The 72,089-nt window shown below is 37.7% G+C and overlaps 2 protein-coding genes across 2 annotated transcripts; both read right to left on the reverse strand.

Annotated features, from left to right (window-relative positions):
* Positions 1 to 9,177: 9,177 nt before the first annotated feature.
* CXHXorf66 (chromosome X CXorf66 homolog) lies at positions 9,178 to 10,065 on the reverse strand. Its single transcript, XM_073227542.1, is given in 1 exon segment — positions 9,178 to 10,065. A coding segment is annotated over 1 exon segment (888 nt).
* Positions 10,066 to 11,068: 1,003 nt separating this feature from the next.
* LOC108400946 (uncharacterized protein CXorf66 homolog) lies at positions 11,069 to 56,631 on the reverse strand. Its single transcript, XM_037003616.2, has 3 exons — positions 56,572 to 56,631; positions 11,916 to 12,042; positions 11,069 to 11,220 (listed from the first exon to the last, which is right to left on the reverse strand). Exons 1-3 carry the CDS (start codon positions 56,629 to 56,631, stop codon positions 11,069 to 11,071), a joined length of 339 nt encoding a protein of 112 aa, XP_036859511.2.
* Between the last annotated feature and the right edge of the window lie 15,458 nt (positions 56,632 to 72,089).

Genomic DNA, 72,089 nt, shown 5'->3' on the forward strand with positions numbered 1-72,089 from the left:
GTAGGATTTGTTCCGGGTATTTGAGACCACTCATTCTTCTTCAATAACCAAATGAAAAACAAAGTACTAATTACAAAGGACTGATTTATTCATTAGTGGCTGGCCAAAGACCAATACCCCAACACCCCAACACAGTGCTGTTGAGAGGTAGATAGTGGAAAGCTTAGACTTTTGACTTAAGAAGAGGGCCTCCAACTTTCCACTTGAATTGTAATCTTGGGACCAAACTGCATATTCATGTGTGGAGAGAAAAGAAACAGGAGAGGAAAGGGGAGGGGAGGGTGGAGAGGAGAGGGGAGGGGAGGGGAGAGAAATGACTTGAGTTTTAAAACAGACTCCAGTCCACTTAGCCAACCAGCTAAATGGATGAAGACCCAGAGCTGTCTCACATACCCAGTCAAAGGTCGTGGAGAATGCATGGCAAGCACAAATCACCCTTCAAGGCAGTGACTGTACCTATTAGTGACTTGTGAGCTAATGCACATTAAACTCTGTACAGTCAGATTAGTCACTCCTTTGTCTGTGGGGAGAAGTCAGTGCAAGGGATGAGTTGTTGAAAGACACTTTATCCCTAGCACTCCCCTCTTATTTTTCTATTATTTGATTTTAGGTATTTTTAAGAAAGTAGCAAACTTCACCAAGTGTATTAGTTTCCTAGGATTGCCATTACAAAGTGCTATGGACTGGGTGGCTGAAACAACACTAATTGATTCTCTCACAGTTCTGGAGGCTTGAAGTCTGAGACCAAGGTGTCAGTAGGGCCATGCCCCACTCTAAACGTGCTAGGGAAATATTTTTCCCTGGCCTTTCTCCTAACTTCTGATAGTTTCTTGGCTTTTGGCATTCTAACTTCAACCTTCACATGGCATTCTCTTTATTTGCTTGTCTAGACCCAACTTCCCGCTTTTTAAACAATATCAGTAATAATGGATGAGGGGCCTGCTCTATTATACTATGACCTCATCTTAACTAATTACATCTGCAGTGATCTTATTTCCAAATAAAGTTACATTCTGAGGTACTGGGGGTTAGGACTTCAACATATGAATTTGGTGGGTGAGGGTCCACAATTGAACCCATAATACCAAGGTATTCCTTTACTCTTAAACCCTTGCAGCATCTCCTGGCTATGTTTCTCCTCTTGAGCACTTCTTACAAAGGTGTTTCAATGTGGATGTTTATATGGCAGACCTTCTGAGGCCTTATATGCTTGGGTAAAACTTGATCCATATTTCTAACTATTGAACCTCTGTGTTGTACGTTTGAAACCAATATAAGATTGTATATCAATGATACTTCAATAAAAAATCTTGATCCATATTACCTGCAGTACAACAAAGTTGTACAGCAAAATGTGAGCTCTAGAAAAAGGAGCTAAACAACAAAATCTGGCAGGTATATAGGATCCATAGGATATCATAGTCACACAAAAATGTTTTTTCCCTCTAGTCCAGTACCTAGTACCTAGTTAATGAATAGGGGAAGTGTTCCTTGGGAGACTGGGCATAACATAAAAGTGGTTTAAAACTCTAGAGCACCATAAATCTCTATTTTATAGTTTAGTACATGGTAACAGTAAGAAAAAAAGAAAAGTGGCTTGAATTAGAGGATAGTAATCCAGACTGGTTTGCTGACAATCCACCAGCCTAGCAAATGGAACATGGGTTCTGAAATAGCTTGTTTCTCATCACTTTAATTTTTTAAGTAAATTAACTATGTAATATGATTGTTCCCTATAGTAACCTCTACATCAGCATGGAAATCTTTATTTTTGACAATTCCACTCTTGTCATTGCTGTTCTTTCAACAAAACTAAGGCTTATAAAAGACTTGTTTACACAACAGTGATATATTCCTTTTTTGAGCAAATACCACTTTCAGAAGTTGACTGCCTTTATTGCTAATAATCTGTATCTGCCATTAGTTCTGTAGTACTTTAGAATTTTATTTAACTTTGCTCTGTATACCTTTATAGTTATTTACATAAACATGTGGAAGTTAAAGGCAAGAAGCTCAGTCACATTCCTGTGTTACAATTTGTAGGCATGCATTTTGACATATATTTTTTTATTTTGTAAAGTGGCAGAGAAAGTATATATGATAGATACAGATACTCTCAATGTTTTCAGGACTAATTCTGGCCATTCATTACCACAAGCTTTTGTTTCTTCTTTTCCTCCTTGCAGTTACCTGCCTTTTGGTCATTTCTATATGATATTAAAAAATAGTCCATTTTGTTAGGAAAATAGATGACTAATGGAAGAGATTAATGATAGAGGATGTATGTGAATTTTTTATTATCAGCAAATTTATACTATTAAGAGGAAAAAAAATGTCTATATGGTTCTTATATTTTATTTTTTAAAGTAAAATCATTATATATGACAGATTTATTGCAGTTTATTTCATCTCCAGCAGTCTTTTCAATGTGTTATTTTGATTCAGGCACTTAAGGGGATAATTCTAAACAAGTAGAACTATCTGAAAGTTCTTAGATATAAGCTATAATTAGTCCTGGCTTATTTCAAAGATGGCCCTCTTTCTGCATTTTATAAATAATTGCAAAGCTAATTAATCATGCTTAACCCTTATTTCCTAAGGTCACAGCAGCACAGAAATAACTAAGGGGTGTATATGGGTTACAATTAAGGAGATATGTGGCTGAAACTCCCTCACAGCTTTTTTCCTACTTCTATTTCCCTTCCTTTGCTGCTTCTATTTCTTAGGGATTGCACACAGTGTGGCAGTGACTCTAGGATTTGGGTAACTGCTAAGGCTGAAGACTTTTAATAAGCCCCTGCTTGACACCACCATAAATATCCCATATCTGGTGTATCACTTTTTTGTGGCCGTGTTAAACTCTGTGATCCCCTGAAAAAATAGTCACAGATCAGTGGAACAGAATAAAGAGTCCAGAAATAGGCCCACGCAAATGTACTTATCTGATTTTTGGCAAAAGTGCAAAGGCAATTCAATGAAGGTAGGATTGTCCTTTCAACAAATGGTACTGGAACAATTGGATGTCTGTATGCAAACAAATGAACCCCAATCTAAACCTCACACTTTATATGAAAATTAACTCGAAATGGTATCATAGACCTAAAAATAAAACATAAAACTATAATATTTCTAGAGGAATACATTAGAGAAAGCAGTGTGACCTTGGGTTAGGCAAAGAGTTTTTAGATTGGATACTAAAAGCATGAAAAATTTGACAAACTGGACTTTATCAAAATTAAAAACTTTTGCTCTGCAAAAGATACTTATTTTATTAAAATATCATTGATATACAGTATTATGAAGGTTTCACATGAACAACATTGTGATTTCAACATTCACCCATATTATCAAGTCATCATCCTCTCTATTGCGGTCACTGTCTATCAGTGTAGTAAGATGTTACAGAGTCATTGTCTTCTCCATACTGTACTGCCTTACCTGTGACCTACCTATACTGTGACTACGAATTATAGTGCCCCTTAATCCCCTTCTCTCTCACTCCCATCCACCTTCTCCAACCCCTTCCCTTTGGTAACAGATAGTCCAAATCATGGGAAGCATTCTTATTTATCAGAAAACTTCTGAAGAATGACTACATTTTCCCTAAACAGGGAGAGAAAAGGCAGGAATTGATTTGATGTGTCCAGGCTTAAGCACTATTTCTTTTTTTTATTATTAAAGTATCATTGATCCACAATCTTATGAAGGTTTCACATGAACAACATTGTGTTTACTACATTCCCCCTTTTATCAAGTCCCCACCACATACCTCATAACAGTCATTGTCCATCAGCATAGTAAGATGCTACAGAGTCACTACTTGTCTTCTCTGTGCTATACTGCCTGCCCTGTGCCCACCCCTACATTATGGGTGCTGATCATAATGCCCATTAATCCCCTTCTCCCTCCCTTCCTATCCACCCTCCCCAGTCCCTTTCCGTTTGGTAACTGTTAGTCCATTCTTGGGTTCTGTGAGTCTGCTGCTGTTTTGTTCCTTCAGTTTTCTCTTTGTTCTTATACTCCACAGATGAGTGAAATCATTTGATACTTGTCTTTCTCCACCTGGCTATTTTCACTGAGCATAATACCCTCTAGCTCCATCCATGTTGCAAATGGTAGGATATGTTTTCTTCTTATGGCTGAATAATATTCCATTGTGTATATGTACCACCTCTTCTTTATCCATTCATCTACTGATGGACACTTAGGTTGCTTCCATATCTTGGCTATTTTAAATAGTGCTGCAATAAACATAGGGTGCATATGTCTTTTTCAAACTGGGCTGCTGCATTCTTAGGGTAAATTCCTAGAAGTGGAATTCCTGGGTCAAATGGTATTTCTATGTTGAGTTTTCTGAGGCACCTCCATATCTGCAAAAGATACTTTTAAGAGAATGAAAAGATAAGACACAGAGTTGGAGATTAAAATATTTTCTAATCATAAAAAAAAAATCTGCGATGCCTGGCATCATGCCACAGTCAGTTTGCCTCCCCAACTGTGGTAAAAGGTGGTCTTCTTGCTAAGTAAGCATTTTTCTTCAGGTCTTCATGGCTCCCTCCCCACAAGGTGGTAGAAGAGGAGGCTCTCTAAGCATCCTTTCAATTCCATGCTTATATAATTTCATGTAGAAAATACATGTCAGAAATGTTTGACATCTAACCTTTTAGCACTTTTGTTTTTAGCTTAAATAGAAATTTATTGTCATGTAGTTCTGGTGGCTGGGAAGTCCAGCATCAAAGTGCCAATGTGGTCAGGTTCTGGTGATGATCCTCTTCCTGGCTGCTTTCTTGATGTGTCTTCACATGGTGGAGAGAGAGGAAACTTTGGTCTTCCTTCCTGTAATCCCATCATGGGGCCCCACCTTCATGACCTCATCTGAACCTAATTATGTCCTCCAAGCCCCACCTCTAATACGAGCACACTGGGGGTTAGAAATAGGAATTTTGGGGGGATCCATTTAGTCCATAACATCATCTAAGGAAGCAAAGTTATTCTTTGGTATATGAAAGCACCCTTTTTAAAAGTGATGGATCTTTAGAAAGAGCTATCCTGAATAAAAGGAGCAAAATTAATTCATTTACATTCCATAGCTGAGAGCAAGGTGTGAGTTTTGAAGATAAGAGAGGGGATGGTCTGAGAGGGAAGTGTCATGTTTGAAACTCGCTTCACAATGCCCTCTGGAGAATGGAAATGTAAGGAATTCATGGGCTGACTGATCTTATCGCCCTGACTCTTGCTGGACAAGGGGAAAGAAGCAGAGAAGAAGAGAGGAGTAAGGTACCATGAGAGATGAAGCATGCTGTAAAAAGTCCAGGAAATAGAAATTCATGAGTCTCTTACTTAAATCAGGACATTTCCAGGAAGTACTAAAGACTGTCTATTGGAATGATGGGACTTAATTAATTTAATTACTAGCCTGGGCAAGTTTTCAGTGGTAAAAAATTTTTTGTGCTAAAATTCTTCTCTGACTAAGGGCACATATTTTTATTACATATTCTATACTGGTTTTGTGTGTGAAGCCCCCATTACTGCACTTAGGATTTTGCATATTGAATGAGCTTCAAATATTCCATAGACTCCTACTCTATAATTAAGTGTGGTTTAAAAATGGAACACAGATACTTATACAGATAACTTGTTCTTAAGATGTCATTATCATTGGTTGTCACAGGCAGTTAGTCATTTTTATTAGATATTAATATTCACAGCTCTTAAAGCATTACGAATGTTTAGCTTCAAAATGGAGAGAGAATAAAGTTTACATTACTTGGCTTTGCCTGTGAAGATATCAGTTGAGTTTAAACTGAAAACCTTACAATTTTGACTTTGCTATTTTCCAGACTACTGACATCTCAGATGTACTCCAAAATCATCCTACAATATGAAGTCAGATTAGCCAATGACATTGTAATTTTGATTTAAAAAACTTAGTCTTTGATGCTGTCAAATGCTGATCAATGTCATCTGAACAAAGAAACTGCAAAAAAGATTAGGAGACAGATGGGGAAATTTTAATATTTACTAGATGACTGATATTAAGGAATTATGTTATTTTTAGGTGAGATAATGGTATTGTGTTTGTGTATTTTAAAAATTTAGAGTGGAAATGGGTAAGAGTGATGAGGAAATACTCAGAAAGTTCTCAAATCCCTCCCCCTCTTGGCAGGTGTGGTGGGAAGCCAAGTAAACCAAGGAAACAGGGTTTCTGTTAAGGTTTCAGGAATATAGAGGAATCACAAAGTACTTGGATGCTTGGGATTGAAACAATGTATTCCCAACCCACCCACCCCACCAGGACTCAGTGGTATAGAATGGCTTGTTAATCATAGTCATGGAGGCCCATTAGTTTATAATATGGTATCTGGGTAACCTTTACAGAAATAGATTAAAATATAACTAGCATCCTGAATACACCTATAGTGACCTAATAGCTCCTACTGCAACAGTTTCTGGGTGCTGACTCCCCCCTTAGCTTTGTAGTAAATGTGTAAAAAGCATGGCCCTGCTGTACTCGGGGGTTTAGACCTTTGGAGATCACTCTTCTCTGAGCCCGCCGGTGTAAAATAAACCTCCACCCTCCAATACCTCCAAGTGCTGCTTGGTTCTTCTGTCAGTGATCCAGTCCAGGTTTTCTGTAACAGGAGTATAAATGAAACAAGAGTGGCCATGTAGTAATAATTGTTGAATCTGAGCAATGCTAATATGGGCATTAATTATAACACTTGCCTTACCCTTGTATATGTTTGAACTTTTTTTCATAGTAAACAGTTTAAAATTTTGATCACAAGTTTTGCTTCTATTTGTGAATTTTTAAAAGACCAGGCTTTTTAAACCGAGAACAATTGTAACCCTTTTCAGTTTGTCTTTTTAAAAAGGGCAATACCAGTAGGAAATCCAGTCTGCAGCTACCACAGTGCCTGCTATTTTTATTTTTTTTGTTAACATGACCTGATTGATTTTATTGAATTCAATATTTCTCTTTTTAATTGAAGAATAATTGACATACAATACTGTGTTGGGTTCAGATGTACAATATAGGGATTCGATATTTATGTACATTATGAAATGGTCACTATGATAAGTCTCATTACCGTATGTCACCATACAAAGTTTTTGCAGTATTATTGACTATATTTCCCTATGCTGTACATTATATCCCTGTGTGTTACTTATTTTGTAACTGTAAGATCATACATCTTAATCCCCTTCATTTATTTCATCTATCCCCCACCCCCCTCCCACAAGGCTTTTTAAATGCATAAACCATCTCTTAAAACTTTTGTAAACAGCTACTTAGTGCAATTTGTGAATTTTATAACCTTATGGCTACAGATCCCACCAGGGGACCACCGCTAGAGGCACAGACCATGGGAAACTCAGATTTGAATGAATATAAGGCATCTTTACATGCCCCTCATAGGCTGGGAGAATGGCCCAGGCTGATTAAAAGTCAAGTAGGGATTGTGTTTATACCAGTGGATTGAGTGATCTGTGAATGAACAGACACCCTAGAAGGTGATAGTGAGAAGACAGTACAGCATAATGAAAGTTTAGGCATAAACCAACCATAGATTCGGATCTCAATTCAACCAGTCACTAGATGTGATCTTACTATATGTTGCAAAGCCTTAGTTAACTCGTATAATCCTCCATATAAAGGGGTACTGTTGGGAATTTAATAAAATATGTGAAGAGTGAGGAAATCGTTAACACATCATGTCTGGTTGTTTAGTCCTTTTATGTCTTTAAGGAAACCTGAAACAATGATTGACCATTAGCCAAATCCTGGGAATGTGGCCCTGAGAATGTTCTAATGTTAATGGTTGTTGATTATGTTTTATATATCTGGAGCAATGAACCATGCCTTATCAGCTTGTCAGGATTGCTCTGTACAGACATCATTACTAATGATGTGCATCTGGTTTCATTTTAGGGATCCTGAGTTTTGGTTCCCATGGCTGATCATATAGTATGATATACCTATGTGAACAGTTTTCAATTAAAGCCTTAGACCCAGAGACTCAAACAGGTTTCCTTGGGCAGAGATGTTCTGCACATGCTCCTCTAGTTTGTTGCTAGATAGGAAGCATATTCTAGATGGCCTAGATGGGGAAGTACTCGAAAGCTTGTGCCTGACCTCTATGGATTCCTCCTGATACATATGTTTTTCCTGTTGCTCTTGGTCCGTATATTTTTCTCTAATAAACCTTAGCCACGAGTATAATCTGCAATTGAGTCTTGTGAATCCTTTTACTGAATCAGCAAACTTGGGGGCAGCCTTTGGATGCATAAGTAGTAAAGGGAGTAGTACAATGCCTGACAAATAGTATGCATTCAATACATGCTAGCTACTGGTGTTTCAGTTATGCCTGCTAGATGGTATAGGGGACTAACCTCACTACACTAGCATATAGGCTCGGAATCAGGTCATTGCCAGCTCTTCCCAGCCGTGCCATTGGAAGAAGGCAAGATGACATGTCTTTAGTGGGGAAGTTGGAGGATATAACTCCAAGGTTCTCCCGTGACCTCCCACCCTTGCCAGTTCAGAGTTGGGAGGTACCATGTGGGGAAAATCAGTAGATCAGACCTTCAACTGGGACCTTTTGTGGATTCCGAACAGGGAAACCTCTTAACCATTTTGACGGGTAACAATAAAAAGCCTTGTTGAGACTTATGAAGACTAGAACACTTAGGCTAATATCATAGAGCTCCTGGTGTGGATGCTGGAGGCTGGACCCTCACTTTAGCTAGCAGTTCCTGGAGGCAGTGGAGTTAGAAATGGCTATCAGGGGTTTTCCTAAGTCATCCAAGCCCAGGCACACAGAGCCATTTCTGCCAAGCACTGGGAACTGCAAAAATACAGTCTTACGCTGTGAGGACTGTATGTGAACATTAAAAAAAGAACCTTAATTGGTTTGGGACTTCAACTGAGGGCTAATCCAAGGGAAGGAGGAATCCAGTGTACCCATCTTGCAATTCCCTGTGTGTGTATGTTTTTAGTTCCCATCCAAGTGACCAGGTCTAAGATACATCAAAAGAGCCTTATGCCTCCAAAATGCAATAACTACAAGAAGATAATTTGTTATATCATGCATTTAATTACTATTTTTCAAATACATTGCCTCCAAGGTGGATAGGGCTTATCTCACTAGTGATCACAGGTGAATTTTTTCTCTATCAATGTCTTAAAGGATCATGAGCATAAAATAGTTGGTATAAATTTGCTTCTTCACAGGTGGCCTTTATTTTTACAGAGCCCTTAATTAGTTTGGTGCCTCTAGGGATAACTTCATTGTGTTTTATGTTGCAAATAATGGTTATCTCCTTATCATTGTCATCACTGTCACATATCATATCACTGGCACTCACGTTTTCACAGAATGCAATATCTCTGGGATCTGATGTATGAAAGGGTTTGGAAAAAGGCCTCACTTCACTTGGAAAAAGTGGCTTTTGAGTATTTTTCTTCTTTACCTGAGAAATTTTGACCAATGACTTGGAAGTTCTGCAGGCGAGGCATCTTTTCTTGTAGCACAAACAAGGCTTGGCTAATTGAGGCCTAGGTAACATGTCTGACATTCCTGTATTAACTGACCTTTTTAGATTAGGGTGTCTGGGGGACTTGGGCAGTTTCTGTAAACTGAATGGCTTGGGTGGCAAGATTTGATTTCATGGACAGGGTGGACAAGGTGGCTTGGTTAGTCTGACTGGATATTGTACACTGGTTGGCCAAGGTGACCTGACTGCCTTATTTGGATAGGATTAACTAACTTGACTGACTAGCTTATATGACTTTTCTAGACTGCCTGTTCTGTATGACTTTTCCAGGTGGGGTGACCTCAATACATTCTCTGGGCTTGATGGCCTAGATGAGTTTTCCTGAGATGGTCTGATTAACTTTTCTTCACTAGATGATACGGATGACTTTTCTGGACTTGAGGGTCTAGATAACTTGATTACACTGGATAGCATGGGTTGTTTTTCTGGACTGCATGGACAGTCTGTCTTGAATTTACTGAATATTTTCGATCTGGATGACTTGGCTGTTATCTATTCTTTCTTCATGCTGAAAATAAGAAAATTGGGAGTATGACAATTTAAATCAAAAGACTACTATTGGTATCACTAGAAAACACAGTCTGTGTCAGTTTAGACTTTTGGTCTTTTTTTTGGTTTGGTAGGAAAATTGAAAACACTAAGAATTGGAGTGTGGTGAAAGCCATGAATCACTATACAAACATATTGTTAAATGCTTTGTCTTTTTCTTAAGAGTGTTTTACCCTTTCAACTACATTAGATAACCATATAGTCTATATATGGAATGATACAAAGTTGTTTCAAATCTAGTATTAAGAGAGAATTTCATTTATTTTAGAAATTAAACTTTGCATAAAAAAGTCACAAGTTGACATCTGACATACTAATGTATAACTTGTGGCAAGAAAAAATAAATGTTTTAGACCAAAGTCATTGTTTTCCTGTTGTGTTTACATCACCAAATTATCCAAATTATCCACATATATTTATATTCACAATATTCCTCTAAAACTAAAGGAATGGAGCACAAGTGTATATTAGTCAACAGTCCTTAATTGGGAAATTTTTAGAGAACCACTCTATTAGGGCCAGCCTGATTCTCCTCAATGAAAGGCAGGTAGTGAGGTCTTGAGAACCAAAACAGTGAATAAATTTTCATGCTATTACATCTTAAAATGGTACATTACTCAAAATGTTTATCTTTGGAATGAAGAGAACCAACACCCTTTCTCTCCATTTCTTCATTCTCTATTGTTCATATAGTCATGCCCTCTTTTCCTAGACTTACTTTAAAATAGGATTAGCAGCCTAAGGCTCAACTGAACCCTGAATAAAAAATAACTTTGGCTCAAGTTGTTAATGTACTTGAGAATATTTAAGAGATGATATTATTTAAGTGACAGTATCCACTCACAAGATGTTAGTAGCTGTTTAGAAGCCTAAAGTTAGCATTAAGTAACCACCACAACCATGAAACTTCCACAATATGTATGCACACACTCTTCATATTCTTAATTCAAAGGTGTAAAACTTATGTTAGATCTTTGCAGGCATTGTCGCTCATACAATTATAGTGGATAACATAAGAACACGTAAAGCCAAAACCTATGATCATAATACCAATTATGATAATGAGTCTAAAATTGTCCAATTTGGTCTGCATTAATTCACCATGCTTAGCTCCTGTGAAAGATGGTATCACCAGAAAATGTGTTAAGTAACCACATTTTTTACGTGGTTTGCCACTATCAGTCAAAATAAAATCTCTTCATCATTGATTGTTTTTAGCATGGCAAATATTCAATTGTCATTTTCTTCCCTCTGTCACGTCCCCAGCCATAGTCTGGAAGCCAAAGCTGGAAGGCATCTCTGACTAATCAGTATAATTCCCTGGGTTACCCCGTATCTTGCCCTTCTTACTCCATTACCTAGGTTTTTGAGTGTGTGTGTGTGTATGTCTTGCCTGTGTGAATGCACTTGAGTATTTGTGTGTGTGTGTGTGTGTGTGTGTGTGTGTGTGTGTGTGTGTATTTGAATGTGTATGATAGAAAATGTGAAGGAACAAGAAAAACTCTTGGTTGAAATGCCAGATTAATTCACATAGTAACATCTAGCTTAGTTGAGGGCAGGGTGTTAGTGGATTGGGCGCGGAAGGGGAGTAAAGGGGAACAATATATGTGTACTCTTTATGCTTCTATGTTGCTTTGGTTTTTTACACAGAACTAAAACACTCAGGTGTCATCCTAGAAATTTCTGAGGTTCAACTAATGGTAACATCCAAGAAACAGCAGATTTCTTAAAGAGAGCTAGCTTGTCTAATTAAGTGCTCAAATGCCTAAAAGACCATAATTTCTAAGTTTTTAAGGTTAGGCACATACCTTTAGTAGAAGATTCATTACTCTGGCTTGTATTTAAACAACTACTTGTCCAAATGAACAAAAGTAGTACATAAATGAAAAGATTCGTGTCCAGGTATTTGTTTAAATGCCTCTTCTGCCAAGGAAACTACTGTATTTGATATGGTTCAGTCTGTTCTAGAGGTCTATGACATCAGTATTATTGTGTCATATCCTGAAACATAATCTCACCATGGAGATTCATGAGCTTCTGTGTACAGATATTATCAAATGACTTTTAATCATTTATTTCCCCTTTACATAAGATATTCAATCAAATTCAAATCTAGACAACTGGGGAATTTTTAAAAAGACAGGGAAGTATTTGGAAAAGGTAGGGAGAATGGCACAGCTATGTTTATTTAAGATCTATTTCTCACTATTAAATGGCAAGGGGGAACTTTGCAGCCTTGTAGTTCTTAAGTGTTATAGGGGCTAAATCATCCTGTAGTATAAGTCTGTAGGAATTTTTCTTAATAAAATTAAGATTTTGAATAGTCCTCCAACCTTTTTACTGAGCTGCTGCTAACCATCAGGCTGAAGTTCAGTTCAACAAACATTTATAAAGTACTCCTATATTCAAGATGCCATACTTAATGCTACACATCCCAAAGTAACCAAGATAAAAATCTCTGCACTTGCCACGGTAATCAAAACAATTTGATACTGGCACAAGAACAGACCCACAGACCAGTGGAACAGAATAGAGAGTCCAGATATTAACCCAAACATATATGGTCAATTAATATATGATTAAGAAGCCATGGATATACAGTGGGAAAATGACAGCCTCTTCAACAGCTGGTGTTGGCAAAACTGGACAGCTACATGTAAGAGAATTAAACTGGATCATTATCTGACCCCATACACAAAAGTAAATTCAAAATGGATCAAAGACCTGAATGTAAGTCATGAAACCATAAAACTCTTAGAAAAAACATAGGCAAAAACCTTTTGGACATAAACATGAGCAACTTCTTCATGAATATATCTCCCCAGGCAAGGGAAACAAAAGCAAAAATGAACAAGTGGGACTATATCAAGCTGAAAAGTTTCTGTACAGCAAAGGACATCATCAATAGAACAAAAAGACATCCTACAGTTTGGGAGAATATATGCATAAATGACTTATCTGATAAAGGGTTGACATCCAAAATATATAAAGAGCTCACACACCTCAAACAAAAAACAAATAATCCAATTAAAAAATGGGCAGAGGATCTGAACAGACACTTCTCCAAAAAATAAATTCAGATGGCCAACAGGCACATGAAAAGATGCTTCCCATCGCTATTCATCAGGGAATGCAAATTAAAACTGCAGTGAGACATCACCTCACACCAGTAAGGATGGCCACCATCCAAAAGACAAACAACAACAAATGTTGGCGAGGATGTGGAGAAAGGGGAACCCTCCTACACTGCTGGTGGGAATATAAATTAGTTCAACCATTGTGGAAAGCAGTATGGAGGTTCCTCAAAAAACTCAAAATAGAAATACCATTTGACCCAGGAATTCCACTGCAAGGAATTGACCCTAAGAAGGCAGCAGCCCAGTTTGAAAAAGACATATGCACCCCTATGTTTATCGCAGCACTATTTACAATAGCCAAGACATGGAAGCAACCTAAGTGTCCATCAGTAGATGAATGGATAAAGAAGAGGTGGTACGTATACACAATGGAGTATTATCCATCCATAAAAAGAAAAAAAATCCTTCCATTTGCAACAACATGGATGGAGCTAGATGGTATTATGCTTAGTGAAATAAGCCAGGCAGAGAAAGACAAGTATCAAATGATCTCACTCATCTGTGGAGAATAAGAACAAAGAAAAAACCTGAAGGAACCAAACAGCAGCAGACTCACAGAACTCAAGAATGGACTAACAGTTACCAAAGGGAAGGGGTTGGGGATTAAGGGGTATTATAATTAGTACTCACAATATAGATAGGTCACGGGAAAAGCAGTACAGCACAGAGAAGACAAATAATGACTCTATAGCATTTTTTTTACTTTTGTGTATATGACTTTTATTTTTTTTGTTATTTTATTTTTTATTAAGGTTTCATTAATATACAGTCTTATGCTCAGGTTTCACTTAAGCAACATTGTGGTTACTACATTTCCCCCTATTATCAATGGAATATTATTCAGCCATAAGAAGAAAACAAACCCTACCATTTGCAACAACATGCATGGAGCTAGAGGGTATTATGCTCAGTGAAATAAGCCAGGTGGAAAAAAACAAGTAACAAATGATTTCACTCATCTGTGGAGTGTAAGAACAAAGAAAAAAAACTGAAGGAACAAAACAGCAGCAGACTCACAGAACCCAAGAATGGACTAACAGGTACCAAAGGGAAAGGGACTGGGAGGATTGGTGGGAAGGGAGGCATAAGGGGGGAAAAGGGGCACTACGATTAGCAGACATAATGTAGGGGGTAGGGGGCACTGGGAGGGTTTTACAACACAGAGAAGACAAGTAGTGATTCTACAGCATCTTACTACGCTGATGGACAGTGACTGTAATGGGGTATGTGGGGGGGACTTGGTGATGAGGGAAGTCTAGTAACCATAATGTCGCTCATGTAATTGTAGATTAATGATACAAAAAAATCCCTACACTTCTGGAACTTATATTCAAGTAGGGAATACAAGTGATTATGAGGTACTGTGAAGTGGTCTATATTAAGAGTAAGTACAGTGTTTGGGGTGAGAAAGTTCATTCTAACAATAATTGAAAAGAATGGATTAGAAGGGAGATCAGTCTGTTAGTGGGGAGACTACTTAGGGAGAAGAGAGCAGGTGGTTAACAAAATTGAGGTGCTGAGGACAGAGATGAATGGATGAGTTTTAAAGAAATATTAAAGAACTGTAATTGAATGATTTGGTTCTTGATTGTTAGAGTAAAGGAAAGTGAAGAGTTGAGGAAAGCTTGGACAACTGAGTGGCTATTGATCCTATTCATTGAGACAGAAGATACAGAAGAAATTGCAGCTCTGAGAAGAACAGTGATAGTAGAAGTTGATGAGTTCAGTTTGAGTCATGTTGAGCTTAAGGGCCTCTTGAGATATCCAAGTACACCTGTGCAGAAGCCAGCACTATATGGAGTTGGAGTTCAGAAGATAGATTCAGGCTGGGAACCATCAGCATCTAGAACAGGATGTCTTCTTTTTTTTAAAATTAAGGTATAATTGATATACAATCTTATGAAGATTTCACATGAGCAACAGTGACTGTAATGGGGTTTGTGAGCGGGACTTGATAATAGGGGGAAATGTAGTAACCACAATGTTGCTTAAGTGAAACCTGAGCATAAGATTGTATATTAATGAAACCTTAATAAAAAATAAAATAACAAAAAAAATAAAAGTCATATACACAAAAGTAAAAAAAATGCTATAGAGTCATTATTTGTCTTCTCTGTGCTGTACTGCTTTTCCCGTGACCTATCTATATTGTGAGTACTAATTATAATACCCCTTAATCCCCAACCCCTTCCCTTTGGTAACTGTTAGTCCATTCTTGAGTTCTGTGAGTCTGCTGCTGTTTGGTTCCTTCAGGTTTTTTCTTTGTTCTTATTCTCCACAGATGAGTGAGATCATTTGATACTTGTCTTTCTCTGCCTGGCTTATTTCACTAAGCATAATACCATCTAGCTCCATCCATGTTGTTGCAAATGGAAGGATTTTTTTTCTTTTTATGGATGGATAATACTCCATTGTGTATACGTACCACCTCTTCTTTATCCATTCATCTACTGATGGACACTTAGGTTGCTTCCATTTCTTGGCTATTGTAAATAGTGCTGCGATAAACATAGGGATGCATATGTCTTTTTGAAACTGGGCTGCTGCCTTCTTAGGGTCAATTCCTGAGTGGAATTCCTGGGTCAAATGGTATTTCTATTTTGAGTTTTTTGAGGAACCTCCATACTGCTTTCCACAATGGTTGAACTAATTTACATTCCCACCAGCATTGTAGGAGGATTCCCCTTTCTCCACATCCTCGCCAACACTGGACAAATTTCTTATTATAATTTTCTGATTACCTGTTTTTTCCTTGCATTCTCTCTGCCATGTAGCCATTTGAGCATGTTCACCATGTCTGGAGAGTCAGTAAATGGAACTCAAGTCAGTGCACTGTCTCTGCATTCACTTCATGGACACTGTGTTACACATTCTACTCCCTTCCATATTGCCTACCCTTGGGTAGTATAGTTCAATTAATTGAGATAGTTGCTTTGTTTTTGTTTGTTTCCAGCATTTAGAAATTGGTTAGAGGAAACTGATCTAGCAAAGAAAAGCCAGAGAGGTGGGAAGGAAAACGAGAAAAGTGTGAGGTCCTGAAAGCCATGGGAAGAATTTTCCGAGGCACAGGGAGTAGTCAACAATGATAAATGCTGCTAAATATCTGAGACAGATAAGGACTGAAAATAAGTTAAAATGGATTTAATAATGAAAAAGTCGTGAGTGATCTAGGCAAGAAGACTGTTTCAGGGGAAAGTTAGAGGCAGAGGTCAGGCCATTTCAATAGGTTGAAGAGTAATTGTGAGCTGAGGAAGTGAAGTCAGCTGGTGTAGACAGTTCTTTTAAGTTTGACTACAAAGGGGAAAAAAAGGGTGGTTGTTAGAGTGGGATGGTGTTCCTAGGGAGGACATTTTGTTAGATTGAAAAACCAGCTCAATTCAGAGCTGATGGGAAAGAGCTAGAATGGCAGCAGGGGGAGATGTTGAAGCCAAAGAAAAGAGTGGGGCTAAATGATAGAACCAGGGATAGAATTTTGATTAATACTGTGCATATAGATGTACTTTAAAATCCCATTTCTAGCTTCAGATTTATTCTTATTGTTTTTATTGTTGTCAGAACTAGGCTGAGGCTCAGTGAGGCGCTTGACTCTGGCACAAACACTCAGTTATCAAGATAAAATTTTGATGCAATATTTTAAAATTTTTAATTAATGCAAAAAAATCCATGATGTACAAAATATCAAAAAATTTAAATAAAGAAAGGATCTAACTCTGCACTTGCCCCTAATCCCATCCCTGTGTCTTCAGCCTGCAGGGCCATCCTTATCCTTCTTCACTTTAGAAAAGGCAATGAACAGGGTCCAAGCACAGCAGTTGCTTCTAAAGATCTCCAGGATCCCTAGAACTCTGTCTTGGTCATCTGTTCCAGGGCTTTTCTCCTGGGTTCCTGTTTGATGATTTTCTGTGAAGAATGCCTCTTTCTGCTCTCCTTCCTTGGCTCTCCAGAGCTGAATCTTCACCACTTTTTGAATCCCTTCCTTTCATCTAATTGTTTTGCACCCAAAGACTGGCCAGCATTGTCCCCATTGTCACTGCTGCAAATCCCCGCTATCATTTAAAGTTGCCAGAACTTTAAATTTTGGCCAGATCAGTGAATGCAGAATGGTATGTCACTATGGTTTCTAAGAGTGAATGCAGAATGGCATGTCACTATGGTTTCTAAGAGTTTGTCAAATTTGTATGTTTTCAAATTTGGTGGCATTAAGCTGCACCACTGGTTGGGGCAAAGGGACAGCATTCCAGTTGGAGGGAACCACCTTCAGGACCTGATCACCTCCCAAAGACCCCACCTACTAATATCATCATATCCAGAATTAGATTTTCAACATGTGAATTTTGGGGTGACACAAACATCTAGATGATAGCAGAAAGAGTTCTGAGTCAGGTCAGAGATTGGTAAATTTGTAGAACAGAAAAAAGTCACCACAGACGAAGCATAATGAGTTTACCCCTGTCTGGTTAGCTAAACTCTCAATACCTAATGTCTTGCCTGTCTTAACATGTGGTATCTGCTGAGACCTCACCTGCCAGTCCTGATATCTTCTGACCATCTCTATTATTGCATCATATATATGGTGAAATAATGTTTTAATTTTAACCAAGCTGATTCAGTCTGGGTCTTATGCTACTTATCTCTTATCAGATACCTTTAACATTTGGATGAACTTCCAGTGTATTTCAAAATGTCTTTCTTACCATTCCACCACAGGTTCATTGTCAATTCCTCTGTGATCATCAAACAGCTCTAAAATTGGTATTTAGACTTTCACATGGAGTTCTAAAAGATGTTTGAGAATGCATTTTCAGGAATTTGTTTTAGAACTAAAAAGTAGCTTCCATTTCTATGGCCTAGAACAGGGACAGACCCTGTTAACTCAGCAGCTGTGAATTATGGTTTGTTCTTTGGGAAATTTGGCTGTCGTTTCAGTGACTCTGATAGTCTAACTTAGGTTTTGCCTATTGGGTTGTGACATACAGACATAAAAAGCAAAACCCAAGATAAGGATTTTACTAATGATGAAGTGATGTTTGCCTCTGGCCCTCTTGGTAGCTAGATTCTACTGATTACTCTCAGTGAACCACACCATCTGGTATTTGTGTCCTGTGCAGTCTATGCCACATTGGTCTGTGGCTGGCACTAACCAGTAGAATGCTGTGCAAGGGATGTTGTGTCAGTTCCAGACCCAGTCTTTTTTTTTCATTCAGCATTCAACATTTATTTGCTTTCCAGCTTTATTGAGATATAATTGACATACAACGTGGCATAAGTTTAAGGTGTACAATGTGATGATTTGATATATGAATATATAATGAAATGATTACCACAAAATAAGGTTAGTTAACACAGCCATCACCTCACATGTGTAAACTTTTTTGTGTGGGTGGTGAGAACTTTTAAGATTTACTCTGTTAGCAGCTTTCAAGAACACAGTACAGTATTGTTAACTATCATCACAGTTTTGTACATTAGATCCCCAGAATGTATTCATCTTATGACTGGAAGTTTGTACCCTTTGGCCACCTTCACACATTTCCACCCCAAACCCCTCCCCCTGCCCCTGGCCACCACCAATCTTGTCTCCATTTCTATGAGTTCATTTTTTTCTTTTTAGAATACCCACATAAGTGAGATTGCACAGTATTTGCCTTTTCTCTGTATGACTTATTTCACTTAGCATGATATTTCAAGGTCCATCTGTGCTGTCACAAATGGCAGGATTTCCTTTTCTTTTTTGATGGCTGAGTAATGCTCTGCTGTATGTACACTGCACTTTATCCATTCATTTGTTGATAGACACTTAGGTTGTTTCCATGTCTTAGCTATTGTAAATAGTGCTGCGGTGAATATCTCCTGAAGATAGTAATTTCATTTCCTTCAGCTATATACCCAGAAGTGGGATTGCTGGGCCATATGGTGGTTATATTTTAAATTTTTTGAGAATTTCCCTCTTGTCTTTTTTAAATAGGCATTCTAACAGGATTGAGATGATACCTCATTTGGTTTTGATTTGTATTTCCCTGGTGATTAGTGATATCGATCACCTTTTCATGTATCTATTGGCCTTTGCATATTTTCTCTGGAAAAATGTCTATTCAGATAGATCTTTGCCCATTTAAAAATCTGGTTATTTGTTTTATGTCATTTCTTTATTATGAGCTTTATGAGTTCCTTATGTATTTTGGATATAACCACTTATCAGATAGATAGTTTGGAGATATTTTCTCTTATTCTATAGGCTGCCTTTTCATTTTGTTGGCTGTTTCTTTTCTAGTGCAGAAGCTTTTAGTTTGATGTCATCCCACTTGGTGATTTTTGCTTTTCTTGCTTGTGCTTTTGGTGTCATATCCATAAAATTATTACTGAGACCAACGTTAAAAAGCTTTGTCTTTATGTGTTCTTCTAAGAGTTTTATGTTTTCAGGTCTTACATTTAAGTTTTTAACCCATTTCAGTTAATTTTTGTAAATGCTGTAAGATAGGGGCCAGACCCATCCTTTAAGAGCACTGCCAGTTTCTGTTTCTTGTTTCTTGTAATGCTCACTTTTGGGAACATGTAAACATTTGGGAACATTTGAGAACATTTGAGCCAACATGTAAAAAGTCTAGTTACCTTTTTGCAGAGACCATGTGGCGACGTGATGTGGAGACGAGAGGCCCTGAGACCGTATGGAAATATAGAGCAGTCCAGTTGTTGTCAGGGTCCCAGTCAAGCCTCCAGATACCTCCATACTTAGCCATCATGCAACTGCCCTGCATGAGAACTACCAAGTGAGACCAGCAGAACTGTTAGGAGGGAAGGGACTCGGCTCAGTGTCGCAGGTTAGTCAGAGATGTGAAACCCAAGTCAAGAAAGCAAAGTAATTTTAATGTACTCTGTATAGAGTGACAGAGCAGGCCTGCCTTAGGTTAGACAAGGCTGACTGCTTATTGTGGCTTCTTTTATGTGGTTTTGGCCAGGCAGAGAAGTCCTTCCTCTAGGTCTGTTCTGGCTGGTGAAATGAGGACAGGGGCTGTGCTGTGCCTGTGGTTCTGAAGTTTCTTATCTGGGGAGACCCTGGACATTTCCTGAGTTGCTCTTGGACCCTGTGGCTTCATCTGATTAATTCTCTGAGTCATTTCTTTCTCTCTGGCTTCATCTGATTAACTCCCTGAGTCATTTGGGGGAGCCCCTCTCCCTTTCTTGTCCTACTCATTTCTGTCTTTCTGCCTAACAGAACTTCACAGCTGAGTTTAATAAACCCACAGAATTATTATAGATAATAGAACGATTGTTTAGAGCTACTAAGTGTCAGGGTGGTTGGTTATATTAATATACAAAATAATATACAAAAGAGCAATTGGTATATAAATGTCTGGACTTAATTCCAATATATGTATGTGTTGGCCATGGGGAGGGAGGAGGCAGATGGCAGGGGAGAGATTTCACACCACCAAGAAATTCTCAGACACCAACTAGGTATCCTGCAATTCAACTCAATTCTGACACCGTCTACCCAGAGATAGTCAAATTCCACAGGTTAAGGGTTCAGTCCTGCAAGACTGTCCACCCTACACAATCACAAGTCCAGTTTGTGACCTGATTCCCATGACTCTGTCCTTGGGTTCAATTAATTTGCTAGAGTGGCTCACAGAACTCAGGGAAACATTTTACTTACTACATCACCAGTTTATTGTAAAATAATATAACTCAGGATCAGCCAGATGGAAGAGATGCATAGAATAAGGTATGGGGAAATCTTCTGAGTACTGCTTTCCCCAAATCTCCATGTGTTCACTGACCTAGAAGGTCTCTGAACCCTGTCCTTTGGATTTTTATGGAAGATGCATTACATAAGTATGACTGATAAACCCATTAGCCTCTGACTAGTGGAAATCAACCTCAAGTCCCTCTAACCTTTCCTGGAGGTTGGAGGGCAGAGGTCAGGGGTGGAGGGACTCAAAAGTTCCAACCCTCTGATCTCACTGTTGGTTTCCCTGGCAACCAGCCCCAATTTTTAAGTGCTTTCCAAAGGTCATCTTATTAGCATAAATCCAGTTGCAGGTGAATGGGGTTTGTTATGAATAAAAGACACCCATTTCACCTTTGTGGCTCTGAAGCTGTTCCGTAAACTGAGGACAAGAGTGCAGATATGGACAAAAGATGTTCCCATTGCTCTTATGCTCAGGAAATTCCAAGGGTTTGGGGACCTGCATGTGAGCCAGGAACCATGGAGGAAGAACAAATTTATATTAGAAATATATTTTGGTCATCTGAATGACGAAATATATATTTCTTATCACAGTATGAGGAAGTGGAGTGCTCACATAACAAAAATCTAAAATATGTAGCAGCAAGCAAAAGTTGAAATGGCCTTTTGGAAACTGTTATTGAAGGCTGAAGGAAACGCTAATTTTGGGGATCTCATAGCCATGATATAAGAAGTATACCCTGCTGGGAAAGCCACCTGTAGTAGAGGGGCCTTGAAATGCAAGAAGTGGACAGGCCCAGTCTTCCCAGACAAGCCTTCAGATGACTTCAGCCCAGTTATCTTGTTATCTAATTGCAACGAAGTCAGAGACCCCAAGTGAGATCAGCAAAAGAATTGCCCAGCTGAGCCAAGTTCAGTAACACAATGATGTGAGGTAATAAAATAGTTGTTGTTTTAAGCCATTAAGTTTTGAGGTTATTTGTTATGTAAAATAGATAACTGAAACACCTCTTCTGGCTTCTCGTATTCATTGTTCATCTCTTTACCCCTGTAAATGAAATGACCTCATACTACCTTATATACATTCAGGACCCACAGTTATAAAGTACCTTTACATGAAATAAATAACAAATGAAAAAAATAAGTGAAAAATTCATAACCAATTTATCTGATAAGTAGTTAATACCCAAAATATATAAGGCACTCATACACCTTAACACCAAAAAAAGACCCTGATTAGAAAATGAGCAGAGGGCATGAACAGACACCTCTCCAAAGAAGAAATACAAATGGCCAAAAGGCACATGAAAAGATGCTCCACATCACTAATCATCAGGGAAGTGCAAATAAAAACCACAATGAGATTTTACCTCATGCCAGTTAGAATGGTCACTATCGAAAAGACAAGAAATAACAAGTGTTGACAAGGATGTGGAAAAATGGGAACCCTCCTACACTGCTGGTGGGAATGTCAATTAGTGCAGCCACTGTGGAAAGCTGTATGGAGATTCTTCAAAAAACTAAAAATATAAATACAAAACTAGTAATTCCACTCCTAGGAATTTACCCAAAGAAAACAAAATCCCTGGTTTTAAAAATTAAACATATGAAAAATAAATAAATAAAACGAAAGCATTAGCAGTGCTATAGATGGTCATTAAAGTCTTGGCTGTGGAGTCAGATAGCCCTCACATCAAATTCCTGCTTAATTGTAAACTTGGTTAGCTCATTTAAGCATTTTGTGATTTTAATTTCTTATTCTGTCACATGGGGTGTCAAAAGACAAAAATAGTACAATTTAGCTATGAGTTTGGTGTCCTTTGTTTAAGGGAAAGTATTCCATGGTTTGGAGAAGTGCAGTGTCTCACAAATAGTGAGGCACTTTTCCTGAGGGATTTTGGGCAAGGGCTAGTGGCCCCTATTTTCTAAGGTGAGGTGAACTAGCTAAAGTGAGTTGGAGGATTGTGATTGATGTTGTGTTGAGTTTCTTTGACATGTGTTTTCTGTAACTGCAGGATGACTTAGGTTTAGATTTGTGACATGGGCCAGGCCACTGAGGCAGCCTCCATTTTGTGGGTTCCAAAATACAAATTTCCTTTATCAGGGGAAATGGTACGTGTCTCTTTCCAGCTTTGTTATGAGGCTAAAATAACCATAAACATCGTGATTACTTTAAAGCTATAGGAATAAATGCTACTTTAAAAACAGCTATAAAAGCTATAGGAGTTTATTTTTATTAGATAATCAGCAATTAGCCAAACTAGCCCCTTGAAGGTTGCAAGTTAGTCGACCTCTCTCTGAATTGATGTCTGCAAGAATGCTGACTAACCATTGTCCACCTGCAACAACCAGGTTATGCTCTTCAGACTATTCACCTGTGTTACTGTTATTGACCTGTTTGTCTCTTGCAACTCTTAACCTGTATCCTTGCCAATATCTTTCAGACACTTTCTGGCATTGGGGACATGCTTCACATTCAACTCTCAGCCATTGCCCTCATTTTTTTTCATACATTTGGCCACTCATCCATCACTCACTCAGACCATTTTTTTTGGATATTGTCAATCTTCAAGGAACTCTCCAATTGCACTCCTGTTCTGAGACACAGGAGGCTTCCCAACCAGACTTAAAAAACTCCTTCTGGACTTCAGCTTCCGATGAAGATGGATCAAGGTAGGCCAGATCCATATGAATCACTGACAAAAAAAGAATTGATATGAGGCCAGCATCACTCTAATACCAAAATCAGACAAAGACACCACAAAAAAAGAAAATCATAGACCAATATCCCTGAACATTGATGCAAAAATCCTCAAAAAAATATTAGCAAACTGAATTCAAAAATACATCAAAATCAAAAAGATCATCCATCATGACCAAGTGGGATTTATTCCAGAGATGCAAGGATGGTACAATATTCAAAAATCAATGAATATCGTATATCACATCTACAGAAAGAAAGACAAAAATCATAAGATCATCTCAATAGATGCTGAAAAAGCATTTGAAAACATTTAACAATGATCCATGATAAAAACTCTTAACAAAGTGGGTATAGAGGGTATGTACCTCAACATCATAAAGGCCATATATGACAAACCCACAGCCAACATCATACTTAATAGCAAAAAGCAGAAAGCTTTTCCTCTAAGATCAGGAAAAAGACAAGGATGCCCACTCTCCCCACTTTTATTCAACATGGTACTGGAAGTCCTAGCCACGGCAATCAGACAAAGAGATAAAATCATCCAGACTGGTAAAGAAGAAGTTAAACTGTCACTATTTGTGGGCAACATGATATTATACATAGAAAACTCTAAAGAATCCACAAAAAAACTATTAGAACTAATAGTATTAGTACAGCACAGAGAGTACAGTTAATGATTCTATAACATCTTACTACACTGATGGATAGTTATAGCACTGGAGGGGGTGAGGATTTGATTATATGGGTAACTGTTGAACCACTGTTGTGTATTTGAAACCAACATAAGATTGTATATCAATGATACTTTAATAAAAAAATATTTAAAACAGTAGTCTCAAGACACAAGACATCAGACAACAATGAAGAGTGATTCTGAGAGAAAGAACAAGGTGAACATAACAATGTCCCATCTTACAACCTCAAGAAAATTTCCAGTCCCCACAGTACAAAAAGGGAGAGCCCAGGATGGAGACAGAAAGACTTTCCTTGGATTTATAATATATGTAGAACTATGATATATGACAATAGCACAAAGGAGAAGAGGGGAGAATGAAAGTAGACTACTGTATGGGTCCTTATACTATATGTGAAATAGTATATCAGTTGGAGAAAGGCTGTGATAAGATAAATATATATCCAATAAACCCTAAGACAGTCACTAAAACAATAAAACAAGGGATTATGGTTAATAAACTAACAGAGGAGATAAATTGGAATCATAAAAAATACTCAGTGAATCCAAAATAAGCCAGAAAAAAATGAAATGAGAAAAGAGTGCAAGTGGGAAAATTTTTAAAAGAAACTAATAGCAAGACAATAAAATTAAACTTAAACATTTCAGTGATCACATTAAATGTAAATGGTCTAAATGCTTCAATTAAAGGTAGAGATTATCATACTAGATTTTTTAAAAACAAGAGCCAGCTACATTCTGTCTACAAGAACCTACTTTAACTATAAAGATACAAATACATTAAAAGTATGATGGAATGAAGTTTGCAATGGTCACATTAGTCAAATGAAGCCTGGAATGCTTATATTAATGTCAAAGTAGATTTCAGAGCAAAGAATATTGCCACAGGTAAATGAAGGTATTTCCTAAAAATAAAAAAGTCAATTCTTCAAGAGAAGATAATATTCCAAACATTTATAAGTCTAAAATCAGAGCTTCAAAATGTATGAGACAAAAACAAAGAAGTGGCAAGGAGAAATAAAATTCTAATGGAAAGTTGCAGTATTTCTCCCTCAGTTATTAATAGAACAATCAGATGGACAATTTAGAAGCTTATAAAAGATTAAACAACACTGTGAACCATCTCAACCTAATTGGCATAGTAGAGTAAGCCATACCATTTAACAGTAATGGAATTGAATTAGAGATCAATAACAAAAAAATCTTGAAAATCCCACATATATTTGGGAACTAAATAACACACTTCTAAAATAGCCATGGGTCAAAAAAAGATACCAGAAGAGAAATTGGAAAGTACTTTGAAATGAATCAAAATGAAAACACAGCGTACCAGAATTTGTAGGGTGTTACCAAAGCAGTACTTGGGGGAAATTTATAGCACTAAATGTCTGGGTTAGAAAAGGAGAATAGTCCCAAGGAAGTGACATCAACTTCCATCTAAAGAAACTAGAAAAAGAACAATTTAAGCTCAACATAAGGAGAGGAAAGGAAATAATAAGGATCAGAAGAGACATACATGAAATGTGAAACAACCACTGCCAAAACAATAGAGGAAAAGTCAAAGAAACTAAATGCTGCTGCTGCTTTGAGAAGATCAATAAAATTGATAAACTTCTAGCCAGACTTACCAGGAAAACTAAAGAGAAGACCAATAAGAGGAATGAGAAAAGTTATATCACTACAAATTCCACAGATCCTAAGAGGTTAACAAAGAAATATATACACATGTGTATTCCCCAAAAATTGACAACTTAGAAAGACACAAATGACCAAAGCTCCACAGATTATTGGAATAAAACCTTCAAGAAGTTCACTGAAGTGTCTCAGCCTCAGTTTCTTTGTAAAATGGCAGGATTGTTGGGAGGAGTAAGTGCACGTGAAGTTCTTAGCTACCATTATCTTCATCATCACTGTCGTCACAGCATCGTTGTTGTCATCATCCTCTGGAATACAGACTTGCACAGCAAACGAAGATCTGAATGAGATTGGGAAGAAACCATCAGCTACTAGAGGAGCTGGTTCATTTGGTAAATGCTTCTCTTTGGACTCTGATCTTATTCAGTCTTATCTTTTTATCTTAAAAATTCTCCAGCCTTACCAGAGAGTTCTTGTTGGTGCCTTGTGCATTAAAAGCCTGCTTGATCACTATCAATAAATTGTGCTGATAAAAAGGTTTGTCAATTAAATAAATAACTGGAAATTTCAATAATTTGCAGTACTCAGGGAAAAATAATCTTTAAAATATTCTGGGTACATTCCTCAAACCTAGAGCATTAATTAAAATTCATTGAAAACATTTTGCTAACCTATGACTCAAAGTGTAAGACACTACTCATCAAATGATCAGGTGCAAGGGATTGTTTGCCTGCTGTGTATTCCTTTTTAAGTTGGGGTTCCTCAGCTGAAGTGCTGAACACAGACAATATTTGACTGACTGTTTCCTCAGTTTCTCCCAAGAGAGTACCCATAGTACCACCAGTGCCACTCTAGATGAATAGGAGAAAAGTTAATTCATTACATAGGATGGATGTCTTAGGATATCAGGGATGATTTCCTTGCAGAACCCCAGTTGAAAAATGATGATTTATAGAAATGAGGCACCATCCATCTACCTCACAGGGATGCTCTGGGGATTATCAAGATAAAGCTTGTTAAACTCATGAGAAGCAAACTTAATGGTGTATTATAAGGTAGTAATGAATTTCTTATTCATTATGAATAGGCTGATGCTTTTTTTAAGGCTTGTTTTTTTAAGTAAAGAACTATTTTTGCTATTTTAAAAATCAGAAACAAAGCATCGCTCAGACTCCACAAAAAAAGAAAATTGCAGACCAATATCCCTGATGAACATAGATGCAGAAAGCCTCAACAAAATATTAGCAAACTGGATTTGAAAATACATCAAGAAAATCATACACCATGATCAAGTGGGATTCATCTCAGGGATACAAGGATGGTACAACATTCAAAACTCCATCAACATCATCCGCCAAATTAACAAAAAGAAAGACAAAAACCACATGATCATCTCCATAGATGCCGAAAAAGCATTCAACAAAATTCAACATCCATTCATGATAAAAACTCTCAACAAAATGGGTATAGAGGGCAAGTATCTCAACATAATAAAGGCTATATATGACAAACCCATAGCCAACATCATACAGCTATTCACCTAAAATTGGGAACAAGGCAGGGATGGCCACTCTCTCCACTGTTAATCAACATAGTACTGGAGGTCATAGCCATGGCAATCAGACAAAACAAAGAAATAGAAGGCATCCAGATTGGTAAAGAAGAAGTCAAACTGTCACTATTTGCAGATAACATGATATTGTACATAAAAAACCCTAAGGGATCCACTCCAACTGCTAGAACTAATATCTGAATTCAAGAAAGTTGCAGGATACAAAATTAATACACAGAAATCTGTTGCATTCCTATACACTAACAATGAACTAGGAGAAAGAGAAATCAGGGAAACAAGCCCATTCACAATTGCATCAAAAACAATACAATACCTAAGAATAAACCCAATGAAGGAAGTGAAAGACCTATACCCTGAAAACTACAAGACACTCTTAAGAGAAATTAAAGAGGACATGAACAAATGGAAATTCATTCCATGCTCTTGGGTAGGAAGAATTAATATTGTCAAAGTGGCCATCCTGCCTAAAGCAATCTACAGATTCAATGCAATCCCTAACAAAATACCAACAGCATTCTTGAACGAACTGGAACAAATAGTTCTGAAATTCATATGGAACCACAAAAGACCCTGATTAGCCAAAGCATTCCTGAGAAGGAAGAATAAAGCAGGGAGGATTACAGTTCCCAACTTCAAGCTCTACTACAAAGCCACAGTAATTAAGACAATTTGGTACTGGCACAAGAACAGACCCAAAGACCAGTAGAACAGAATAGAGTACAGGTATTAACCCAAACGTATATGGTCAATTTATATACGATACAGAAGCCATGGATATACAATGGGGAAATGACAGTCTCTTCAACAATTGGTGTTGGCAAAACTGGACAGCTACATGTAAGAGAATGAAACTGGATCATTGTCTAACCCCATACACAGAAGTAAATTTGAAATGGATCAAAGACCTGAATGTAAGTCATGAAACCATAAAACTCTTAGAAAAAAACAAAGGCAAAAATATCTTGGACATAAACTTCTTCATGAACATGTCTCCCTGGGCAAGGGAAACAAAAGCAAAACTGAACAAGTGGGACTACATCAAGCTGAAAAGCTTCTGTACAGCAAAGGACACCATCAACAGAACAAAAAGACATCCTACAGTATGGGAGAATATATTCATAAATGACATATCTGATAAAGGGTTGACATCCAAAATATATAGAGAGCTCAAGTACCTCAACAAACAAAAAGCAAATAATCTGATTAAAAAATATGCAGAAAATCTGAACAGACACTTCTCCAAAGAAGACATTCAGATGGCCAACAGGCACATGAAAAGATGCTCCACATCGCTATTCATCAGAAAAATGCAAATTAAAACCACAATGAAATATCACCTCACACCAGTTAAGATGGCCAACATCCAAAAGACAAACAACAAATGTTGGCGAGGATGTGGAGAAAGGGGAACCCTCCTACACTGCTGGTGGGAATGTAAATTAGTTCAACCATTGTGGAAAGCTGTATGGAGGTTCCTCAAAAAACTCAAAATAGAAATACCATTTGACCCAGGAATTCTACTCCTAGGAATTTACCCTAAGAATGCAGCAGCCCAGTTTGAAAAAGACAGATGCACCCCTATGTTTATCGCAGCACTATGTACAATAGCCAAGAAATGGAAGCAACCTAAGTGTCCATCAGTAGATGAATGGATAAAGAAGAGGTGGTACATACACACAATGGAATATTATTCAACCATAAGAAGAAAACAAATCCTACCATTTGCAACAACGTGGATGGAGCTAGAGGGTATTATGCTCAGTAAAATAAGCCAGGTGGAAAAAGACAAGTATCAAATGATTTCACTAATCTGTGGAGTATAAGAACAAAGAGAAAACTGAAGGAACAAAACAGCAGCAGACTCACAGAACCCAAAAATGGACTAACATTTACCAAAGGGAAAGGGACTGAGGAGGATGGGTGGGAAGGGAGGCATAAGGGGAAAAATTTGGCATTACAGTTAGCACACATAATGCAGGGGGTGGGCATAAGGAGTGCTGTACAACACAGAGAAGATAAGCAGTGATTCTGTAGCATCTTACTATGCTGATGGACAGTGACTATAATGGGGTATGTGGTGGAGACTTGATAATGAGGGAGTCTAGTAACCACGATATTGCTCATATAATTGTAGATTAATGATAACAAAAGAAAAAAGAAAAAAAATCACTCAAAGACAAATACCTAGAGATAGTGAAATTAACTTTTAAGATGTATATCCATCCCAGTTTTTAAAAACTCATTTATATGTATTTTTAATAAAATGATGTTCTAGATGTTTGAAACTTAAAAATAACTTTCCCTTTAACATCAGTCAGAACACAGACTTTTGAAGTTGAAAGGAATTTGGAAGAAAAAACAGACCCACAGATTGGAAATGATTTGATTAAAGCAGATCAGAACCAGGGCTGAGACTGCAGACTTCTGCATAGCCTAGAGAGAGATCTTTGCTTTCTCCATTGTGCTACCCATTGTTGGAGGTCTGCTCATTTCGGACTTTAATCAAATATTTTCTTCCTTAAAATACCTTTCCCTTTCCTTGCCAAATATGCTTAAGAAAAATCAGCTGGAAAATAGGGGTAGAGATAATTAACACGTTGTTTAATGAAGCCCTAATATCATACATCATTGAAAACAGTGTTTGAGAACCTGGTTAGTTAGAATTTTTTTCTGGGTTCCCTTTCTTTTTATTAGAAAGGTGGATTGGCCGGTCAGACATGGTGCTAGTGATTGAAATCAGCCTAATTGCTTTATAATATGTTTTTAATTTCAACAAAGGCCAGTTACCCTCCCAGCAAATCAATAAACAACCAACCAAAGCTGATTTTCAGGTAATGAAAAACACAGCAAGTTGAGTGCTGCCTGCCTGGTTTCCTAAGAACAGTCTAACGCAATTTGAGATAACCTTGAGGCTTTACACAAGCCCTCTTGAAATAGCTGTTTTTAAATAGTTTAGAGTGACCTGTAAATCATTTAAGGTAGCCTGTAAATTATGTCAAACATCTCAGTGTCCCTTTCCAAATTCTGACCATGTTTAGTGAGAGTTGAAGATCAGGCTCAGAAATACACCAATGGATATTAACAAAGGAAGTGGGAAGGACTATAACTGTGTGGTTTAAGGAGCACCAGGGAGGCTTTCTTATCCAAAAAGCTGTTTCCCATCATATGTCAAGTGCTTGAAATTCTTTCATTACAGAATGGAGCCATATGACTAAACAACTGTCTTAGTGGGGATTAGTTTTGGGAGCCTAGGTGAGGGGGCCAAGAGGGGAGCAATTGCTAGCAAGGGCAGGTGGCTTCACTAGGTGGTCTCTTCAGGTCCTTTGTGGAGACAAAGGTGTAGAGGTTTTTGTCTACAGTTTATTTTCCTTCTAAATGCAGTTCACTTCTAAAACAAGTCACGTTTTTGCCCCCAGTAGAGGTTCACTTTAACACACAATTCTGATGAGCTATGTCAAAATATGTTTTACAAATCAAATTGTTCAAATGTGCTGCTCTACAAGTTCTATTTTTGATTTGAGTTTGCTTAAAATGAGAATTATCTTAATGTTTCAAAGTGAATGCACTTAAGTAAAAGAAAGTAATTTCAACCGTATCTGAATGACATGTACCTTGAAGTCTTAAATTGCCACTCTGAATCCTTAAAGCATTAGAGACCTGTCCTTACAGTAATGATAACAGCTGTGTCCTAAGCCTCACCTACAATAACAAGAAAGTAGATCAGTATCACTGTCTAAAGGGTTAGGATGTGCCTTATGGTCCTCTATAACAGCGTTTTAAAAATATGTGTCCTTCCTTTCCATCTTCCCCATCTTTGATGTTTTCTTAAAATGTGAATGCATGAATTTTGTGTGACCTATTTAAAAATATGAGTTACGATCTAGATATATTCAAAATATCTGATAGTGTTGACTTAAATTAGTAATGAGGATAGGAAGAACTAATCACTTTAACAAAAAGAGAGCCTATAAGTGAAATAAATCAGAGAGAGAAAGGCAAATACCATATGATCTCACTTTTATGTGGATTCTGAAACAAAAAAGTCAATCTCACAGATAAAGAGATTGGTGGTTGCCAGAAGCTGGGGGTGATGCGCGAACAAAATGGGCGAAAAGGATCAAAATGTGAAAACTTCCAGTTGTAAAATAAGTAAGTCATGGGGGCATAATGTACAGCGTAGTGACAATTGTTAACAGTACTGTAATGTATATTTGGAAGTTGCTTAGAGAGTAAATCTTAAAAGTTGTTATTACAAGAAAAAAATTTTGTAACTATGAGTGGTGCTGGATCTTAACTAAATATTCTGCTGATCACTTCACAATATGTACAAATATTGAATCATTATGCTGTATGCCTGAAACTAATACAATGTTATATATCAAAAAAAAAAAAAAAGAAAAAGAGCATAGAAGTAGTGAATGTGCCAGTGATTTGCTTATGGTAGTTGAAATTATGCCACTTCTAAACCATTGCCAAGGTGATGAATTAGGACATTGGCATTATGGTTTATGTTTCTCTTCTGCTTTTTGAGCTTGCTTTTAATGCTTATAACATTTTTGTCAGTAGCTATGTTTGTATATATGTATGTAGACCCTACTTTGATTTATAAGGCTCCAGTGATACTGTTTCAGCAAATTACAATTTTATTTTTTAATATTTATTTTTGATATTTTTTATTGAAGTGTAGTTGATATACAATATTATGCTCGTTTCAAGTATATAACATAGTGATTCAACAGTTATGTACATTATTAAATCCTCATCCCAACTAGTGTACTTATCTGTCAATATAGAAAGATGTTACAGAACTACTCACTGTATTCTTTATGCTGTACTTTGATCCCTGTGACTAATTTATATTATGATAGAGATTTTGTGCCTCTTTATGCCCTTTACCTATTTCACCCATGGCAACCCCTTCCCTGTGGAAACTACCAGTCAGTTCTCAGTGTCTATGAGTCTACTGCTATTTTGTTCATTTTGTTGTTTTGTTTTTAGATTCCACATATAAGTGAAATCATATGGTATTTGTCTTTCTCTGCCCGGCTTATTTAACTTCACATAATACCCTCTAAGTCCATTCATGTTGTTGCAAATAGCAGGATTTCTTTCTTTTTAATGGCTAAATAATATTCCATTGTGTATATGTACCACATCTTCTTTATCCGTTCATCTATTGATGGACATTTTGGTTTCTTCCATATCTTGGCTATTGTAAATAATGTGACAATAAGCATAGGGGTGCATATATCTTTTCAAATTAGAGGTTTTGTTTTCTTTGGGTAAATTCCTAGAAGTGGAATTACTGGGTCATATGGTATTTCTATTTTTAGTTTTTTGAGGACCCTCCATACTGCTTTCCATTGTGGCTGCACTAATTGATATTCCCAACAGTGTAGGAGGGTTTCCTTTTCTCCACATCCTCGCCAACACTTGTTATTTTTTGTCTTTTGGATAGTGGCCATTGTGACTGGTATGAGGTGATACCTCATTGTGGTTTTGATTTGCACTTCCCTGATGATTAGCGCTGTGGAGCATCTTTTCATGTGCCTTTTGGACATCTGTATTTCTTCTTTGGAAAAATGTCAGTTCAAGTCCTCTACCCATTTTTTAATCAGGTTATTTGTTTTTTCGGTATTGAGGCTTATGAGTTCTTTATATATTTTGGACATTAACCTCTTATCAGATAAGTCATTTACAAATATAGTCTCCCATCCTGTAGGTTGCCTTTTTGTTTTGTTGATGTTGTTGTTTGCTGTACAGAGCTTTTTAGTTTAATGTAGTAATACTTGTATATTTTTGCTTTTGTTTCCCTTGCTCAGGGAGAAATGTCCAGAAAAAAATCACTCATACTTATGTTCAAGAAATTTTTGCCTATGTTTTCTTCTGAGAGTTTTATGGTTTCATCTCTTATATTTAAGTCTTTAATCAATTTAGAGTTTACTTTAATGTATATAATTAGACCATAATCCAGTTTCATTCTCTTGCATGTAGCTGTCCAGTTTTCCCAACACCCTTTATTGAAGAGACTGTCTTTTCCCCATTGTGTATCCATAGCCCCTTTGTCATGTATTAATTGATCACATATGTATGGGTTTATTTCTGGGCTTTCAGTTCTGTTCCATTGATATATGGATCTTTTCTTGTGCCAGTACCATATTGTTTTAATTACAGTAGCTTTGTAGTAGAGCTTGAAGTCAGGAAGTGTGATAGACCCAGATTTGTTCTTCTCAAGATTCTTTGGCTTTTTGGGTTCTTTTGTGGTTCCATATAAATTTCAGGATTATTTCCTGTAGTTGATTGAAAAATGTCATTGGTAAGCAAATTGCAATTTTAAAAGTTGTCAGCAAGGAGACATTATGATGCAGTTGAATGAGGACCAGTTTGAGGAATCTGGTGACCTGGATTTTAACACCAGCTCTGTACCATGGTCAAGTGATTTCCCCACTCTGTGCCTTTTTCCATAGGTAAAATGAAGAGGGTGGACTAGGTGGTCTTCAGGGTTCCTTTTCAGTTCTTTGAATTTTTTTCTGGCAGCATGTGTTTAATGATTACTCCATTCAAGCTCAAAGTACTTAAGATTCTGAAAGGTCCATTTAACTTTAAAGACTATTTCTACTAGAATTTTTGCTTGTTTGTTTGTCTTGGAATGGGAAAGTAATCCTTATCTTTCTTATGGCCATTGCAGCCATCCTAGAGCAGCTCTGACAACCAGACAAAAACAGTAGTGGGAGGAAACAAATGACAGGGCCTTTTGTTTATTCCACATATCTATTGAAATGCTGACCCTATAGAAACAGACCAGCAAAGTGGGAAAAGGGAACCAGTGTGTAAACATCAGCTCGCATTTGCTTGTAGAAGAAGAGAAACATGGGTCTGGATATGTGACTAGATAAGTTCCATGTAAAAACTGCCTTCTTTTTTGACAGTGTGAAAGAGGGTATGGGCTTTCAACCCTGGTGCTGACATTAAGAAATTGTTTTATCTGGGTTTAACTGCAGGGAAAAGGTAGATAGAAATTGTTTTAAGTATAGTAATATTAAGGTTGGTACTCTGAAGTCGATTTCTGAATTCAGGTGGGTAAAATGACAAAATGTGCCTCTATGATCTCAGTATTGTCATCATGTTTGAACTCTTTTCATCTGTAGATAAAGAAAGGGTCCATATTTGATTGATATTTTTCATTATAAGTACCTTTAAACACATGGGGTAAGTTGTTTTTAACTTTTTATTTTAATATAATTTCAAACTTAAAGAAGAATTGCATTAATACTGGAAGGAGCCTATGTACCATTCTCCAAGACTTACCAGTTGTCTACATTTTCCCCCTGTGTTAGTCCAGATGCTCTGAAAAGCAGATGCCAATGAAGGATTAAATGTGCAAGAATTTTATTAGAGGAAATTCCTGAAAGGAAATAAGGAGGGATCTTGGCGAGTTTGAGTACCATCAGATGGCAATGCAGTTCTGTCTCTGGATGAAGAAGACAAGGAGAAAAGCTTGGGTGGATTTCCATTTAGTCTAAGGAGTTCCCTGCCATCAGAGAGTTGTTGGGCCAAAGTCTTCTGACAAAGGGGTCCTGCATCTCCCCCTCAGTCATTACTGGGGAGTGGCCAGTGGGAGATGTGGCCTTGGCACAACAACCTCCCATTAGATATCAGAGTACAGCAACTGACGCCCTTCATCAACTATGCTCCCCATAGTAGGAGGTCTGTGAGGTGTATTCTTATGGTCAGCACCATCCATCTGCTGGGCCATGGAGATCTACTTCTCCACACAGGTCTGTGGAGAAACTCCTGGGTAGTTCCCCTGGACATTTCTTTCTGAGGGAAAGCTCAGAAGAAGGTGGTCTGTGGGGTGGACTACAACCCCCATCATTGCAGTTGGTCTTGGGAACACAAGTGGCACCCCTCCTGTCCCTTGTCCACTATTCATTCTAGAGTCACCTCACACTCAGCTGTCTCCTCCATGGGTCTCAGTCCTCACCTAGGGGTGGGACCCAAACTTTCATTCTCTGTGTGAGAACTTCTCTGATATTGCTGCACTTCTCATTGACAGTTACAAGGGGGCAAGAAAGTAAAGCAGGTGCCCTCGTGGGTCACCTGGGATCCAACATACAATTTCTCCTGGCCATCATTTTGTACAAGCCACCCTTCCTCCCTGGAATACCAGAATCCACTACCTGCCCAGACAGTGACTCCCTCTCTCACCTGTTGGTCCCTGGGCACAAGGATCCAAAGTGCCCTAGCATCATCTTTGACTTGTAGTTCACTGGGACCTTTGTTTGCCTCTGGAAAGAGCATGCCCCCATGCCCGCTTTGGAAAACAGGACCTTCAGCCTTGCAAAGCCCCGAACTGAGGGGACAGGAGGCAAAAGTCCCTCAATAGGTCACAGGAGTAAAGGTAATTGGGGCCATTCTTGCTTCCAACCCTTGTTTCCTGGATTCATGTACCCTTAATATTGGAGTACAGCACTGCATAGAGGTCTTTGACTTAGCAAATACACAATACCTTCAAAGTTTGCTCTCCCTTTTCAGTGTTTCTTCTAAGCTGAAACTTCAGCTGTACCTTTAAAAGGCTTTTCCAGTGCTCTTTCAGACCAGTTGCCTCTGCCTGGTGTGGTATGTGATGTGACCAGTAGATCCCACGGTCATTGTCTCTCTCCCGTACCTCGTTTGCTATAAAGGGCTAGTCTGGTCAGAGCCATACTAGGTGAGATATGAGGCCTATAGATCAGGAATTCCATGAGCCTGCTGATAGTGGTGAAGGCTGAGGCTTTGCAAACAGGGAAGGTAAACTCATGTCTGGATAGGTATTTATTCCTGTAAAGATGAACTACTGTCCCTTCTAGGATGGGAGGGCCCAATATAGTCCACTTGTCACCCAGTGGCCAGTAGGTCTCTTCAAGGAATAATGCCATACAGTATTGGTCTCTATTGTAGTAACTTGGGTATTTAGAGGTAGAAATACTAGATTGGACTTTTTAAGTATGAGTTCATAATGTTGGGCCCATATGTAGCTTCTGTCTTTGCTGCCATGACTATTCCATTCACATGTCCACCTTCGAGGTTCTGGAGTTGGTAGTGACAATGGCTAGCTAATGTTAACTAGCAAAGTTATTTTGTCTACTAGGCTGTTCACTGCCACTTCTGTGGTGCCCATGTGTACCCGTTCCTACGTATCTACCCACATGCCTCTGTATAAAACTAATCTCTGCTCTTCTAGTCCTTTTCCTCCCAGGCCCCTGAAAAATGGCTAGCTATTGACCATTGCCCAATAATCTGTTTATATCTTCACTTCAGACCACTTCTTTTATACAAATTAGTTGGTTAGATACACTGCTTGGTCAGATATACTCCCTGTTGTACGCAGTCTGTGAGGCACAGTTACTTTATCATTCTGTCTCTCTCTCATGAACCATTTGAAGGTAACAAAGACCATCATGTTCACTTACTCCTAAATACTTCAGGCTGTGTTTCCTAAAAACAAGGACATTCTGTACATAACCACAGCATGATTATTAAAACCAGAAAATGTAGCCTTGAAATAATACTGTTACCTAAAACAAAATTCATATTCAAATTTGAATAATTGTCCCAGTAGTGTTCTTTACAGCTTCTTTTTTCTGGGTCCTGGATCCAGTCTAGGATATGCATTACATTTGGTTATCATGTTTGCTTAATCGCTTGTAAAAACAGTTCCTCCAATCTTTTTGTCTTAGCCTTAGAATATTTGAAGTATGTAGGCTATTTATTTTATGCATTTTCTATAAATTTGCATTTTATGCTATTTCCAGATGGTTAAATCAGCAAGAATAACAAAAGTGAGGTTATGTCCTTCTCAGTTTGTCATATCGGGAGGTACATGATATCAGTTTGTTTCAATAATACTGCTGTTGTTAGCTTTGATCCCTTGGTTTAGGTATTGTTATAGTCTTATGCTTGTGTCCCCCACAAAATTTATATGTTCAAATCCTAACCCCAAAGATGATTGATATTAGGAGTTGGAGTCTTTGTCAGGTGATTTAGTCATGAGAGTGGAGCTCTCATGATTGAAATTAGTGCCCTTATAGAAGAGGCCCCAGAGAGTTCTCTTGCCAGTTTAGCCATGTGAGTTTACGGTGAGAATAAGGCCAACTATAAAGAAGTGAGCCCTCATCAGACACCAAATTGACCAGAGCCTGATCTTAGACTTCAAAACTTCCAGAACCAATGCTTATTTTTTTAATTAAAATATCATTAATATACAATCCTATGAAGATTTCATGTGAACAGCATTGTGGTTTCAACATCACACATATTACCAATGCTTATTGTTTATAAGCTACTCAGTCTATGGTATTTTGTTATAGTAGCCCAAACAGACTAAAATAGGTGTTAACTACTAGGTTCCTCCACTGTAAAGTTACTATTTTCCCTTTGTAATTAGTAATTGTGGGGAACTACTTTGATATTACATAAATACTCTTTTCCTCATCAAACTTTCTCCCACCAGTTCTCCCATCCATTGATGATTTTCTAACTCTATCACTCCTTCTTTGTTTATTAGTTTTCATTTTACTCTAAGGAAGAGCTTTTCTTTCTCATCAAATAATCAATCAATTAATTAATTAATTATCAGTATGGACTCCTGGGTTCTTATTTTATTTAATGCATTATAATGCATTATTATCATTATCTATTTTGATGAACAAATTATTCCACATTTTGCCATTGGGAGCTTACTGGCTTCTGTGTTCTTTTCAGATGTCCCCATCATTCTCTGATACTTTTTACGTTCTGGAACCACAGGGTACCTAGGGGAAAGGACTGTTACTTTTCTTAACAAGTCTTGTAGATCTAGCTGTCCCTTTAAACAATGAATATGTATATATATATATGACTTTTATAAAAATAAAACTAATTTTAAAAAGATGTTCCTCTTCCAAATCAATCTGTGAATTGCAGTAGTCATCTAAAACTCATGCTGTCATGGAGGCTATGGGTCAGGCCTGAGTGCAATTGCCTTTGCAGGTGGGCCATGGCTGTGTGCGCTACTGAAAAAAAATAAAAGAAAAAAAACCAGTAATGTCTAGTTCATTGGGTGGTATGACTAAAGGGGGCTGCTTTTATCATTTTCTTTGTTTTTCTATATGTCTAAAATATAATTAATTTGTAGATGTAATGTTTATAAATTGGGGTTTCTGAACTGGAATGCATTATACAAATGTGAGGCTGTTATCATTATTAATATGAATGCTAACATTATTCAGGCACTGTATGGACACACAGTGAAAAGATAATGCTTAAGTTGGGAAACAGCCAAGGTATAATGCAGGTAGAGAGTTCTAATGTTATAATTTCCAGTTAGGTGTTTCTTTAATCACATGTGGCTAATGAAGGGTGATTAACAAAAAATAAAATGGTCCCAACCTGGAAAATTCTTCTAATGCTGGAAGTATCAGTGGAGAATACTTGGAGAAGACCAGACACCAATACAATTTCCCATTCTTAAAGTCTGGCTCAGCTCTCTCCTCTGAACACTTCTGTGACCACCCTCCACCCTAGCCAGAGCCTGCTTTCCTGTGCTCCCATAGCATTTCATCACTTGCAGTGTTCTCATCAGCTTTTTGTGAATTTTTCTTCCCTGCTGGACTATAATACTGAGATCAAAGAATATTTCTATTCCACCTCTTGTATCCTCTGATAAGAATATCCTTTCTTACCGATACTTCAAGCCTCAGATCAGGTATCACTTTGTCCAGGAAGCCTGTCCTGACTGACCTGTTTTGGGTTAATTATCCTCCTGTGTGTTCCCATATTACCCTATGCCACTTCTGCCACAGTATACCTTGCACTGTACTATTATCTCATGTTATCATTCTCTTCATAGAGATTCTGAGCTCCTTGAGATCAAGAACTGTGTCACCATGTGTCCATCAAAGGGACTGGTCCATAGGATCTCAATAATGGCACATTGAATTGTATTTAGTTAAATCAAGTAAATATACCAATAATCCAATTAAAAGTCTCAATTAATATATGGGTAGCAGATGCCCTAGCTAGATTGGAGTTGAGATATAGCTTCTGTGTGGAGTTGAGTTTTAATTATAGTTATTAATCTAGTTTTGAGTATAGAAGCACTTTAAAAAAACACCATAACCAGAGTGGCAGAGGAAAGATGGCAGGGTAGGAAGACAAGGCAGAAACCTCCTCACACACACACACACCAAGGAAGCAACTACAGCATATACAACTAACCCTGAAAATGACCTTAAGACTGCAGAACAGACCATTTGCATGTGGTGAAGAATAGACCATATAAAGAAGGGTAAAGTGATAGAACTGTGATTGATCAGGACAAATGGGAGGATGAGGAACAGAGCAGGGAAAGGAAAGGTGCTCAGGAACTCTTCACATCTGGCCCTAGATATCTGCACTGGGAACATGAGTCCACATTGCATTGGGCTTTCATGATTAGCAGGGTTGGACACCAGGGAGAGTTGTAGCACTCTGGGAGGCTGAGATTCCTGCCACTTGTGGAGGATAGGCACCTGCTCTGTAGGTTCCACTGAATCCCAACACAGAGGCAGCAGACTGAAAGATTTTACCAGCAGCGGGAAGGATGCTAGAGGGGTGAGGGCTGGATGGAGCTCTCTCTGCAGGATAAAGGGCCATTGGGTGATGCTTCCCTAGCCCTCCTCCCTCAGCCCAACAGATCAGAAGCTTGTGGGAGCCCCAAACACTCCCCCTGCCCACCACATGCCCACCCACCTGCAGATAATTATCATTCAAAATGGAAGATTAAACATTTCCCAGATAAATGAAGGCAGAAGGAATTCACTACTGCTAAACCAGCATTACAAGGTATGTTAAAGGAACTTCTGTAGATGGAAATGTGCTTGACCCTAAATATTTTTCACCAGTGAAAATAAACCCACAGTAAAGGTTGTAGATCAATTATTTACCAAACAAGTATGAAATTAAAAGAAAAAACAAAGTAGTAAAACCAAGAATACACAAAATCAATCAAGGGATACACAAAAAATGCATATTATGACATCTAATACATAATGTGTGGGGGAGGAAGAAGAGTAAAAATAATTACTTTTAGATCATGTTTGAAATAGAGCAATCATCAACTTAACATAAACTGTGATATATTTAGGAAACTATCCATGGACCTATGGTCTACAGTAGATACACCACAAACCTAAGGTCTACAGTAGATACACAAAAAATTACAAAAAGAAATCCATACAACACTAAAGAAAACCATTAAATAACAAGAGAAGAGTATAAGAGAGGAAGAAAGGAACAGAGAGAAGATAAAAAAAACAACCAGAAAACAATTAATAAAGTGTTAATAAGGACATATCTGTCAATAATCACCTTCAGTGTAAATAGACTGAATGCATCAATCAAAAGACATAGGGTGGCAGAATGGATAAATAAATAAAACCCATCTATTTGCTGCCTACAGGAGACTCCTTTCAGACCTAAACATATACATAGAAACTGAAAGTGAAGGGATCGGAAAAGATATTTCATGCAAATAATAGGAAGAAAAAAGCAGGAGTAGCAGTACTGGTATCAGCGAAATAGACTTCAAAACAAACAAAGTAAGAAGAGACAAAGAAGGACATTATGCAATGCTAAAGGGATCATTTCAACAAGAGGATATAACAGTTATAAACATCTATGCACCCAATGTAGGAACACCTAAATATGTAAAACAAATACTAACAGAACTAAAGGGGGAAATAGACTGCAACTCACTCATATTATGGGACTTTAACATGCCACTTAACATCAACAGATCAACCAGACAGAAAATAAATAAGGAAACAGAGGCACTGACATATTAGATCAGAAGGATTTAACAGACCCCCATAGAACATTGCATCCAGAAGCAGCAAGACACACATTTTTCTCAAGTGTATGTGGAATGTTCTCAAGAATAGATCACATATTAGGCTACAAAAAGAGCCTTAATAAGTTAAAAAAGACTGAAATTGTATCAAGCAACTTCTCAGACCACAATGGTATGAAATTAGAAGTAAATTACACAAAGAAAGCAAAAAATAAAAAACCTGCAAACACATGGAGGCTAAACAACATGCTTCGAAATAATCAATGGATCAATGAAAAAACTGAAACAAATCAAGCAATGAACTAGGACAAATAATTCTAAAATTCATATGCAACCACAAAAGACCCCGAGTAGCCAAGCAATCCTGAGAAAGAACAAAGCTGGGGGTATTATGGTCCCTGACTTCAAGTTCTACTACAAAGCTGCAGTAATCAAAACAATATGGGTATTGGCACAAGAACAGACCCATAGATCGGAACAGAATAGAGAGACCAGAAATAAAACCCACGCATATACACTCAATAAATATATGACAAAGGGGCCATGAATGTACAGTGGGGAAAAGACAGTCTCTTCAATGAATGGTGTTGGGAAAATTGGACAGCTACATTCAAGAGAATGAAACTGGATTACTGTGTAACACCATACCAAAAGTAAACTCCAAATGGATTAAATGTCTAAACATAAGACATGAAACCATAAAACTCTTAGAAGAAAACATAGGCAAAAATCTCTTGAAAATAAGCATGAGCAATTTTTTTCTGCAAATGTCTCCCTGGGCAAGGGAAACAATAGCAAAAATACACAAGGATGACTACATCAAGCTAAAAAGCTTCTGTACAGCAAAAGACACCATCCACAAAACGGAAAGGCACACTACAGTATGGGAGAATATATTTGTAAATGATTTATCTGATAAGGGGTTAACATTTCAAAATAAATGAGGAATGCCTACACCTCAACACCAAAAATCAAATAACCTGATTAAAAAATTGGTGGAAGACCTGAACAGACATTTCTCCAAAGAAGAAATACTGGGTTGTATGGTATTTCTATTTTTAGTTTTTTGAGGACCCTCCATACTGCTTTCCATTGTGGCTGCACCGATTCACATTCCCAACAACAGTATAGGAGGGTTCCCTTTTCTCCATATCCTCACCAACACTTATGGGTAACTGTTGAACCACTCTGTTATGTACTTGAAACCAATAAAAGATTGTATGTCAACTATACTTCAATTAAAAAAATTAATTCAGTGCAGTTTAAATTAAAAACCAAAACTAAAATCAAAGAAAACACCATAACATAATAGAGAATCTATATAGAAGTGACACTTTTCAAGATATAATTAACAAGGGACAGTAACAATTTAGCAAATGCCTTTTGTTTATGGTCATTTTTCTCAAGCCCACCTGTTTAGCAGTAATATATAGAAAACATTAGCTAAACTAAATATATTTTCTATTAGCTTTGGAATAATATTAGCTAATATATATATATATATATATATATATATTTTTTTTAATTTAATTTAAATTTTCCCCTTTATTTATTTATTTATTTTGGTATCATTAATCTACAATTACATGAGCGACATTATGGTTAGTAGACTCGCCCCATCATCAAGTCCCCAACACATACCCCATTACAGTCACTGTCCATCAGTGTAGTTAAGATGCTGTAGAATCACTACTTGTCTTTGTGTTGTACAGCCCTCCCCTTGACCCCCACACACTACATTATGTTTGCTAATCATAATGCCCCTTTTCCCCTCTTGTCCCTCCCTTCCCACCCATCCTCCCCAGTCCCTTTCCCTTTGGTAACTGTTAGTCCATTCTTCAGTTCTGTGATTCTGCTGCTGTTTTGTTCCTTCAGTTTTCTCTTTTTTCTTATACTCCACAGATTAGTGAAACCATTTGATACTTGTCTTTTTCCTCCTGGCTTATTTCACTAAGCATAATACCCTCTAGCTCCATCCATGTTGTTGCAAATGTTAGGATTTGTTTTCTTCTTATGGCTGAATAATATTCCATTGTGTATATGTACCACCTCTTCTTTATCCATTCATCTACTGATGGACACTTAGGTTGCTTCCATTTCTTGGCTATTGTAAATAGTGCTGCGATAAACATAGGGATGCATATGTCTTTTTCAAACTGGGCTGCTGCATTCTTAGGGTAAATTCCTAGGAGTGGAATTCCTGGGTCAAATGGTATTTCTATTTTGAGCTTTTTGAGGAACCTCCATATGGCTTTCCACAATGGTTGAACTAATTTACGTTCCAATCAGCAGTGTAGGAGGGTTCCCTTTTCTCCACATCTTCACCAACATTTCTTGTTGTTTGTCTTTTGGATGGTGGCCATCCTTACTGATGTGAGGTGATATCTCTTTGTGGTTTTAATTTGCATTTTTCTGATGATTAGCGATGTGGCACATCTTTTCATGTGCCTGTTGGCCATCTGAATTTCTTTTTTGAAGAAGTGTCTGTTCAGATCCTCTGCCCATTTTTTAATTGGATTATTTGTTTTTTGTTTGTTGAGGTGCATGATCTCTTTATATATTTTGGATGTCAATGCTTTATCAGATATGTCATTTATGAATATATTCTCCCATACTGTAGGATGTATTTTTGTTCTATTGTTGGTGTCCTTTGCTGTAGAGAAGCTTTTCAGCTTGATATAGTTCCACTTGATCATTTTTGCTTTTGTTTCCCTTGCATGGAGAGATATGTTCGTGACTAAGTTGCTTGTGTTTATGTCCAAGAGATTTTTGCCTATGTTTTTTTTCTGAGAGTTTTATGGTTTTATGACTTACATTCAGGTCTTTGATACATTTCAAATTTACTTTTGTGTATGGGGTTAGACAATGGTACAGTTTCATTTGCTTACATGTAGCTGTTCAGTTTTGCCAACACCAGCTGTTGAAGAGGCTGTCATTTCCCCATTGTATATACATGGCTCCTTTATCATATATAAATTGACCACAAATGCTTGGGTTAATATCTGGACTCTCTATTCCGTTCCACTGGTCTGTGGGTCAGTTATTGTGCCAGTGCAAAATTGACTTGAATACTGTGGCTTTGTAGTAGAGCTTGAAGTTGGGAAGTGAGATCCCCCCTGCTTTACTCTTCTTCTCAGGATTGCTTTGGATATTTGGGGTCTTTTGTGGTTCCATATGAATTTTAGAACTATTTGCTCCAGTTGGTTGAAGAATGCTGTCGGTATTTTGATAGGGATTGTATTGAATCTGTAGGTTGCTTTAAGCAGGATGGCCATTTTGACAATATTAATTCTTCCAAACCAAGAGCATGGGATGAGTTTCCATTTGTTAGTGTCCTCTTTAATTTCTCCTAGGAGTGTCTTGTACTTTTTAGGGTATAGGTCTTTCATTTCCTTGGTTAAGTTTATTCGTAGGTATTTTATTCTTTTTGATGCTATTGTGAATGGAATTATTTTCCTGATTTATCTTTCTGTTAGCTCATCGTTAGTGTATAGGAAAGCAACAGATTTCTGTGTATTAATTTTGTATCCTGCAACTTTGCTGAATTCAGATATTAGTTCTAGTAGTTTTGGAGTGGAGTCTTTAGGGTTTTTTATGTACAGTATCATGTCATCTGCAAACAGTGACAGTTTGACTTCTTCTTTACCAATCTAGTTGCCTTGTATTTCTTTGTTTTGTCTGATTGCCATGGCTAGGACCTCCAGTACTATATTGAATAACAGTGGGGAGAGTGGGCATCCCTGTCTTGTCCCAATCTTAGAGGAAAAGCTTTCAGCTTCTTGCTGTTACATATGATATTGGCTATGGGTTTGTCATATATGGCCTTTATTGTGTTGAGGTACTTGCCCTCTATGCCCATTTTGTTAAGAGTTTTATGAATGGATGTTGAATTTTGACGAATGCTTTTTCGGTATCTATGGAGATGATCATGTGGTTTTTGTCCTTCTTTTTGTTGATGTGGTGGATGATGTTGATGGAGTTTTGAATGTTGTACCATCCTTGCATCCCTGAGATGAATCCCACTTGATCATGGTGTATGATCCTCTTGGTGTATTTTTGAATTTGGTTTGCTAGTATTTTGTTGAGTATTTTTGCATCTATCATCAGGGATATTTGTCTGTAATTTTTTTGGGGGGGGATGGTCTTTGCCTGGTTTTGATATTAGAGTGATGCTGGCTTCATAGAATGAGTTTGGAAGTATTCCCTCCTCTTCTATTTTTTGGAAAACTTTAAGGAGGATAGGTATTATGTCTTCTCTATATGTGTGATAAAATTCAGCAGTGAATCCATCTTGCCCGGGGGTTTTGTTCTTGGGTAGTTTTTTGATTACCGATTCAATTTAGTTGCTGGTAATTTCTCTATTTAGATTTTCTGTTTCTTCCATGGTCAGTCTTTGGAGGTTGTATTTTTCTAGGAAATTGTCCATTTTTTCTAGGTTTTCCAGCTTGTTACATATAGATTTTCATAGTATTCTCTATTAATTCTTTGTATTTCTGTGGTATCTGTTGTGATTTTTCCTTTCTCTTTTCTGATTCTGTTTATGTGTGTAGATTCTCTTTTTCTCTTAATAAGTCTGGCTAGGAGTTTATCTATTTTGTTTATTTTCTCAAAGAACCATTTATTGGTTTCATTGATTTTTTCTATTGTTTTATTCTTCTCAATTTTATTTATTTCTTCTCTGATCTTTATTATGTCCCTCCTTCTGCTGACTTTTGGTCTCATTTGTTCTTTTTTTTCCAGTTTCAATAATTGTGACTTTAGAATATTCATTTGGGATTGTTCTTCTTTCTTTAAATATGCCTGGATTGCTATATACTTTCCTCTTAGAACTGCTTTCACTGCATCCCACAGAGGTTGGGGTGTTGTGCTGTTGTTTTCATTTGTCTTCATATATTGCTTGATCTCTGTTTTAATTTGGTTGTTGATCCATTGATTATTTAGGAGCATGTTGTTTAGGCTCCATGTGTTTGTGAACCCTTTTGTTTTCTTTGTACAATTTATTTCTAGTTTTCCACCTTTGTGATCTGCAAAGTTGGTTGGTAGAATTTCAATCTTTTTAAATTTACTGAGGATCTTTTTGTGGCCAAGTAAGTAGTCTATTCTGAAAAATGTTCCAGGTGAACTTGAGAAGAATGCGTATCCTGTTGCTTTTGGGTGTAGAGTTCTGTAGATGTCTGTTAGGTCCATCTGTTCTACTGTGTTGTTCAGTGCCCCTGTGACCTTACTTATTTTCTGTCTGGTGGATCTGTCCTTTGAAGTGAGTGGTGTGTTGAAGTCTTCAAAACTGAATGCATTGCATTCTATTTTCTCCTTTAATTCTGTTAGTGTTTGTTTGCATATGTTGGTGCTCCTGTCTTGGGTGCATAGATATTTATAATGGTTATATCCTCTTGTTGGACACCTTTATCATTATGCAATGTCCTTCTTTGTCTCTTGTGACTTTCTTTGTTTTGAAGTCTATTTTGTCTGATGCAAGTACTGCAACACCTGCTTTTTTTCCCCCTATTGTTTGCATGAAATATGTTTTTCCATCCCTTTACTTTTAGTCTGTGTATGTCTTTGGGTTTGAGGTGAGTCTCTTATAAGCAGCATATAGATGGTTCTTGCTTTTTTATCCATTCTATTACTCTGTGTCTTTTGATTGGTGCATTCAGTCCATTTACATTTAGGGTGATTATCAATAGATATGTACTTATTGCCATTGCAGGCTTTGGGTTTGTGGTTACCAAAGGTTCAAGCGTACTTCTTTACTATCTAACCATCTAACGTAACTCTCTTATTAAGGTATTATAAACACAGTCTGATGATTCTTTATTTCTCTCCCTTCTTATTCTTCCTCCACCATTCTTTATATGTAAGGTGTTTTATTCTATACTCTTTTGTGTTTCCTTTGACTGTTTTTGTGGATAGTTGATTTTATTCTTTTCCTTAGTTATTATTTGGTTGATATGCTTTCTTTGCTGTGATTTTAATTTCTTTGGTGACATCTATTTAGCCTTAGGAGTGCTTCCATCTATAGCAGTCCCTTTAAAATACACTGTGGATGTGATTTGTGGGAGGCATATTCCCTCAACTTTTGCTTCTCTGGGAATTGTTTAATTGCTCCTTCATATTTAAATGATAATCGTGCTGGATACAGTATTCTTGGTTCAAGACCCTTCTGTTTCATTGCATTAAATATATCATGCCATTCTCTTCTGGCTTGTAAAGTTTCTGTTGAAAAGTCTGATGATAGCCTGATGGGTTTTCCTTTGTAGGTGATCTTTTTTCTCTCTGGCTGCCTTTAGTACTCTGACCTTGTCTTTGATCTTTGCCATTTTTTTTTTTTGAGAGGCATCTCTCATATTTATTGATCAAATGGTTGTTAACAACAATAAAATTCAGTATAGGGGGGTCAACGCTCAATGTACAATCATTAATCCATCTCAAGCCTAATTCTCATCAGTCTCCAATCTTCTGAAGCATAACGAACAAGTTCTTACATGGTGAACGAATTCTTACATAGTGAATAAATTCTTACATGGTGAACAGTACAAGGGCATTCATCACAGAAACTTTGGGTTTTGATCATGCATTATGACCTATAAACAATCAGGTCAAATATGAATATTCGTTTGATTTTTGTACTTGATTTATATGTTGATCCCACATTTCTCCTATTATTATTATTATTTTTATTTTTAATAAAATGCTGAAGTGGTAGGTAGATGCAAGATAAAGGTAGAAAACATAGTTTAGTGCTGTAAGAAGGCAAATGTAGATGATCAGATGATCAGATGTGTGCCTATGGACTAAGTATTAATCCAGGCTAGACAAGGGCAGCAAGACATCCACAGATGCAGAAGATTTCTCTCAAAGCAGGGGGGGTGAGGGTCTGAGCCTCACCTCTGTTGATCCCCAAATTCTCACCTGATGGCCCCCCTGCGACTGTGCCTGTCTTAGGTTGTTCCTCCCTTGAGGAATCTTACCCATCTCTGGCTAACCAGTCATCTTCCGGGGCCATACAGGGAAATGTAAAGTTGGTAAGTGAGAGAGAAGCCATATTGTTTGCAAAGGTTAGCTTTTTACTTCTTTGCAGATTTATGCCCTGTGGCTTCTATGCCCAGCACTTGTCTCGAGGTATCTTTACCACCTGGAGGAATTATGATACTCGGTAAATTCGATATGAGGCACGAATTCTATTTAAGGGTTGTAATTAGGAAGGAAGAAGAAAAGCTATAGATGTAGCATATGAAGGAAACATGGGAGGATTGATTATTTCTTTGACATATCTTCTTGTATAGTACCTTAAGTATGTATAGGTTTTAAACTACTAACTAATTTTCACACACATATTAACATAATAGGAATATGGTGACATAAACAAAGCAAATCTATAATTACCATCCATCTCCAGTGAAGCCAAGAAAACCATTTAGGCACCCTAGGCATTTGTGAAAATTTATCTATGATATGATGGATATTGTCCAACTGTACTTGAACCATCAGACAAATTAAAGCAGCCCATTTCTGGGATCTGTTCACATCCCATATGTTCTTTTAACCATAGATAATCTATAGTCATGAGATTTTGGAGTGCTACAACTTGCACCCCTCCCAACTCCTGGTTGAGTTCCAACAGTACAGATCCGGTCAAATTCGTTGTCTCACTGTATGCACATGCCAGCCTAGACATCTCCCTCCTCCTTCTTATGGCAAGTCCAGGAGACGGTGGGCTGGATGCAGCCACAACCGCAGCATCGTCCGGATCCCTGTGGAGGCTTTTTGATGATCATCCCCCGGCACAAGTCCTCCAGAGAGTGCTGATGCCGGAAGCTCCTCCTCATATCATATCTTAGTTCATTTTCTGGGTATCCAAGCTAGGCCTTGATCTTCTGCATAGAAACAAACAGACCCTTTGCCCACACTTTGACATGCCCTCTATACCACTGTGCAGAACTCATTGGAGGTCAGCACACAGTAACTGTTTTTTTTTTTTTAATTAAGATAAAGGAATATTATCAGAAAAGAGTACCTCCATAGCTGATCATCTGACACCCTTTAAGTGATCGACATTAAGGATATTTAAAGCATGCGTTGATCTTTGATTTACCAATAGTTTTATCCTGTTAAGGAGTAATCCCCCTTTTCTTTCTTTCTTTCTTTCTTTCTTTTTTTTTTTTTAATCTACACTTACATGAAGAATACTATGTTTACTATGCTCTCCCCTATATCAGGTCCCCCCTAAAAACCACATTACGGTTACTGTCCATCAGCTTAGCAAAATGTTGTAGAGTCACTACTTGTCCTCTCTGTGTTGTACAGCCCACCCTCCCCTTTCTCCCTCCCCCGCATGCATGCTATTCTTAATGCCCCCCTTCTCCTTCCCTCCCCTTTCCCCGCCCTGCCCACCCATCCTCCCCAGTTCCTTTCCCTTTGGTACCTGTTAGTCCATTTTTGGGTTCTGTAATTCCACTGCTGTTTTGTTCCTTCAGTTTTTCCTTTGTCCCTATACTCCTCAGATGAGTGAAATCATTTGGTATTTCTCTTTCTCCGCTTGGCTTATTTCACTGAGCATAATACTCTCCAGCTCCATCCATGTTGCTGCAAATGGTTGGATTTTTCCACTTCTTATGGCTGAGTAGTATTCCATTGTGTATATGTACCACATCTTCTTTATCCATTCATCTACCGATGGACATTTAGGTTGCTTCCAATTCTTGGCTATTGTAAATAGTGCTGCGATAAACATAGGAGTGCATCTGTCTTTCTCAAACTTGATTGCTGCATTCTTAGGGCAAATTCCTAGGAGTGGAATTCCTGGGTCAAATGGTAGGTCTGTTTTGAGCATTTTGATGCACCTCCATACTGCTTTCCACAATGGTTGAACTAATTTACATTCCCACCAGCAGTGTAGGAGGGTTCCCCTTTCTCCACAGCCTCGCCAACATTTGTTGTTGTTTGTCTTTTGGGTGGCAGCTATCCTTACTGGTGTGAGGTGATACCTCATTGTAGTTTTAATTTGCATTTCTCTGATAATTAGCGATGTGGAGCATCTTTTCATGTGTCTCTTGGCCATCTGTATTTCTTTTTTGGAGAACTGTCTGTTCAGTTCCTCTGCCCATTTTTTAATTGGGTTATTTGTTTTTTGTTTGTTGAGGCGTGTGAGCTCTTTATATATTCTGGACGTCAAGCCTTTATCGGATCTGTCATTTTCAAATATATTCTCCCATACTGTAGGGTTCCTTTTTGTTCTATTGATGGTGTCTTTCGCTGTACAGAAGCTTTTCAGCTTAATGTAGTCCCACTTGCTCATTTTTGCTGTTGTTTTCCTTGCCCGGGGAGATATGTTCAAGAAGAGGTCACTCATGTTTATGTCTAAGAGGTTTTTGCCTATGTTTTTTTCCAAGACTTTAATGGTTTCGTGACTTACATTCAGGTCTTTGATCCATTTTGAGTTTACCTTTGTATATGGGGTTAGACAATGGTCCAGTTTCATTCTCCTACATGTAGCTGTCCAGTTTTGCCAGCACCATCTGTTGAAGAGACTGTCATTTTGCCATTGTATGTCCATGGCTCCTTTATCAAATATTAATTGACCATATATGTTTGGGTTAATTTCTGGGGTCTCTAATCTGTTCCACTGGTCTGTGGCTCTGTTCTTGTGCCAGTACCAAATTGTCTTGATCACTGTGGCTTTGTAGTAGAGCTTGAAGTTGGGGAGTGAGATCCCCCCTACTTTATTCTTCTTTTTCAGGATTGCTTTGGCTATTTGGGGTCTTTGGTGTTTCCATATGAATTTTTGAATTATTTGTTCCAATTCATTGAAGAATGTTGCTGGTAATTTGAGAGGGATTGCATCAAATCTGTATATTGCTTTGGGCAGGATGGCCATTTTGACGATATTAATTCTTCCGAGCCATGAGCATGGGATGAGTTTCCATTTATTAGTGTCCCCTTTAATTTCTCTTAAGAGTGACTTGTAGTTTTCAGAGTATAAGTCTTTCACTTCTTTGGTTAGGTTTATTCCTAGGTATTTTATTCTTTTTGATGCAATGGTGAATGGAATTGTTTTCCTGATTTCTCTTTCTATTGATTCGTTGTTATTGTATAGGAAAGCTACAGATTTCTGTGTGTTAATTTTGTATCCTGCAACTTTGCTGTATTCCGATATCAGTTCTAGTAGTTTTGGAGTGGAGTCTTTAGGGTTTTTTATGTACAGTATCATATCATCTGCAAATAGTGACAGTTTAACTTCTTCTTTACCAATCTGGATTCCTTGTATTTCTTTGTTTTGTCTGATTGCCTTGGCTAGGACCTCCAGTACTATGTTAAATAACAGTGGGGAGAGTGGGCATCCCTGTCTGGTTCCCGATCTCAGAGGAAATGCTTTCAGCTTCTCGCTGTTCAGTATAATGCTGGCTGTGGGTTTATCATATATGGCCTTTATTATGTTGAAGTACTTGCCCTCTATTCCCATTTTGCTGAGAGTTTTTATCATGAATGGATGTTGAATTTTGTCAAATGCTTTTTCAGCATCTATGGAGATGATCATGTGGTTTTTGTCTTTCTTTTTGTTAATGTGGTGGATGATGTTGATGGATTTTCGAATGTTGTACCATCCTTGCATCCCTGGGATGAACCCCACTTGGTCATGGTGTATGATCCTTTTGATATACTGTTGAATTCTGTTTGCTAATATTTTATTGAGTATTTTTGCATCTACATTCATCAGGGATATTGGTCTGTAATTTTCTTTTTTGGTGGGGTCTTTTCCTGGTTTTGGTATTAGGGTGATGTTGGCCTCATAGAATGAGTTTGGGAGTATTCCCCCTTCTTCTATTTTGTGGAACACTTTAAGGAGAATGGGTATTATGTCTTCTCTGTGTGTCTGATAAAATTCCGAGGTAAATCCGTCCAGCCCCAGGGTTTTGTTCTTGGGTAGTTTTTTGATTACTGTTTCAATTTCTTTGCTTGTAATTGGTTTGTTTAACTTTTGTGTTTCTTCCTTGGTCAGTCTTGGGAGGTTGTATTTTTCTAGGAAGTTGTCTATTTCTTCTAGGTTTTCCAGCTTGTTGGCATATAGGTTTTCATAGTAGTCTTTAATAATTCTTTGTATTTCTGTGGAGTCTGTCGTGATTTTTCCATTCTCATTTCTGATTATGTTGATTTGTGTTGACTCTCTTTTTCTCTTAATAAGTTGGGCTAGAGGCTTATCTATTTTGTTTATTTTCTCAAAGAACCAGCTCTTGGTTTCGTTGATTTTTGCTATTGTTTTATTCTTCTCAATTTTGTTTATTTCTTCTCTGATCTTTATTATGTCCCTCCTTCTGCTGACTTTAGGCCTCATTTGTTCTTCTTTTTCCAGTTTTAATAATTGTGATGTTAGACTATTCATTTGGGATTGTTCTTCCTTCTTCAAGTGTGCCTGGATTGCTATATACTTTCCTCTTAAGACTGCTTTCGCTGCATCCCACAGAAGTTGGTGCTTAGTGTTGTTGTTGTCATTTGTTTCTATATATTCCTTGATCTCTATTTTGATTTGTTCATTGATCCATTGATTATTTAGTAGCATGTTGTTAAGCCTCCATGTGTTTGTGAGCCTTTTTGTTTTCTTTGTAGAATTTATTTCTACTTTCATACCTTTGTGGTCTGAAAAATTTGTTGGTAGAATTTCAATATTTTGGAATTTACTGAGGCTCTTTTTGTGAGCTGGTATGTGGTCTATTCTGGAGAATGTTCCATGTGCACTTGAGAAGAATGTATATCCTGTTGCTTTTGGATGTAGAGTTCTATAGATGTCTATTAGGTCCTTCTGTTCTAGTGTGTTGTTCAGTGCCTGTGTGTCTTTACTTATTTTCTGCCCGGTGGATCTATCCTTTGGGGTGAGTGGTGTGTTGAAGTCTCCTACAATGAATGCATTGCAGTCTATTTCCCTCTTTAGTTCTGTTAGTATTTGCTTCACATATGCTGGTGCTCCTGTATTGGGTGCATATATATTTAGAATGGTTATATCCTCTTGTTGGACTGAGCCCTTTATCATTATGTAGTATCCTTCTTTATCTCTTGTTACTTTCTTTGTTTTGAAGTCTATTTTGTCTGATATTAGTACTGCAACCCCTGCTTTCTTCTCACTGTTGTTTGCCTGAAATATGTTTTTCCATCCCTTGACTTTTAGTCTATGCTTATCTTTGGGTTTAATGTGAGTTTCTTGTAAGCAGCATATAGATGGGTCTTGCTTTTTTATCCATTCTGTTACTCTATGTCTTTTGATTGGTGCATTAAGTCCATTTACATTTAGGGTGACTATTGAGAGATATGTACTTATTGCCATTGCAGGCTTTAGATTCGTGGTTACCAAAGGTTCAAGGTTAGCCTCTTTAGTATCTTTCTGCCTAACTTAGCTCGCTTATTGAGCTGTTATATACACTGTCTGGAGATTCTTTTCTTCTCTCCCTTCTTATTCCTCCTCCTCCATTCTTCATATGTTGTGTGTTTTGTTCTGTGCTCTTTTTAGGGGCGCTCCCATCTAGAGCAGTCCCTGTAGGATGCCCTGTAGAGGTGGTTTGTGGGAAGCAAATTCCCTCAGCTTTTGCTTGTCTGGGAATTGTTTAATCCCGCCATCATATTTAAATGATAGTCGTGCTGGATACATTGTCTTTGGTTCAAGGCCCTTCTGTTTCATTGCATTAAGTATATCATGCCATTCTCTTCTGGCCTGTAGGGTTTCTGTTGAGAAGTCTGATGTTAGCCTGATTGGTTTTCCTTTATAGGTGACCTTTTTCTCTCTAGCTGCCTTTAAAACTCTTTCCTTGTCCTTGATCCTTGCCATTTTAATTACTATGTGTCTTGGTGTTGTCCTCCTTGGATCCTTTCTGTTGGGAGTTCTGTGTAATTCCATGGTCTGTTTGATTATTTCCTCCCCCAGTTTGGGGAAGTTTTCAGCAATTATTTCTTCAAAGAGACTTTCTATCCCTTTTCCTCTTTCTTCTTCTTCTGGTATCCCTATAATACGAATATTATTCCTTTTGTATTGGTCACATATTTATCTTAGTGTTGTTTCATTCCTGGAGATCCTTTTATCTCTCTCTATGTCAGCTTCTATACGTTCCTGTTCTCTGGCTTCTATCCCTTCAATGGCCTCTTGCATCTCATCCATTCTGCTTATAAATCCTTCCAGGGATTGTTTCACTTCTGTTATCTCCTTCCTGACATCTGTGATCTCCTTCCGGACTTCATCCCACTGCTCTTGCATTTTTCTCTGCATCTCATCCCACTGCTCTTGCATTTTTCTGTGCATCTCATCCCATTGCTCTTGCATTTTTCTCTGCATCTCTGTCAGCATGTTCATGATTTTTATTTTGAATTCTTTTTCAGGAGGACCAGTTAGGTCTGTCTCCCTCTCAGGTGTTGTCTCTGTGATCTTTGTCTGCCTGTAGTTTTGCCTTTTCATGGTGATAGAGATAGTTTGCAGAACTGGTACAAGTGACCGCTGGAAGAGCTTCCCTTCTTGTTGGTTTGTGGCCTTTTCCTGGGAGAATAGCGACCTCTAGTGGCTTGTGCTGGGCAGCTGTGCGCAGACCGGGCTTCTGCTTCCTGCCCAGTTGCTTTGGGGTTTATCTCTGCTGTTGCTGTGCGCTTGGCCTGGCTGGGGCTGTTCCTCCAAAATGGTGGAGCCCCGTTGGAGGGGGAGCGGCCGGGGGGCTATTTATCTCCGTAAGGGGCCTCTGTGCTCCCTGCTGCCCAGGGTGTTAGAGTGCCCAGAGATCCCCAGATTCCCTGCCTCTGGTCTAAGTGACCTGTCCTGCCCCTTTAAGATTTCCAAAAAGCACTCTCCAAACCAAAACAACAACAGCAACAATGAGAGAGGGAACAGAAAGAACAAAAAAGGAAAAAACACTCGTTTTTTTTTTTTTTTTTTTTTTTTGTCCTCAAGTGCCGGTCCCAGGCACCCGCTCACTGTTCCTGCTGCCCTGTCTCCCTAGCACCAGGGTCCCTGTCCTTTCAAGGCTTCCAAAAAGCACCCACCCACCGGTCCCGCAGGGAAGGAATGCTCGATGTTCTTTGTCCTCAGGCGCTGGTCCCAGGGACCCGCTCACCAGTCCCGCCGCCCTGCCTCCCTAGCACCGGGGTCCCTGTCCCTTTAAGGCTTCCAAAAAGCGCTCGCCAAAAAGAGAAAAAATAAAGGGGAAAAACGCGCGATTTCCTCCGTCCTCTTGCGCCGGTCTCAGGCACCCGCCCGCCGGTCCCGCATGGAGAAATGCGGGATATTCTTTATCCTCTGGCGCCGGTCCCAGGCACCTGCTCACCGGTCCCACCACCCTGCCTCCCTAGCACCGGGGTCCCTGTCCCTTTAAGGCTTCCAAAAAGCACTCGCCAAAAAAAAACCGCTCCAGTTTCTTTCCACCCGCCGGGAGCCGGGGGGAGGGGCGCTCGAGTCCTGCCAGGCCGGGGCTTGTATCTTACCCCCTTCGCAAGGCGCTGGGTTCTTGCAGGTGTGGATGTGGTCTGGATGTTGTCCTGTGTCCTGTGGTCTCTCTGATCTTTGCCATTTTAATTATTTTATGTCTTGGTTGTCCTCCTTGGGTCCCTTGTGTTGGGAGATCTGTGGACTTCCATGGTCTGAGAGACTATTTCCTCCCCCAGCTTGGGGAAGTTTTCAGCAATTATTTCTTCAAAGACACTTTCTATCCCTTTTTCTCTCTCTTCTTCTTCTGGTACCCCTATAATGCAAATATTGTTCTGTTCGGATTTTTCACATAGTTCTCTTAATATTCTTTCATTCCTAGAGATCCTTTTATCTCTCTCTGCCTCAGTTTCTCTGTATTCCTCTTCTCTGATTTCTATTCCATTAACAGTCTCTTGCACCTCATCCAGTCTACTCTTAAGCTCTTCTATTGATTGTTTCATTTCTGTTATCTCCCTCTCAACTTCATCCCTTAGCTCTTGCATATTTCTCTTCAGGTCCATCAGCATGCTTATGACTTTTATTTTGTATTCTTTTTCAGGAAGATTGGTTATATCTATCACACCGGGCCCTCTCTATGGAGTTGTCTGAGTGATTTTTGACTGGACCTGATTCTTCTGCCTTTTCATGGCGATAGAAGTGGTTGCAGGCAGGTGGCACATGTGTCAGCTGGGAGAACAATGTCCCTTCCTGCTTGTTGGTTGCCTTGCCCTTCTCTGCTGCCTGTGCACTCTACCTTCAGGCCATGAGCATCCTCTGGGACAATCTCCTGAGCTTCCATTGGCGGGGCAGCCATCGGGCTAGCATAGAGCACTGCGGGGTTTCCCAGCGGTGCTGGGTGTGTTCTCCTGTGAGAACAGCACCCCTTTGTGCCTTCTGGACCTTGCTCTGGCTTCCTCTGCCTGTGCCGGTTACCTGCACACCAGGAGGCAGTCTCTGGGTTAATCTCCTGAGCTGCTGTGGGCAGAGCCACCCTCAGGCTAGCCTCGAGCCCTGTGAGTCGGAGGGGGGGGTCAGAGCTGCGCTGGGTGTGTTCTCCTATGAGAATGGCACCCCTTCGTCCCTTCCAGACCTTGCTTTGGCTTCTTCTTTCTGTCCCAGTTTGCTTCACACTGGGAAGAGACTCTGTGTTGTTGCTATCCGCAGGGCTGTTCTCCGGCTGCTTCGCAGCTATGGCGGGTCAGCTGTGGTGGGTCAGCCAATCTGCTTGCAGTGCCAGCCGGGGGAATGAAATGGCAGGCTGCTTATCTCTGTGAGGGGCTTCGGGGCTGCTTTACCCCTCAGGGGATTAGGGGACCTTATGTTCCTCAAGATTCCCAACCTGCTGGGCTGAGTGTGCTGGGACAATTTTGTTTAGCTTTTGAGCCTTTGTCCCTTTAAGACTTTAAAAAGTGCCCGCTTTTCTTTTGTCCCAGGGAAGCTGGCTATGGGGACCCGCTTGCAGTCTCCATCTCAGACCCTACCCTTCCGTTTTTCTAATATTCCGTACAGCCTGCAATGTGTTTCTGTGCTTCTGGTGCAGATTACCAGGGCTGGTTATTTAGCAGTTGTGTGCTTCCACCCCCTCCCCACTCTGATTGTTTTCCTCCCACTGGTGAGCTGGGATGGGGTGAGTGCTCGGGTCCCACTGGGTCACAGCTTTGTATCTTACCCCTTTCATGAGATCCTGAGTTCTTGCAGATGTAGATGTGGCCTGGCTGTTGTACTGTATCTTCTGGTCTCTCTTTTAGGAATAGTTGTATTTTCAAAAATATATATGGTTTTGGGAGGAGATTTCCGCCACCCTACTCATGCTGCCATCTTGGCAGTCCTAATATTAACTAATATTTAAGCATTCACTTAGTTCAAAGCAAGATAGCTATATAGATACTTACATTTCATCATTCCCAAAGTAACTGCAAAATAGTATTGTTACTTCATGTTAAAGATGAAGAAACTGAGACTCACAGGAGTTAAGTATCCTGCTCAAGGTCACTGAGCAGTTAAGTATGGGTAAACTGATTACAGAATCAATGTTCAGAAACATCTCTGCTATATTGCATTTTCTTTTTAAGACATTGTGGTTAACAGACTGTAAAGTGGCCTTGAATGATCCCTGTGTCCAGGTAGTCATCCCCTTTGGGTGTAGGGTGGCTTAAATGACTTGCTTCTAACTAAGAAAACATGACACAGATGAGTTATCACTTTTGTGTTTAGGTTGTGAGGATTGTAACCTCTTTCTAGCTGACTCTCTACCTTGCTGGCATGAAGTAAGTTGCTGTGTTGACAGGCCCATGTACCAAGGAATTTAGGGTGGCCTCTCACCAATAGCCAGCGAGAAACTGAGGCCCTCAGTCCCTCAGATCACAGAGAAATGAATCTTGCTAACAATCAGATGAGCTTGGAAGCAAATCTTACAGTCACCCTTCATAAGTGAACCCAAGCCCTGGTCAACACTTTCATTGTAGCCTTGTGTGAAAATGAGATAGAGAACCTAATTAAGCAGTGCCCATATCCCTGACCTACAGAAATGGTGAGGCAAAAATAGGTGTTGTTTAAAGCTGTGAAATTATGGCAGTCTGTTATGCAGCAATAGATAATTCATACAGCCATTAAAAATACAGTTAAAATTAAGTTACATAATGAATATTGCAAATACTTAAATGAACTTACTATGTCATCCACTGTTCTAAGTGCTTTATATGTACCAATTCACTTAATCCTCCCAACTATGCTATGTAGTGTGTTACTACCCTTCTTTCCTACATGAGAAAACAGAGGAACTGATGTTTTCAGTAATCTGGTTATATATCTAGAAAATGGCAAAACTTGGGTAGTCATCCAGGGATTCTGGCTCTGGGAATCTCATACACTAACCACTCTGCTTTATTGATTCCAATGTCATAGTTTCTTAAAAAGATTCATGACAGAACCTGGCTACTAAACATTAAATTAGAAATTTCATTAGTGAACATTTATTTTGAAAACATAATGTCTTAAAATGGCAAGACCTAAAAACAGATATCATAAGGAAATCTATTTTTCATCTGTCACAGCTCTAGCAAGTAAGGGCTCCCCAAAGGTGACCATAGAAAATGAGGTCTTGGAATCTAAATAGATGAATCTTTGAACAAACTTTTGGATATTGTGTCTCTTCTAATCTAGCTAAACATTCTCAATTAGCATGACTCTTGAAATTCATGTTACTGTGGAGATAAAAACTGAAATAATTTACGTATTAGAATCTTGGTGTTTCATATTTACTGCTGGTGGTTCAGAGAAGAGGAGGGATTTGTATTCCAAATAAAACACAGATTGAAAACTGGATAAAAGAGAGAAACGTTACTTTACACCTGGGAAAATTATACATTATTTCCCACATCTTCCCTGGTACACTGTCAAGTTTCACATAAATTTAAACATGTTTATACCAAGAAACACTTGAAGTCACTATAAATTCCATCTATTATTAGGATTCTGTATGATGGAGAACTTCTGAGTAGCTCACAGCAAGGGCAGCCACCTAGGTCCCAATTTATCAACATTTCCTCCAAAAGCAATATAGAACAAGAAGTGAAAAATAAAACTATGCAAAATGATGCCCTTGCCATAACTTGAAGAGAAAGAATATCTAAACTTCAAAATGACTGTAAGTAAAAGGAGAAATAACACCAAATTATAATGTGTTATGTCTCATTTTCCTTCACTTTTCTACCTGCCCTCCTACAAGTCTTTGTGGTGAGCAAGGCCAACTGAGAGAATCTGAGGGAAAAACAGAAGGGAGATAGCTAAAAGGCCTAAAGTTATGTAAAGCACTACCAGAAAGACCAAGTTCACCATAAATTTTTTTTAAAATGTGTAGGTAGAATAGAGCATAAACTATAGGGAAGAAACTTGAAAGTGTGTCATTTGAATGGGCAGTCTTTGAAACACATAGCTTCTGGGAGAGATAAAAAGGTAAAAATAATGGAGAAGAACCCTTTGTCAATTGCATGGTGAAAGGGAAAACTAGAAAAAGGGCAAAATTTAGGGTCAACATGACAAAAGAGAGCCACAAAATCAGAATACACAAACTTTCTCCATCATAAAAACAGAAACACAAATTTATCAAATGTTATGATTTTGCTGTGCTGACAGAAGAGGGCGCCATTAAAGTAGGAATCTCATAACAAACCACAATATAACAAAATGAACAAAGATTAATAGATCTATACAGAGCTGTTATTGAGAAGGAAATTTATAGCACTAAATACTTAAAATAGAAGAATGGAAGGTCCTCAAATTAATAATCTGAGTGGCCATCTCCAAAGAAAGCTAGAGAAAATAAACCTAAGGCAACTAGAAGGAAGGAAATAATGAAGAGCAGAAATGAATGAAATTGAAAATAGGAAAATAGAGAAAATCAGTGAAATAAAAAGCTAGTTATTTAAAACTATCAATAAGGTTGATAAACTAGCAAGACTGAAAAAGATAAAAAGAAGATACAAATTATCTATATCAGGAATGGATTGGGATATTACTACAGATCCTTCAGCCATTAAAGAATAGTAAGGCAATACTATGAGCAACTCTACAGACATAAATTAAAAAACAAAGGTGAAAAAGACTGATGCCTTGAAAAATACAAATGACCAAAATTCACTCAATACAAAATAGTTAATACAAATAGTCCTACAACTATTCAAGAAACTGAATCCATAATTTAAAAGTGTTCTTACAGAAATCTCCCAACCCTGATCATTTTACTGGAGAATTCTACCAAACATTTCAGAAAAATTAGCACCAATTCTCCACAATCTTTTCTAGAAAATAGAAGAGGACAAAACATGTAACAACCCATTATGTGAAGCCAAAATTACCCTAATAAGAAAACTAGACAAAGGCAATACAAAAAAGGTAAAACCGTAGACCAGTACATCCCATGATCCTAGATTCAAAGTTTCTCAACAAAATCCTTGCAAGTCTTGTATAAAAAAGAATTATATGTCATGATTAAGTGGGGTTTATTCCAGGAATACAAGACGGGGCCAATATTAGAAAATCGAAGTAATTTACATCAACAGGCTGAAAGAGAAAAACTACATATCATATCAATGATGTAGAAATGCATTTAACAAAATTAGACACCCATTCCTGATTAAAAAACAAAAGTCCCAGAAAATCAGAAATAAAGAGGAACTTTCTTAACTTGATAAAGAGCATCTATATAAATCCTGCAGCTATCATAATACTGGGGAAAAACTGAGTGCTTTCCCTCAAAGATCAGGAACAGAGGAAGAATGTGTTTTCCCCATTCTTATTCATCATAGTGGAAGTCCTAGCCAGCTTAATAAGGCAAGAAAAGGAAACAAAAATCATACATATTAGAAAGGAAGAAATAAAGCTGTCCTCAATTTTAGATTGCATGATTGTCTATGTAGAAAAAGAGTCTAAAAAAAGTTTGTAGAACTAATAAGTGAGTTCAGAAAGGTCACAGAATACAAGATCAACACACAGTATACAAGATCAATCATATTCCTATATACTAGCAAAGAACATGTGGAAACAAAAATTAAAATACATACCATTTACTCACTCCATAAAATTTAAATACTTAGTTATAAATCTAATAAAACAGCTACAGGATCTGGATGCTATATTATGAAGATTTAAAAACACAAATGAAAGAAATCAAAAAACTAAATAAATGGAGAGACATAATGTGCTCATGGATTAGAAGGTTCAATATAGTAAAAATGTCAATTTTTCTCAAATTGATACATAGTTATAATGTAATTCCTGTCAAAATCCCAACAATATTTTCTGTAGATATAATCAAGCTTATTTTAAAAACTATATGAAACAGTAAAGAAAGTAGAATAGCTATGAAGAATAAGGTGGGAGGAATCACTATTCCTATTTTTGAGACTTACTATATAGGTATAGTAAGCAAGACAGCATGGTATTGGCTGGGGAAAAGGCACATAAATCAATGGAAAAGAAAACAAAATCCCAGAAATAGTCCAACACAAATGTCCCCAATAGACTTTTTAAGTTAAAAAAATTTAGTGTATAATTCAGTGGTTTTTAGTATATTCATACAGTTGTGCAACCACCACTACTATCTAATTCCAGAACATTTCCATCACCATAAAAAAAATCTTATACTCATTAGTAGTCATTCTCTATACCCTCATTTCCTCATCCTCCCAGACCCTGGCAATGATTAATCTATATTCATTTTCTATGGGTTTGCTTCTTCTGGATACTTCATATATGTAAATGGAATCATACCACATGTGACCTTTTGTGTGTAGCTCCCTTCACTTAGCATTTTGCTTTCAAGGTTTACCTGTGTGGTAGCATGTATTGGCACTTCATCACTTTTTATGGCTGCATAATATTCCATGGTATTTCAATTTGTTTATACATTTATCAGTTAATGGGCATTTGGATTGTTTCCACTTTTGGTTATTATGAATAATGCTGCTGTAAATATTTTTGTGTAAGATTTTGTGTGGACCTGTGTTTTGAATTCTCTTGGGTATATATTTAAGAATAGAATTTCTAGGTCTTATGATAATGCTATAACTTTTTGAGGAACTGCCAAACAATTTTCAAAAGCAGCTGAACTATTTTACCTTCCCACCAGCAGTGTCAGTGTTTCAATTTTTCTACTTGTTCAATTTTCCAACACTAGTTATTGTCCATTTTTTAAATTATAGACATTCTAGTAGATATTAATTATTGTCTCATTGGGGTTTTGGTTTCCATTTCCCTGTTGACTAGGATATATAGAGAACTTTCAAAGATTCACAGTAAAAAAATTCAATTGTAAAATGGGCAAAAGACATGAACAGATATTTTTCTAAAAGAGTGATACAGATGACTAATAAACATGAAACGATGCTCATACAAAGGAGAGTGGTTGACTAAACTGTTATATCCCCACAGTGGAATACTTTGCTGCTTTAAAAAGCCTTGAAAAAGTTCAGTTTGAAGTGATATTAATTCATTTCAAAGATATTTTAAGTAAAAATTTTAAGTTCAAAAGAGTATCTACAATATGCTAGTCTTATATAAGAAAGAAGCAGATGTAACAAAATACATGTTTGTGCTCATTTATGAAAAAGAAAAACAGGAAGAATAAGAAACTAAGGTGACTGGTTATCTACAAAGGTGTGTGGGGACTGATTGGAAAGAATGGTGAAATGGAATGGGGTGGTAAGGATGGAGGGATCGACACAAATTAGAATGTAGCTTTTTACATAGCTCTGGTTTTTAGAACTATGGTAATGTTTCACACTATTCATCATGAATGGATGCTAAAGTGATGTAGATTTTCCTCTATAATTCTTTCTTTAAAAAACTTTTTTTAGATTGTAAAGATAATATATGGTACACAAATATTCATAGTGGTGTTATTCATAATAGCCAAAAATTAGAAACAACCCAAGTGTCTACTAACCAAAGAATAAACAAATGTGATATATCTACACAATGGAATATTATTCAGTAATAAAGGGGAATGATGCAAATGTACCTTGAAAATACACTAGGTGAAAGAAGCCAGTCACAAAAGGTCACATGTTGAATGATTCCATTTATGTGAAATGTCCAGAGTAGGCAAATCAGTAGAGATAGAAAGTAGATTAATGGTTTCCAGTGGCTGATGGGGATTGGGGTACTGGAGAATAATGGCTAAAATGTGCAAGATTTATTTTGAGGGTGATGAAATGTTCTAAAATGGATTGTTGTGATAGTTGCACATTACTGTGACTATATTAAAAACATATTGAACTGTATACTTTTAATGGGTGAATTTTATGGTATGGAAATTATAGTGCAATGAAATTGTAATTAAAAAGTAGTCATTGTTCATTGTCTTAGAATCTGGTGTTGCTGTTTAATGCTTTTTGAGTCCCATCCCTTTAAATGTGACCTGTTGTTTCTTTGAAAGTTTTAGAATCTTCTCTTTATCCTCAAGGTTCTGAAATTTTACAGTGATGTGCCTTCATGTCTTGTTTCACTCATTCTTTGTGGTTGGCACTCAGTTGGCCCTTTATATAATATAGAGAGAGCTACCTTTCAATTACGCAGAACTCTGTTGATGATTTCTTGGATGAGCTCTTTCCATTTATTTTCCCTACCTTACTTCTAGGAGAGGCAGTATGATTAATGTTGAAGTGTAATGTTTTGGAAGCCAGGCTGCCTAGGTTTCAGATCCTGAATTTACCACTTACTAGCTGTCATCTTGGACAACTTCCTTAGGCTTTCTGGGCTCCAAGAAAAAGCATCAGTAAACTGTGGATAATACTAGTAGTATCTACTTCATAGGGTTGTTGAAAAAATTAAATGAGTTCATCCATGTGAAGTACCTAGAGCAGTGATCAACAGAGCATTTGCTGTTATTATTTTATTAGTCAAATGTAAAGCCTGGAAGGATTCCCTAAACTTCTTACAAGTGTTTCCTCCTATTTTTCCATCTCTTTGGTATTTTCTTCCTTTCTTCTTTCTTTTTTTCAACCTTCTGGGGAAATTTTCCAGCTTTATCTTCCAACCCTTCTATTTCAATTATATTTTTTTCAACTTATTCAATTATATCTATTTCAACTATATTTTTAATTTTTAAGACAGAGTTCTTGTCCTAGATTATTCCTTTTCTATATAGCATCCTATACTTGTGGTATGAGTATGAGTAGAATACCTTTTCGTATCTCTATGAGGAGATCAATTATATAATGTTTTAAAGTTTTCTTTTGCCTGCATTATCTGTGTTTTCATAACCTCTTCGATTCTATTCGTGTTGTTCTCTCTTTAGCATTGGGAATTTTCCTCAAATGTCTGTTGATTGTAAGCTATATATAAGCTTTAAATGTTAGTAGCTCAGGATCTTTTCTCTGGACCCATTCCTTTTTTCCAGAGAAGATTTCTAATCTCTTGCTTAAGGGTATAAGGTGAGGTGGGGTAAATATCTGGGTGCTACCCTTCTGGGAGCAGGATGAAGAAAAAGAGGAAGATCCTAGTTAGTCCATCCTACCACCCTCCTCCGTTTTGAAGCCTGAGACTTACACCAGTCTTCTCTTGGGTTGTTGTTCAAGCTTTTCTTGTTTGTGCCCAGAAAATCAATTTTAGGTCTCTTGGATATGGAGGCTGGTTAGAGATAGTGGCCAGGCTGTGAAGTTGGGAAAGGGGCCTGAGGATTCCACTATTTGAATCCTGAGGTTTAAATATCCTTTCTTCTTTTGAGCCCTGTGCTTCATCCCTGTTTTCCACTGTATCCTGTCCCTCCGTATTCCGAGCGTCTTAGATCCTACAGGGTGAGCAGTTTACCTTCTGCCGGATCTTCCCCTGTAAATGCTTGAACTCTAGCGCCCTCTACTCCCCCGAGTCAATTATCACTCTTCCTGCCACAATCTGTCTTCACAGTTTTTGTTAAGCCACCTCTTAGGCTATTTCCTCTCATTTTATTTATCCACGTGCATATGTATGTGTACTTGTAATTACAGAAACAACTTATTTTTAAATTAAAGTATCAATATACAATCTGGTTTCACATAAAGAACACTGTGGTTTCAACATTTACCTATATTATCAAGTCCTCTCCCCTTCTGTTGTGGCCTCTGTCTATCAATGTAGTAAGATGCTATAAAGTCATTACTTGTCTTCTCTGTGCTGTACTGCCTTCCCTGTGACCCCACTATATTTGATTGTGAATTATAGTGCCCCTTAATCCCCTTTTACCTCCCTCCACACCCACCTTCCCCAATCCTTCCCCTTTGGTGACTAAACAACTTAAAAAAAATTCAAATTCCATCCCTTTAAATTTGTTCAGGTTAGATAGTCTTTCCTCTGCCTTTTGGTAAAACTCAAACCATCCTAGTGAGTCTCTTATCTCTTTTTTGGGGCTGAATAGGTAATGTTTTTAACTTCTTAGTATCACGTTCATGGTATTTTGGGAAGGGAAAGGAGAGGAGATGTGTAGTTGAATTAATCACATTGAACCATATGTTTCTATATTACTTTTCTAAAGATTGTTTTAATGAAATATAATTCACATACCATAAATTTAACCCATTTAAAGTTATACAATTCAGTGGTTTTTTAGTACATTCACAGAGTTGTGCAACTACCACCACTAATTCCAGAAAATTTTTATCATGCCCTTGCCCAAAAGAAACTTTGTACCATTAGCAGTTATTCCCACTTCTCACATCCCCCACTCTTTTCAGCCCCTGGCATGCACTAGTCTGCTTTCTGTCTGTACTGATTTACCTATTATGAACATTTCCTATAAATAGCATACAATAGGTGACATTTTTTGTCTGGTTTGTTTCACTTAGCGTAATGTTTTTGAGGTTCATTCATATAGCATGCATTAGTACTTCATTCGTTTTTATGGCCAAGCAATATCCCATTGTATGGATATGCCTTTCTTTATCCATTCATCAGTTGGTGGACATTTAAGTTGTTTCCACTTTTTGGCTATTATAAATAATGTTATGAACATTCGTGTACATGTTTTTGTGTTGACATATGTTTTTAATTCGGTGGGGTATGTACTTTGGAGTGGGATTGCAGGGTCACATGGGAATTCTATCTTTAACTTATTGAAGAAACATCAAACTGTTTACCACAGCAGCTGTACCATTGTACCTTCTCACTAGCAATGTATGAGGGTTCTAATTTCTTCACATTTTTGCTAACACTTGTTATTTTTCCTCTTTTTTATTATAGCCATCCTCGTCGGTGTTAAGTAGTACCAACTGTGGTTTTGACTTCCATTTCCCTGCTAACTAATAATTGTTGAGCTTTTCTTCACCTGCTTACTGGCCAGTTGTACCTCTTCTTTGGAGAAATGTCTATTCAAACCATTAACCCATTTTTAACTGGATAATTTGTCTTTTTATTATTGAATTATAAGCATTCTTTATGCATTCTAGATACAAGTCTCATATATATTTGCAAGTGTTTTCCCCCATTCTGTGGGTTGTCTTTCACTTTCTTGATAGTGTCCTTAAAAGCACAAAAGTTTTTAATTTTGGTGAAGTCCAATTTATGTATTTGTTCTTTGGCCATGTGAGCAAATGAATCCATTGCCTAAACCAAGGTCCTGAAGATTTATACCTATGTTTCCTTCTAAGAGTTTTATAGTTTTAGCTCTTACCTTTAGGACCTGATTAGTTTTGAGTTTATGTGTATATACATGAGTTAAGGGTCCAGCTTCATTACTCTGCTTGTGCGAATTCCCTTGTTGCAGTGCTGTTTGTTGGAAAGATGACTCTTTTACCATTGAAGGGGCTTGGTACCCCTATTGAAAATCAGCTGATCATAAATTTCTAATTTTTTAATGGAAAATGATTTTCATCTTAAAATTGTATAACAGTCCAATCATGCTCATGTTAAATATTAGAGTACAATATGCAAATTCTCAAAAAATTCCTCTTATGAGCTCTTTCTCTGAAAGCTATCAGAAGTTGTACTCTGCTAAATGAGGGAGCAAACTAAGAAAGAGGAAGACACAGTATAAGAGCCAGGAAACAAAGAATCCAATTCCAGATAATAAGGGTAAGTCCCAGGAGGACTGTCATGTCCCAGGCCGTGAGATAACTGGCCTAATTTGTAGTAGGAGAACAGAGACCTATGAGAGGGCAATCTTCAGAGGGAATATAGAACCAGCAGATTTTAGATGGGTTGGAGTGTTTGGAAAAATTATTGATAGGTGTTTTACAGAATACTTGTATAAAAATAACATTACAAATAGAGAAATATCAAAAAAGGAAATACTGATGCAGTTAACTTCAGAAAAAAATCACAAAACTAATGATAATATGCTAAGACTATCTAAAAGATGTTAACAATATTACTTTGCTTAGCAGTGAATAATAATTGCATAGTCACAATCATTTAAACTTGGATACTGATTTAGCCAAGAATTATAGGATTGAAGGAAGTGAAGGATATGGGGTTGCATGGGGCAAAGTAAAAGAAATGTAAATTCTTAACTATTGTAAAAGAAAGTTAATAGAGAACATCTAAAATTCTTAAATAAGTATCTGTGTAGGCATATTATTTAGATTATTCATGTATAAACCAGAAGAAACAGCTAAAACCTTAGAAAAGTGTTGCTTCTGTGAAGATAGGCAGTGGTGGAGCAGGAATTGCTGTTATTTGCTGTCAGTCATGCCTGAGTATCATTTTATGTTTAACTGTGTGTATGTTTTATTTTGAGAAAAAATTGTTATTCTTTAATTTCCACGAGGCCAGGAACCACAAAGAGACCACTACCTTGTAACATGGGCCAACTGCAAACTTAAACTTCTCCTTTGGTTATCTGAGCTTGGCCTCTACATGGGTGAAGTATATGGCAGAGAGGACAGGGCCTTGAGCCTTCTGGATGCCAACCTCTGATGATGTGAATTATGCGTGCAGGTGGCTTTCAACTGGCCAGCTAATTTCTGCAATATAGGAAATGACTGTAATTTCTGTTTCTGCATCTGGCCTCAAAAGAGAAAGTGGCCCCAATTGCCTATTGAATTTATGGAGATGAGATCTCAAGTATCTTAGGATAATTGTTGGATGAAGGGACATGCTTTGCCAGAAAAGCAATTTTAGTACTTCCCCCTCTTATAAGGTACTTTGAAACAATTTTTCTATTTAAATGTTTTAAAGTACCATTTCTTAAAAATCTCTTTTCTCTCCTGTGCCTGGTTTCTCTTAGTTAGTACATTTTAACTCCAATTTTAGTTTACAAGTTCACCAAAATAGGGTTCTACAGAGCAATCTTCCTTTCTATTTACCCGGCTGTACTGTTATGTGCTTGTCTTTCTACCTCTGTCCCATGTACATCTCCTGTTCTTGATCATTATGTTTCTGTGCCTCTTTTTCTGTTCCTCATCCATCTCTTTCATCACCTTCCTAAACCTTTTTTTTCTTCCACGGTGGTTATTTTGTTTCACACTCCCACATTTTTCTCTCCATTGTCCATTCATTTAAGAAGTATTCATCGAGCAGCTATAATATGCATTAAAACATGACACTCCCTGAGATACAGGCTCTTAACACTCTAATTGAGGTGACATACAAGTGATGAATAGAAATAATAATTAACTATAGTTAATGATGTAATGACAAAATTATTTCTATACACGATGAATGCTACAGGATTAAAAAATAAAAGTAATACATGCTCATTGTAGGAAATTTACACAGTATAGAAAGTATAAAAAAAGAAAATTGAGTCAGACTGTCTACATTGAAATCCTAGCTCTATCCGTATTAGCTCTATGGCCTTGGGTGAGTTGCTTAACCTCTCTGAGCCTCACTTTCTTCACCCGTTAAACCGGAATAATAAAGGTACTTCCCTACCTCAAGGTTAACAGGCTTATGGCAGAGCCTAGTGACATTTTCGCGGTGGTCGTTGCAGTCATTACCACCACCGTCAGCTTGTTGGTATAGGGCCATCACATCCTTTTTCTCACATACATGTCATGACTCTTTATTGTGGTTTAACATATTTTTTCTGTGTTTCTGTTTTTTCCTAGATTATGCTTTATTTGCTAAGCTTATTAATGTTATTTCCCCTTCCTATGTTTTTCTAATTTCCCCTTTTTCTTTCAAATTATAGTTATTCTTTTTGCTAGCAGTCAGACAGGCAAGAAATAGTGACAGAGCTGCTACAAAGTACAGGTACTTTGTTAAGTCCCAGGGAAATTAGAAATAGAAGGTGGAGGAATTCACTCTTTTTTGGTAAACTTGCTTTCATAGGGAGCTAGCCTTCAAGAGAACTGGGCACTAGTCCCTAACTCTGTCCCTCTCTACCTCGTGTGACCCCCAGAGGCATCACTTTCTCATTTGTACAAATGGGTACACGAATGCCCACCTTACATATGTCATTAGGCTACGTTTGGTAAATGTCAATGAGCTTTGTAAACTAGACATATGGGAAAAATTTCAAGCACCCAGGTGTAGGGAGAAATTAATTCCTGCCTTCTTTATTAAGTGGACAAGTGCAACTTGTTTTTGCTTCTTTTAAAAATTTCTTCTTGGAGAAGATAATTTTCATTAGTCTTCTTGTCTTCACTCACTTTGTCAGGAATAGTCAGAACTCTGATCAGAATTACCCTCAAGCCAAACTGGTGTAATTTACTAAACCAGGTAAATATTTGATGTTCTGAGTACTGTTATTATAGAAATGAAAATGCTGCCTTTTTCATAGCCTAGCTGTAACCCACCTGCCCCTGCCTGCTTTTCTTCCATCGGCAATTGGAATTCACCAGCTCTTGGCCTGGATTGACAAAACGACGTATATTTACATTGGAGATTCATTTTCTGAGACATTTTAAAAGCAGAAAGACCAAGTGAAATCAATACCAGCTTGGATTTTTCAAGATTTTAAAATTAACTTTTTTCTCAGTATTTGAGAAAACCAAATAAAATGTTATTATCACTTTTGTCATCGTAAAAAAGGACCATATTCATACAGTATCTGAGATTTTGCTCTACAATATGCAGGGAAATGAAATAATGGGGGACTATATAAAACAAGCAAGGCAGAGATGATGATCATTGAAGCCAGGTAATTAATTGGAGTAGGATAATTAAGAAGGCCGGGGGTTTATTATACTATTCTCTCTGCTTTTGTGTATGTTTGAAAATTGATATAATGAAAAAAACAAAACAAAACAAATTGAAACAAAGAGACCATATTCATTGTGTGTTGCAATTTGTTTCCCAGGCATTTTCACGGCTTAAGAATTTTGATAGGTTAAATGAGAAATCTATTAAATCATGTAGAATTTTGAACTTTTCCAACCATTTCAGATTTGCTTTTTTAAATTCAGAAAACACTGTGAGTGATATAATTGCTTTTTGTCATTTTTGTTAATGCAGACAAGGAAACTGGTCAAGTGATTTGCACAAGGTCACATAACTAACTATGTAGCACCAGAAGGTGAACTAGAAACCAGTCTTGCTGACTGCCATGCTGGAGCTCATTTTACACAAATGTCAGAGGGACAGAATAATTCCCCAGTTAAGCTTGAATAAGTCTGCTATAATTGCTGAAATATTTTGTTAATGTGATGCCAGCGTATTTAAAATTTTTCTTTTATTGAATTATTGTTGATACACCATCTTACATTGGTTTCTATACAACACAGTGGTTCAACAGTTACCTATATTATTAAATCCTACCCCCCTACTAGTGCAGTTACTATATGTCAACATGGGAAGATGTTACAGAATCATTGACTATATTCTCCATGCCAGCATAATTTTTAATGTAGAACTTCAGGTTCATAAGGCCTGGTCATGGGTGAGGGGATGAGAAGCTGTCATTTACCAAGCCAGGCACTGTCTTAGGTGTTTTATATTCATTTAGTTTTCCCTAAGTCCTTAGGTTTGGGTCCTGCCTCCTCCAACTCACTAGCTGTGGGACTTTGAGCAACTTATATAATCTCTCTACACTCAATTTCTTCATCTGTAAAAAGAAGTTGATAATACTGGGCCTACATCACAGGGGTTTGAGGAGAGTTAAAGAGGTAATGTATCTAAAGTGCTTCAAGCAGTGCCTGGAGTATACCAAAATTATTAAAGGCTGGGAGGAGGATGCCTGTAAGACTCAGGAGAGAGAACATATTGTTTAGAGACTGCCACCTGTCTGGCATGGCTGTCTCCAAACTCTGCCTCTCTCTGCTCTCTTCTTACTCTACAGCTTATGATAGTCACCTTGTTTTAATAACACAGGCACGATCATGCTAATAATCTGCTCAAAATTCTTAAATGGCTCCAATCTCTCAATACTCCAGGATCTTTTTGTCAGCCAAAAACAGACCATTCCAAAGTTTACTGACAAATTTGAACCTTCGCAACTCTGTGTGGAGCAGAAGAGCAATGCTGTGTGAAATACATGCTGGTGATTATTTAACAACTAGATTAATTTTTCTTCAGTGAAGTAGGGAAGAGCAATGCATAAATGGTGATATTTTAAAATATGTCGTCATATCTCATATTTCACAGCAAAATTAACTCCAGGTGAATAAAAAAAGGAAACCATAAAAATGTGAATCGTGCACTTCTTTATGGAGAAGGATGTGCTAAGCTTAAAAACAACTGGAGAAAAATCATAAAAGAAATGATCAAAATATTTGACAATGTAAAGTGAAAAGCTTCTACATGCCAAATGTAATAAAAGAACAAGCTTGGAGAAATATTTGCCATAAATACGAGAGAAAAAAATAATGTCTTTAATATCTCAAGAGCACACACAAAATAATAAGAAAATACGAAGGCTCT

This window comes from Manis javanica, chromosome X (genome assembly GCF_040802235.1).
Source record: "Manis javanica isolate MJ-LG chromosome X, MJ_LKY, whole genome shotgun sequence".
Classification (NCBI taxonomy): domain Eukaryota; kingdom Metazoa; phylum Chordata; class Mammalia; order Pholidota; family Manidae; genus Manis; species Manis javanica.

Coding starts and splice junctions, on each gene's coding strand:
- LOC108400946 (XM_037003616.2), bottom strand. CDS start 56,631: ATGGCTGCCCCGCCAATGGAAGCTCAGGAGATTGTCCCAGAGGATGCT. Junction 12,043..56,571: donor AGGATGCTCATGGCCTGAAG/GTAGAGTGCACA, acceptor CAAATACAGTAG/TTTCCTTGGCAGAAGAGGCA. Junction 11,221..11,915: donor TAATGAATCTTCTACTAAAG/GTATGTGCCTAA, acceptor CATCTTTCACAG/GAGCTAAGCATGGTGAATTA.